Source organism: Anas platyrhynchos, chromosome 1 (assembly GCF_047663525.1).
Source record: "Anas platyrhynchos isolate ZD024472 breed Pekin duck chromosome 1, IASCAAS_PekinDuck_T2T, whole genome shotgun sequence".
Taxonomy (NCBI): Eukaryota; Metazoa; Chordata; class Aves; order Anseriformes; family Anatidae; genus Anas; species Anas platyrhynchos.
The window spans coordinates 172491163-172563251 of record NC_092587.1 but is presented as its reverse complement, the minus strand read 5'-3'; the positions used below and the strand labels follow the sequence as shown (position 1 = coordinate 172563251).

Here is a 72089-nt window from a genome sequence, read left to right as displayed (position 1 = left end):
TATGCATAGTTTTGTGATGTTATCAAACATACTTAGATTTAGTTAATCTAAAAAGATTAACTAGACCAGGCCTTTTTGTGTGTATGTGTGTGTGTGTGCACACGCGCACATGCTGATACTGATAATCAAATATATCATTTTTACTTGTTAGGATTCTCCTTACCTAAAATAATTTCAATTTGATGTAACTAAAGATTAGAATCCATCATTTCAGATTTTTGGAGGCCCATCTCCAATCCTAGCAGCAGTGTTTATATACTGTAAATTTATTAGATCAGAAAAACCATGTGCATCTCTACCATGCATTCTGTACTCCAGAATCCTCTCAGAAGGGTGAGATAAGGATCCTTATCTGTATCCTAGCATCTACTTCAATGTGAAGCTCACAGCTTCACAAAAAGCCCTTTGAGTTGCTGATCCAAACTAAACTTTTTATGTGAAATACTCTTGATTCGTACAGAAGATTCTTTTACGTGAAAGTAAGCTATCCTGACTCACACAGTCCAGGAAAAATCAGTATACCTTCTTATGGCATTGCTGGCAATTCAAAGGGTGGATAAAACTTTTGCAGGGATTTGTGCTGTTTTCTATTTTGTTTTAATTTTTGTGTGCCACTACTTAAAAAAAAAAAAAAAAAGTATCCAAGGAAATGTAAATTGTATATATATATATATATATATATTGATTAGCATACTTTCTACTTCGTTTTCCAAGCACACAGAGAAAATAGTAAATAAAATTGGACTCAGGACTCATGACCCAGAAAAGACCTCTGTAGACCATACTTGATACTTCTTCGTAACCTGACACTGAACCATTAATAAGTTCTCTGTGGGTTTTATTTTATTGTTGTTGTTGCTTTTTTTTTTTTTTTTTTTTCTCCCAGCATTGGACTATATTTATCAGTGACTGCATTTAATCAACATTTCTCTAGTTTCTTTATGAGAATGTCATGTGGAACTGTATCAAATTATTTATTAAAATCAAGACATACTATGTCCACAGCATTTCCTTGCCCACTAAGCTTGTTATCCTATCAGTGAATGAAATGTGTTTAGTTCAGCATGATTTGTTTTTGATGAGCCCATGTTGCCTATTTACGAGTTATTTTCCTTCAGGTGATTACAGATTATCTGCTTTATTAATTGTTCTAGCAATTTATCAATTGTTGAGTTTATCCTTATCAGTCTGTACAGATTTATCAAATAGTGTAAAGATAACTGCCCATATTGAACATAGTGCAAATATATTTAGAAAAATATTTAATTCTTTAATGTTTAATTCTTTATCTAGATTAAGAGGGTTTTCTTTACTTTGAAATTCATGATTTTAGGTAAATAGTTATGTAGACTTTCAAAGTTATGATTGCAGGCAAAGGGATGATTGCAGGAAAAAAAGCAAAAAAATGGACAAATGTTTTTACCAATTTAGACTTTTTTTTTTTTTAACCAATATTTAATAACTTAATAAAGTAACATCTGTCACAGAAAGGAACATTGTTATAACTTTGTGTAATGCCTTGACCCCACTACACCAAGTACACATGAGGAACTGTCTGCATGTCAACTACTATTTCATTGCCCTACCCCTTCACAGATGCTTTCTACAACACCTGGGCCATGACCCAAGGAAATTACTATCAGACATCAGAGTATTCATCAAGGAAATCACTGATATTTAAGCCTTATGGTAGATATCAACTTTAGCCTGAGATGAATTGTGCTTAACATTGTTCTACATTGATTATGAAGGGACCCAGAGTGACCTAGTCAGACATGAACATTTACCTTTGTTCTCTTTCAGAATTTCTGGCCACTCCACTCCAAAGCTGAATGAACTTTCACATGGGATGATTCCCATGTAACTGCACATTGCCAAGCAATCAGGCATGAGACAGAGATTTACCTTTGCAGCTTTGTTCTTCTCCTTCATTGATTCCAGAATATTTTGAACCCAGATGTGTAATGGATGCACTCCTTGACAGTCAGATGTAAAGCTGTAGTTTCTATCAGTAATCTAAAAGCCACTATTAATGGGAAATGAGATTATTTCCTTCATTCTGTTATCAACTGCTTGATGAGAACTCTAGTGTTTAATTAGCAATGGTGTAAAGGGTTAAAATTTTTTTTAAGGTAAATTAAATTGCATCTGTCCTAGCTATTGGTGATTTTGTCTTTGTTTAGATTTTCTTAGTATAATCAGTCAAAGATGTTTCTAATAGTCAGAATTACAATAAATACTTTTGTACTACTGATAAGATAGAGGAAAGTGAGTGAAGCTCCTCCCAGTAGATATTTAGCAAGATTTGAGAGTAAAAGCCTTTATCCAAAGAAACCCTTGTAACAGCTGCACAAATAAATAATTGTTGAAAGGAAAGATCTTCAATTTGTTGTCCTACAAAGAATTCAGAAAGAAAAAAAAAAAAAACACCAAAAAAAAAAAAATATATATATATATATATTTTTTTTTTGGGGGGGGGATGGGTCGTTTATATATATATATATATTATATATATATATATATATATATGTAATATGTATATGTGAAGAAGTATGGTAGTGAGCCCCTGGGCCCACTACAAAACAAGGCATTGATAAAGGGAGCCTTGGCCTTTCGAAAGCAAGGCTGACAAGGTGAAGAACAATCTACTGCTTGAGGATGAAATATTCATGGAAAACCATCCTTATTTATACTTGTTTTCAGACATAAATGAAGTATTTTTATTTATTTATATTGTTTATCCCCTGTAAAAAGCAGGAGAGAGTAATGGTAAGAAACACCTCAGTTAGATTCTAAAGCCAACTTCAGTGGCTCTTCAGTCAGGCTCCTATCTTAGTCAGACATTGTTTCTATAATGGAGTATATGTACAGTATATAGACATATTTGGAAAACTGGCTAGGAATACTTTGTTGAGCAAGTAGGAAAAAATGGATAGCAGAGAAGCATACTTAAAAATATAAATACTTTTTCCCAGAAAATCCAAAAAGTGTATTAATCTTCACCTTCCAAATACCAAATCCTTCTTCCAAAACAAGAGTTGTTTATAACTTCTCAAGTAACTTTCTTCTATATGGATTATCGGCTTCTGTTTATTAAGATTGTTGGTTGGTTGATTGGTTATTTTTTGTGTTATCATACAATTCAGTATAGGTTTTTATAGACAGTGTATTTTACCAATTTATTTATTGGAAGAATCTGAAGCATTTTTATTATCCCCAAATCAGCCTTCAGCTCACCAGAAAACGTCAGCGTAAATTGCTGAAATTTTAGCTGTGCTAGGGAAAAAGATTCTAAAAGGGAAAATGTGGCAAAAGCATTGAATTTCTAGTTTTGCTTCAAACAATACATAGAAAAACCTTGTTTTTTATCCAAGACAAATGCCTGCAATGGAACTTAGTTGGAATATAGGTCCTTAAATCCAAGAACATGATCCTTATAACTTACAAGGGATAGCAATAAAGTTCCCTAGCTGCATTTATGTTGAGTGTCCTTAACTGCAGCTACAGTGGAGAAGCAGACAGAATTGGTGACTCACCCAAGTCTGAAGAAGTTGAAATCCTCAAGTTAGCCTTTCTTCTGACAAAATGATCCTTTCATTCATTCATCAGGAATTTCACTGCCTGATCAGAAAGCCAAGATGAGGCATCTCAGATCACACTTAGCCCAGAGGAATGAATAGTGAACTAAAGACAAAAGAAAGAAAGAAAAAAAGCCACAAGTTTTCGGTATTTTCTCAGGCAAATCAAAATGCATGTTAGATTTCATCTTCATGTTCCAGCTTATGATTGCAGCAATATTTCAATCTCTGCCATGTTCAGTCCTGTTCTGTCCTCTATTTCAACAGTTATAATTTTAATTTGTAATAGCTGTAAGTTTTTGGATCACTGGATCTATTGTGTATATATCTGCCTTCAGACACACATACAGAGTTCAAGCATGTCCACTACTCATCCAGATTTATAATTAATAATCAGTGAGAAAAGAGGATATAGAAGAAAGAGGAACTAACCAGTAAAATTACTCAGAGGAGAATGGACACTCTTCTGATGTCATAGAACATGTATCTCAATTCCCCCTTCCAATAATAATATAATATTTTGAATTTAAATCAAGTAGTAAACTATGAAGGTTAAAGAATCACATAATCATGGAACTATAAGTTAGAAAAGACTTTCAAGATCATCAAGTCCAACCACCAACTGCCCTTACCAAATCTCATCGCTAAACCATGTCCCCCAGTGCCCTATCCATACATCTTAAATACCTCCATGAATGGGACTCCACCATTAGGAGTCCCCCATATTGGGCCACTTTAGGAGCCCATTCCAATGCTTAACCATGAAGAAATTCTTCCTAATGTCCAATCTAAACTTTCCCAATGCAATTTGAGACTTTATAGTGATTGACTCTTTTTGTTTGTTTGCTTGTTTTTTGTTTTTTGTTTCATTTCAAAAAGCCTATAGATTTTCTCAATATTACTGGAATTATTTTTGCCATTACTATAAAGGGACTTTAGGCAGGAGACCTACCTTTTTCCTTTTTTTGTTGCCAAGACGGTTTCAGCTTGCTGTAATGTTGGCAGCTCACCCAAGTTATGTTCCTTTAATTTATTGTAACTCTTGGGCAACTGCATCCATATTTATGTTTACAAATAAATTTATTTTTTTTCTTTGTAAGTTTAAGTATTTCACAACCTTTCAGGATCATTTACTTATTCAGTATAAAGAGCTAGTAAAATATGAGATCAGAAAAGCAGAGCTTGAATGTAAACATAGCATGGAAGTTGCACCTCAGAATTTTTCATCAACAGAAGTGAAAGTAAACTCTTCATAGGCTCATCATCTCATCATCTCATTTCATTTTCTCCTTCTTGGCTTGCTACTAAGAGAGGGAAAAAAAGGCTACAGCAGCCCTATCTCTTTCAAAGGACAGATAAAAATCCAGACACAAAAGTTTTATAAAGCTACCTTTGCTTTCCTTCAATTCTATTGCCAAGACAAGCTCCATACAAGAGTTGAACTTGGCTTGTGGAATAGTTTTTTGTTGTTGATTTTTAAATTATTTTTATTTTTGTTCTGTAGCCAGCTAGTACTTGTTACATTTTGTCTCTTTTAATTAGTAAGCACTGATATTGCCACTTAATGTATCATTTAAAAAAAAAAAAAAAAAAAAAAAAGCACTTTAAATCAGTTTCTCGGGATACCTGATCTTCTGGATCACAGTTGGCAATTTCCATTTCCACAAAGACGTTATAAAATGCTACCAACTGAAAATTAAGTTACTGGCAAAGTGAAAGTTAGCATTTCAGCTCTCCAATAATGAAATGATTCTTTGGCAAGACTCCTTCCTCAAAACAGAAAACCAACAATAACAACAACAACAAAAACAAAATAGTATTGCAAGACATAAATAAGGGTAGAAGGTATAGAATATGAAAAAAAAAAGAAAGAAAGAAAAATATTAGGAAATATTATTATTCCTTCAGGAACTATGCAGGAACTAAGTATGATTTAAATTTAATCTAGATTCAGCAAGATTTCACTCCTCATTAGCTACTTGGAACCTACCATTAGAGACGTGATCTTTTTGTTAGTCTGATAAGTATTCTCATAACCTCAGCCAGTTTACAACTTCTCATGTTGATAGAAGTCTACGTATTGGAGAAAAGGGGATAAACACTTTATTTGGGCAAAATTTAATTGACTTCCATGTCTTTTGATGATTGAGCAGTAAAACTTGTTTAAACTTGAAATGTTGCCATGTCAGTCTCTAAGATGGGTAGATTCATTTGACAAAGTAAAAATGTATACAGTGGGATCACCTCATGAGGCCTTTACAGTCAATGCAGAGATACAGAATGTTTTTAGATGCAATTTGGTTAATCTTAAAGCAGATAACTAAAATAAGTCAGACGAATCGCCGGTGAAGACCTAAGTACGCTAGAATCAGAGGGGCTGTGTGCCAGTGAGGTCCTTCGGTTAGATCCACAAGGTGCTGAGTGTAAGGAGACGCACCTGAAATGCTTCTACACGAACGCACGCAGTATGAGGAATAAAATGGATGAGCTAGAAGTCCTGGCCCAGTCCCGCAACTACGACATCATCGGCATAAGCGAAACCTGGTGGGATGAATCCTGTGACTGGGGTGTTGCAATAGATGGTTACAGGCTCTTCAGGAGGGACAGGCAGGGTAGGCGAGGTGGTGGGGTGGTGATGTATGTGAAGCAGGGGCTGGACTGTGTGGAACTTCGGGTCAGCGATGGCAAAGTTGAGAGCCTCTGGGTAAGGATCAAGGGACGAACGAATAAAGGGGATGTCGTTGTGGGAGTCTATTACAGACTGCCTGGCCAGGACGATAGCGCCGATAAATTATTCTTTACAGAACTAAGAGAGGCCTCGAGATTAACTCCCCTTGTCCTTATGGGGGACTTCAACTTGCCAGACGTTAACTGGGAGTGCCACACAGCTGACACGAGCAAGTCCAGGAGGTTCATGAAGCACCTAGATGACAACTTCTTGGTGCAGGTGCTAACGGAGCCAACTAGGAAAGGTGCCCTCCTAGACCTGTTGCTGGAAAACAGAGAGGGTCTGGTGGGAGATGTGGTTATTGGTGGTCGCCTCGGTCATAGCGACCATGAAGTGGTTGAGTTCAAAATTTACGGTAACAGAAGGAAAAGTGCCACCAAAACCTCATCCCTGGATATGGGGAAGGCGGACTTCAGGCTGCTCGGGGAACTAGTCAGCAAGGTCCCCTGGGAAGCTGCTCTTGAAGGCCTTGATGTCCACCAGTGCTGGTCATTCTTTAAGCAATGCCTCCTAGAAGCACAAGATCAGGCAGTTCCTAAATATCGCAAGTCAGGCAGGCGCGGCAGGAGGCCGGTGTGGCTGACCAGGAACATTCTTATGGAGATTAGGTGGAAACAGAGAGTGTTTCGCTACTGGAAGGAGGGCCAGGTGACATGGAAAGAATACAGGGATGCTGTTCGTGTTTGTAGGAAGAAAATTCGTGTGGCTAAAGCACACCTAGAGTTGAAGCTGGCTGTGTCTGTGAGAGAAAATAAAAAGGGTTTTTTTAGATATGTGAATGGAAAAAGGAGAACTAAAGAATACATAGGGCCGCTCCTTGATAGGGAAGGTCTTCTCACAGACGATGACATAGGCAAAGCAGAGACGCTTAACGCCTTCTTTGCCTCTGTCTTCAATGCTGATGATGGGCTTCGGGACCCAGGGTGCCCTGAGCTGGAGGACCGGGACGGTGGGGATGACAAACTCCCAACCGACCCTGAACGTGTGCGGGATTTGCTACTCCACCTGGATCCCTACAAGTCCATGGGTCCGGATGGGATTCATCCCCGGGTGCTGAAAGAGCTGGCGGACGTCATCGCGGAACCTCTCTCAATTATTTTTCAATGATCCTGGGAGTCTGGAGAGGTCCCGGTAGACTGGAAGCTGGCAAATGTTGTGCCGATTTTCAAGAAGGGTCAGAAAGAAGACCCTAGCAATTACAGGCCTGTCAGTCTCATGTCAGTGCCTGCTAAAATCATGGAGAAGATGGTTCTCGAACTTACTGAGGCGCACCTGGGGGACAAAGCAGTCATTGGTCCCAGCCAGCATGGGTTTGTGAAGGGTAGGTCCTGCCTAACTAACCTGATTTCCTTTTATGATAAGATCACCCGTATGGTGGACCAAGGGAAACCAGCTGATGTGATTTTTTTTGGACTTCAGCAAGGCTTTTGACACGGTTTCCCATAGGATCCTACTGGACAAAATGTCCACCATACAGCTAAATAAAAACATCATACGATGGGTGAGCAATTGGCTAATGGGCAGGGCCCAAAGGGTTATGGTGAATGGCACTGCGTCAGGCTGGTGGGCGGTCACTAGTGGGGTCCCTCAAGGCTCCATTTTAGGGCCGGTACTTTTCAATATTTTTATAAACGATCTGGATGTAGGAATAGAAGGTATTTTGAGCAAGTTTGCTGATGACACCAAACTTGGAGGAGTTGTGGACTCTGTTGAGGGTGGAAAGGCCTTGCAGAGGGATCTGGATAGGTTGGAGAGCTGGGCGATCGCCAACCGCATGAAGTTCAATAAGAGCAAGTGCCGGGTCCTGCACCTGGGACGGGGAAACCCTGGCTGCATGTACAGACTGGGCGATGAGACGCTGGAGAGCAGCCTAGAAGAGAGGGATCTGGGGGTCGTGGTAGACAGCAAGTTGAATATGAGCCGGCAGTGTGCCCTGGCAGCCAGGAGGGCCAACCGTGTCCTGGGGTGCATCAAGCACGGCATCGCTAGTAGGTCGAGGGAGGTGATTGTCCCGCTCTACTCTGCGCTGGTGCGGCCTCACCTCGAGTACTGTGTGCAGTTCTGGGCACCACAGTATAAAAAGGACATGAAACTGTTGGAGAGTGTCCAGAGGAGGGCTACGAAGATGGTGAAAGGCCTGGAGGGGAAGACGTACGAGGAACGGCTGAGGGCACTAGGCCTGTTCAGCCTGGAGAAGAGGAGGCTGAGGGGAGACCTCATCGCAGTCTACAACTTCCTCGTAAAGGGGTGTCGAGAGGCAGGAGACCTTTTCTCCATTAACACCAGTGACAGGACCCGCGGGAACGGGGTTAAGCTGAGGCAGGGGAAGTTTAGGCTTGACATCAGGAGGAAGTTCTTCACAGAGAGAGTGGTTGCACACTGGAACAGGCTCCCCAGGGAAGTGGTCACTGCACCGAGCCTGACTGAATTTAAGAAGAGATTGGACTGTGCGCTTAGTCACATGGTCTGAACTTTTGGGTAGACCTGTGCGGTGTCAAGAGTTGGACTTGATGATCCTTAAGGGTCCCTTCCAACTCAGGATATTCTATGATTCTATGATTCTAAATATGCCTCCTGTTCTCCACTGCAGTACTGAATACCAGCACTGATAGTACCTATACCCTCTGAGATCAAGATAGCTTTAATAATACCAAGAAAAAGGTTTTAACTACTGAAGCCTACTATTTATGTTACCTTAAATTTACATAATCAATGCCTCTCCCAAATCGCCCAAAAGGGCAATTTTTTATATATATATATTTTTTAATTTTTAGAAAAATCTTGTTTAGAGCAACATTGGGTAGCTGTGATAGAAGTCCTTCTCAAAACAGGAAGTCCCCATGGCAATTTTTGAAGCATTAAAACATCATTTTCCCTGTGAAAAGCCTATTTGAGTATTTTTTTTTAATGCTATATTAAGTTTTCCCAACAGAAAATGAAGCTTTTAAGCTTTACTAAAACATTAATGGGGGCTTTCTACTCAGAGATCTGGAGTAAAACTTCAGCTGGAAGAGTTTGATTCTCTGTGGCCTTGTATGTTGAACCTCCCTGTTACAGTGGAGTACCTTTACACTTTTCAGGTAGTGCAGTTAGATTTCATATATTCTTCAAGGACACTTTACACAACCAAAAAAAAAATAAAGTGGTTTTAATGCATCTCAGACTCAAGCTTTTTGCTGTAATCACTTATTATTGTGTAAGTCAGTATAAAATATTACCAAGGACAAACATACCATTTCCTAATGTCTTAGAATTTCTTTGAAAAACTAGAGAAGATGACGATGAGAAAATAATGAGGTCCTCAGCCAATACATTTGAATGTTTCTTCACGTATATCTCTGGTCTCAGAAGAAATATGCTTTCCTTGCATGTATGTAATTGAGAAGAAATTCACACTTCTTAATACAAACTAGGAAAGCATCAGATATGAGAAGGTGTTGACTAGTACAGATGCACAGAGAGACTTCTAATTTTGCTGGTTTTGATTAGCTAATGAATTGGGACAGGAAGATTAAAACAACCAACCAACCAACCAAACAAACAAAATAATGGAATGTGATGTCGTTGGTCATCCTATTCTCATTGCTGCCCTACACTAGAATCCATTCAGGAGAAAGTCATGTTTTTAACTGTGTTTATCAGAGTTTTCAGCTTGTGGTCAATTACACAGTAGTCCTGGAGATGTTTCTAAGGGATCTAAGATAAATGACTGGGAAGATCAAATTCACATATCTTCCACAGCAAATGAAACACATTCCTAAACATCACCCAGAAATCACTAATGCTTGAAAACTTCTTACATTAAGTCATATTCAGCACAGTTATGACCAGTGATGTATCTGTTTGCATGTTGACAGTTTATTTGGTATGATCTCTCCTTAATCATAGTCCTAGTCGGTTATGTGACCTGTATGTGATGTATTCTTAGGCTTTATTTTAGTAGTTTCATACTGTGTCTATTAATAAATTGAAATTAAGTTTGGAGGGCATGCTAAGTAGCATATGCCATGTCCCTAAGAGGCACACAGCTCCATCTGGAGTGTTCCAAACAGTTCTCATGTTGCAAAATGTAGGTGGCGAAGGGTGTACAGTACTTCTCTTAGGAACTCAGGCATTCAAATGAGTGCTGATGTATGGTACCAATAAGAAGTGTGATTAAATGCACAGAACTATGACTAACTAAAACGGTGTTGGAAAAAAAAAAAAAAAAAAAAAAAAAAAAGAGCTTGTTGATTTTTGGATGCCTGTTTTGTTCAGAATTATTTATGCAGCTAGTACTACTATACTACTATAACTAGCTAAGTTTTCTAGATAGAAATCAAGAAATACAATCTTAGTGTCTGGTTAAATCATTGTCTGATGCACCTCCTAGGTTTCAAAACACTGATTAACAACAGGCTAACATTGCCTTCAAAATTACTTTTATCACATTGCATAACCCGAATGACAGACTAACATAATTAAAAGGGAAAAGAAAACCAGCAAGACTGTAGCCTGCCACTAGGTCAAGTAGCTCATTTTTTTGAACACTTGTCATCTAAGTAATTTATCTTTTTGACCCAAAGATGTGAAGCTTCTTATGAAGACTGAGAAAAGCCACTAGGGAGCAAGCAACTGATCAGTGAAATGAAATAAAACCCTTAAAAAAGGACGTTTGTGTTGCTTTTCATATTATGAAACTATGCAAACTACTTTAGATTCCATTTATCTCTCACTGTAGTAAGCAGGAGAATTCACATAGAATTCACATTGACTTTGGAAAGCATAACTTTGCGTGTGTTTTTTTTTTTTTTTAAAGAATAAAAGAATTCATTTCTTTGCATATCTGATGTTTTCCAGTGGGATAAGGCTTTATTACGGAGAGTTTTGAAATTACCTTATTTCTATGAGCTGGTGATAAATATGCCTATATATGTGTACCTAATGGCTACCTCCACAAAGACATATTTGATTCTTCACTCCTTTACACCGAATGACAGAAATAAGGAATTTTGTTGAAATAAACAAATTTACCAATGTAAAACAGACATAATAGAGAATGATAATCTCTGTGACTTTAATGGAAATGACTGTAGTTAGTTTACATGGCAAGGCTTGGTCTTTTGGTCCATCTTTTGGTCTGAGCACTGCAGGGGTGGCTTCTCTGAGAAGAATCCAGAAGCTGTCCCATGTTAGATAAGGGGATCACCACTGGCCAGAGCTTAGTCAATAAGCCATGGTGTTTGCACCTCTGTGAGAGCAGATTGAAGAAAGGAAAAAAGCCTACTGCACAGCAGCTGGGAGAGTGAGGAGTGAGAAACAGCCTTGCAGACACCAATGTCAGTGCAGGAGGACAGGAGGTGCCCCAGTCATGCAGCAAAAGTTCCCCTGTGGGCCGTGGAGAGGCCCCTGGTGGAGCAGGCTGTCCCCCTGCAGCCCATGGGTCCCATATGGTGCAGATCTCCACGCTGCAGCCTGTGAAGGAGCCCCCGGTGGAGCAGGTGGATGTGGCCTGGAGGAGGCTGCAGCCCAAAGAGCCCCTGCAGGAGCAGGCCCCAGGCAGGAGCTGCAGCCAGTGGAGAGGAGCCCACACAGGAGCAGGGGATCTGGGGGGAGCTGCCACCTGTGTGGGACTCATGCTGGAGCAGTTTGCTCCTGGGGGATGGACCTGTGGTATGGAGCCATGCGGGAGCATTTCTTGAAGAGCTGCTGAGAGTGGGCAGCCCACACAGGCTCAGTTTGGGAAAAATGGCATCCTGGGGGAGGGACCCTAACTGGAACAAAGGCAGAGAGTGACCGTGAAGGAGCGGTGGAGACAAAGTGCTATAGACTGACCACAGTCTCCATTCCCCGCTTCCCCTGTTCCACTCGGGCGGAGGAGGTATAAGAGGGTGGATGGGATGAAGGTTTTGTTTGTTTGTTTGTTTTGTTTTTGTTGTTGTTGGTTTTGTTTCTTTCCTTTGTTTCTCACTTCTCTAGCTTGTCAGTAATAGGCAATAAATTTTACTAATCTCCCTATGCAGAGTCCGATTTGCCCATGATGATAATTGTTGAGTGATCTCCCTGTCCTTATCTCAGCCCTTGAGCCCTTTGCATCGTATTTTCTCCCCCTTTCCTTCTGAGGAGGAAGAGTGAGAGAGAGGCTGTGGTGGAGCTCAGTTGCCCACCTGAGTAAAACTATGATGACTTATTCTTCAAAGGAACAGTAAAATGTTGCTATTATGATTTATGATCCTTTTCCACTTATTTTGTACTGGTGCAAATGGCAACTGAGAGTGAAGGGCAAAGCAGGATGATAACATGGTCTAGCAAGTAACTCCCATGTGTTCATCCATTTTTTGCTGTTTACAGCTTCTCACATTTATCACACAGTGCACCAGCCAGACTGTTCATCACTGTTCGTCACATGGTAGATAAGTCAGTGATTCTTACCGGTTAATGGACAGTGTACCCCACTTGCTGATTGATATCTACTGCGCACTGCATCTTAAAATTACTACATAGTAACGCTTAAAGTTTAAGCAGTCTGGAGTACATCATTGCTTTTGGAGGTCACCTCACCAGGTAAATCTCCTGAACTAAGCAAGTCTAACATTAAAGTTAGGTCAGGTTGCTAAGGGTCTTGTTCAGTTGAGTGCTGAAAGGGGGTAATCCCATAGCCTGTGTGGAAGACCTGTTCCAATGCTCAGTCACCTTCACTGTAACAATTGCTTCGATTATATCCAGTCATAATTGACATTGCAGCAGCTCCTGACTGTAGCATTTTTCGCAGTGCATCTCCACAAAAAACTCTGTTTCACTTCTCTGTAGCCATACTATAGCTTGTTGAAGACAGCAATTTAAATTTTCTCTACCCTCCCCCTAAAATACCTGCTCCTGACTTCCTCAACTAAAAGTCATATTCCATGTGCTTCAGTCCCCTAACCATCATCATACCCTCATTTGGGCTCTGTCTGTTTTGTCTCTTTCTCTTTTACTCTGGCAAGCCCAAAATTAGGCACAGAATTCCAGATATGATCTCAGAAAGGTTGGGAAGAGAATAATAATAAATTCCTTCCTATTGTGTGTACTAATGCAACCAGAGTGTGGTTAGGCTTCATCACCACAAAAACACGTTGAGGGTTGCTGTCCACTGAGCATTTTTCAGGTTGTTATCTACTAGACCCACAGACCCTTATCCTTTATGGCAAAGCTCCTTTCTAGCTAATTGACCAGCTTGTTCATTTGCCAGATGTTATTCTGCCACAAAGGCAGGAACTTGTATTTGTCTTTGCTGAAATTTTTTTTTTTTTTTTTTTCTTCCCATTTCTCCAGCATGTAAAGATCCCTCTGATCAGAAATTATTTGGTCCATAATCCTTCCAGGGAGAATTAGGCTGACCAGACTATAGTCCCCTAAGTCCTTCTAGTGCCTTTTTTGAAGATGGTTGTGATGTACACATTTTTGCAGGAAAGAAAACCTCTCCTCAATTGCTCCAAGTTTTCAAAGATACATTGCCTGCAAAGTTAGTCAGATACATCAGCACCCTTGAATATATCGCATCCTTTCCCATGGACTTGTGTATGTCAGGTTTTCTTAAGAATACTCACACTATCTTTTTCTATTGATGCCATTACTCTGTTCACTAATGTACGCAGTTGAGAACAGGAAGCTGGGAGGCCTGAGACCAGCCTTTGCAAAAAAAAAAAAAAAAATCGAGGCAAATAAAATATCTCACTTATTTATTTATTTATTTATTTTTCCATTTCATACACATTGGGATGAGTTGTTTTTAGCTTAGAGATGGTTACCTTTCTAATTCCGGGAAGGTTTCCTTGCAGTTCTGGAAATGAGAATTTGAACTTATGCATGAGCTATTCAAAAAGGACAAATCACAGAACTGGAGACAGTTGATGTCACTACTACTTGGTTGAGAACAACAACCTGTTCTCCCTTTAAAACTAAGCTAGGAAAATAACAATGTATTCATAAAAGATGAACAACAAGATTAAGTATAATTTAATTTGTGATTTAAATAAAGAAAGAATTCTTAGCCAGACTGTTTCAGGGATCTTTCTGGTTGGAACATATAGGAACATGCAGAAACACCTGAATCTTGTTCTATTTGTAGCTCTTGAGTCACTCGAAACCTAAGAGCACTGAAGTCATCATTCTGATCTCAAGTCCTTTCTCTAACCAGTCTTTCTATTTGTTGAACCATATCTCTGATTCTGTCTTACACCTGCCGCCACTGATATCTACCTCAATACGTCACATGCCAACTTCATCAGAAGTTGTCTGTAGACCTCTTTCAATGAACTACGAGTTAAAGATCTCTTTTAATGCCTTGAAATCTCACTTTCTGCCACACTGTAAGGTATGGCTAAGTTAGTCATCAGGTTGATTATGTATTTTAAAAATTTATTTGTTAAGATGTTACATCAGAGTTCAAACTCTAGTTGAGTAACCAAATGACCTCACTGTGATAACACACCCATTCTGTCACAGCCTTTCCTGTTTGCCTTGTTTATTTCTCAGTTAGTCACACTTCAAATCTCTATTCAAATTCCTCAGTTCATTTATATTCTATTAACTTTTATGGTGATTTCCACTAAAAAAAATATAGATAGATAAAAAAAAAAAAAGGAGAGAGACTGTCATAGCTCAAGTATATTGACAGACAATCTATCAATGGAATAGCTGGGAACCCTCAAATTCCTTATAGGATGGTTAAATGAATATTCACTAAAGACTTTTCTCACACTTCACTTTGACGTTTCCTTCCCTGAAAAGGAGGCTTCTGATCTGAGTGCGATGACTCAGGGTGTCACTGTCTTATAGACTATTTGTCTATAAATATAAAATTTGTCAATATCATAAAAATACTCGAATAAAAATGGACTGGCTGGATAAACTGTTGGGACTGGATGAAAAAGACAAACGCACACAGCAGTTCTAGGGCTCTAGGACAGAAGCAGAAAAGATGAGATATTTCTTTGAAAAAAGCTTATCTAGTAGAATTAATATTTTTTTCAGTTTTAAAATCCCTGTTGTGTGAAAGTGATTTCAAGGTAAAGGTTGTGTGAGAACATTATATGATGCAGGCATCCCACAGAGTTAGACTGTGGGTGGAACTGTGGGATAATATCATTTATATATCTAAAAAATAAAAAAGAAAGAATGGTTTAATATACTCTGTATCTGCTAGATGAAACCAATACATCAGCTTGTATCACCAACCACAGCAAGGCCGATGATAGTGGTATTGGTGCTATGATCACTACTATGATCCTAGGTATTTAATTTACTTACATAGAAGTGACAGTATTTTATAACTGTTTTCCTCTGTAAAACTAAATGACAACCTAGTGTATTTGTTCAGAACATATAAAAATCCATTTTGATACTGATATCCAGTTCTCAAAAAAACATTAGTAAGACAGTTAATTAGTGACTTTGTTATTAGGTGTCGTATGCAAGAAAAACAAACACACAAAGATTCCCCTTTGCCAAGACAGGGACTGTAATAGATGTAATATAACGTATAGAAATTTCTACATAATCTATAACATACATTACCAAAACCTGAAGATTTAAAAATGAGCTACAGTAGAAGCATGGACATAGTTTATGTAAAAGCATAGGTTGTATTCTAGTCTTTTTTCAGTACCCTACAGCAGAGAGGGAAATAGGGGTACATTTTCCCTTTAGGTAAGAGTTTAAAGAATACCACAATTGAGCCAATTACCACCACTTGCAGAGAATAAATAAACAGTAAAATCAGTGAAGAGGAAGAGAAATGAAAAACACTATAATAGTGACCTTTTCATTAGAAAATCCTGCCAAAAGAAATAAGATTTAAAGTGTTTCTCCTGTTAAATACTGTTCAGTGCATTTAAAATGACTTAAAAATCTCAACTATTCAAGACATTTCCTATATCTGACAGCTTATTAACAGCTTTGTTGCATTGCATCTCATTTATTTATTTATTTATTTATTTATTTATTTATCATTATTATTATTATTATTTTCATCTCAAAATAACAGAATGTCTTGCATTAAATGTCTTTGCAGGTTTCCTTTTTTTTTTTTTTTTTTCCTAGTGATTTTTAATGTGATGTTTTACTTGTTTTACTTCTTGTTTTCTTCCCTAGGTTGATGACACATTATCAGTTATTCCTAGATTTTTATTTATTTATTTATTTTTAAAAGAAATATATCAATTTCTCAACCCTTTAGGAAAATGTAAGTCATAACTCAGGATAATGTATGTATATTCCAAGGGTTTCTAAGACATAATCACTTATGATAAATGAGTTTAGTTGTACATTCTTCTAATATATAATCATTTTTTCACAAAGGAAGAGAGGACATGAAGTGCATGAAAGAAGTCCCATTTAAAAATCACAATTTGATTTAAAGTGGGACAGCAGCTCTATAGCATGATATATATATATGTGTGTGCCTATAATGCACCTTAGCTTAACAACTTCCTTGTTAGCTTGTAGCCACAGAACCAAATTTTGCTTTCATAAACTCGTATACCTTCCTTACTGATTTAGGTAAATTCATGTACATTTTGAGGGCTGTCTTGGCTCAAACTAATGAATCTTTATAATTTGTTTTTGATGAAATGGCTGCTGGCTGCATGTGGCAAAAATAGGTTATTTTTGAGGGCTATGAATAAACAATATTGAAGTTTTTTCAGGTTACCTGTTGTTACATTTGGGAAGTCTTCAAAAACATTCCTAAATCTGCTCATCAGAAAAAGGAATACTGATGACCAGACAAAAGATTAGGGAAATGATCTTAAGATTAAACTGTATTGAATAAATATGTATATTTTGCAGTGTAATGGAAAACAAAATCCTATATATTTGTGTGGATCACCTCACTTATCTTGCTGTCTTCATCTTTTTACTGCACTTAACAAGAAGAGTCTATTACAAGAAGAGTCTTATAACAACAAGAACTATTATGAGAGGAGTCTCAATGTAACATAATTTTCTCTGAGACAAAAATTCTTTTGAAATACAACGGACAATGGACAATGGTCAGCTTAAAAAAAGTGTTGGAATGTATGGATGTAGTGGGTTTACGTGGCAAGGTTTTGGTAGCAGGGGGCCATAGGGGTGGTTTCCGTGAGAAAGATCTAGAAGCTGCCCCATATTTGGGAAGGGCCCCATTGTTTTCCAGAGCTGAGCCAATAAGCGATGTTGTTTTGCACCTCTGTGAGAGCATATTTAAGACAGGGAAAAAAACGCTGCGCCACACAGCAGCCGGGAGAGTCAAGGCAGTGAGAAACAGCCTTGCAGGTGACAAGGTCTGAACTTTTGGGTAGACCTGTGCGGTGTCAAGAGTTGGACTTGATGATCCTTAAGGGTCCCTTCCAACTCAGGATATTCTATGATTCTATGATTCTAAGGTCAGTGTAGAAGGAGGGAGAGAGGTGCTCCAGGCGCCGGAGCAGAAGTCCCCTGCGGCCTGTGGTGAGGACCATGGTGAAGCAGGATGTCCCCCTGCAGCCCATGGAGTACCACGGTGGAGCAGGGTTCCACGCTGCAGCCCGTGGAGGAGACCACGGTGGAGCAGGTGGCCCTGCACCGACAGAAGCTGCTGCCTGTGGAAGACCCCTGCTGGAGCAGATTCCGGGCCGGACCTGTAGCCCGTGGAGAGGAGACCACGCAGGAGCAGGTGACCTGGCAGGAGCTGCTGCCCGTGGGGGATCCAGGTTGGAGCAGTTTTCTCCTGAGGGATGGACCCCGTGGTACTGACCCATATTTGGAGCAGTTCTGGAAGAGCTGCTGCCTGTGGGAAGCCCACGCCGGATCAGTTCATCAAGGACTGCATCCCGTGGGTGGGACCCCACAGCACAGGGGCCGAGAGTGACCGAGAAGGAGCGGCAGAGAAACGCTGTAGACTGACCATAACCCCCATTCCCCCGTTCCCCTGTGCAGCTCAGGGGGAGGAGGTGCTTTTGGTTTCTTTCCTTCTCTAGCTTGTTACTAATGAGCAATAAATCTTACTGTCTTCTTACGCTGAGTCTGTTTTGCCTGTTACAATAATTGCGTGATTTTCTTGTCCTTATCTCAACCCTTGAGCCCTTTTCACATATTTTCTCTCCATTCCTCTTTGAGGAGGGGGAGTGAGAGAGCGGCTGTGGTGGAGCTCGGCTGCCCACTCGAGCGGAACCACAACAATGGAATTTTTTGATAGAACCAAACTTTTAGCATAACAATATAAGTGAAGCTGTTATATAGAACAAGATATACCAAAAGAAAGATGGCAACAGGATTTTAATTAAGTTGACTTAAAACAAAACAAAACAAAAAGCACACTTAAATTTTACTTCTCCGTCCACTCAAACTTCTATATTTTTCAACTGATTTGATCAATCCTCCTTATTACAGTTATCTTCATCAATCTTGAGATTTTCAGCTTGTTTCATTCATTGTTTCTTTTTCTTTTTCTTTCCTCTGCTGGTTTCTGCTACTGTTGGTTTGTATTCCCTACAAACCTCATCACTTTCCTCCATCTTTGCTCCAGGTAAGACAATTTTAAGGCATGACATATTGTGCTATGCTCTTATTTTCTGTCATGGATTTGTATCCCTGTTGATATACATGTATATATCCAGTTGATACCTGTATTATTTGGTCGTTTGATATGGTTCTGATCATTCTGACTATATGGGGTTAATGACTTTTGCTTATCATTCAAATTTTCTTATGTATGGCATGATTCTTCTCTGTATTAACTGATTCGATGCAATATTCTTTCTTATGTATTGCCTATAGATGTTTATATCGCCCTCACAACTGTTTTACTGCACACCACTAATACTTATTCACACATCTCCAAGCTAGTGTTGTTGCTCAGTAGCACAGATGAGGTTATTACAAAACTGGCTCCACAATTTAGTTACACTATTTCTCTGAAAGCATATCAATAAGTCTGTTTGTTGAATGGCTGGAAGCATTCTGCAAATACTAAGGTGTTCACACATATGCGTCTCTGGACAGGAAAGCACGTGTTACCAATTAGAGACATGAGAAGAAGCTGGAGAAACTACTTTAGAAACTTCTCTGGGAACACTGGGGGAAAACAGACTGAGGAAAGGATATTTGGAGACACGGGGAATATGAACTCATGTTATTGTTGACTACAGAGATTCAGAGTAGAAAAGCAGAAACAAAATATAGTATGATGAATACACAGGAGAAACTTAGGTGGAATTTGGGCTATTACACTGTGTATGCATGGAGTAGAGGACAGAAAACCAGACTTCATCAGTTCAATGCCTCGTTTAATTAATTAATTTAATTAATTTAATTAATTTCACTGGTCAATGGATTTACCTTTTGTAGTTGTACTATTTAAACATACACCAGCTGTATTTGTCATTGCTGTAGATAAAATAATAATAATAGCCTGCATTCCTGCATTTTGTCCACAGAATTACTTTATTTATTTATTTATTTTTCTTCCCCCCCCTTAATTAATACATAATTCACAGTAAACTCTGGATCAAGTTTTCTGCTTTCTTCTGCTCTCCAACTTGTCCTTCCAGAGAGTGATACTTTTACCTGTTCGGTTTACAGGTCCTTGTGTATGTTTTATGTAGTAATAGATTATTGCAAGAAAAGGATCTGTCCTATCACAGTGACATCACATGTTCAATCATCAATTTTTTGTTCAGAATATAGCTGAATTCTAGAGTTTGTAATTTGACTAGCTAATTCTGCCTGGCTTTTTCCTTTAAATTAAAATAAACAAACATACAAAAAAAAAATTAAAACTAAAATGACCTCAGGAAATGAAACACTTGAAATTACTTTATCAGCTGCTTGAATGTTTCAGAATTTTATTCTCAATCAGATCTTCTCTTCCCTATTCTGTTCCCACTGACAGTTCTATGAAGAGATTTAATTATTATATTCATTGCTTGCTTCCAGACATAGATATGGTTCCTTGTGTGAAAAGCCAACATTCTTCTTGGCATGGGTGCCTTGTTCTCATTTTGTCTGCTGTTTTTTTTTGCATCTTCTGGGTCAGGGAGGACCTCACCAGTTTGACTGCCATCACCATGTTTCATCTACCCACTGCTGTGCTACAAAATGAAAAGCAACCATGCTTGTAAAAATAAACTCTTTTCCTTATTAAAGGAAAAGCGTGTTGTACTCTGCTATGACAGTCTAGTCAATTCCGTGAGCCATTTTAGAGTTCCCACGGGCTGAAGACTTGGATATTTGAGAAGTGTCAATACATAAACAATTTTGGCCAAGAGCCCTTATGAAATATAATTACCCTAATAAATTGATACAGACAATTCTCGGCCCATGCTCAAGTTCTGATTTTTTCTACCTCTTTCCAAGAATAACCCTCTGTGGTTGCTGAGATACGATTTTATAAATGATTTTTTGAGACAAGTAATTTATTGCATTTTTTTTTTCTTTTTCATAACTACTTGCCTTTGACCATTTGTGTTTGAACATTTTTTGTTTTATTTCTCATATAGGAGTATAGGTGAAGATTTTTATTTTTATTTCAAAAGGGGGGGGGGGAGTGTCGCGTTAAAGGGGTGTAGCTGATTAACCGTTACGGGCCCGGTTGGATTCAGAGTACTGAACCAGTCGGAACATTCACCAAAACTGGGGGTCCGTTCGGACATTCACCAAAAACGTAATAACCGCCTGGGGGTCCGCTCAGACATTCACCAAAAACGTATTAACCACCTGGGGGTCCGTTCAGACATTCACCAAAAATGCATTAACCGTCTGGGGGTCTGGTTAGATTCAGAACACTGAACTATCACGGATAACCACCCTCACCCTAGTTGCATTAATGAGAGCTATCACAATGCAATCAAGTATGGTTTATTACAGCAACAGATAATCAGGTTCTTTTGGATTGCCGGTGATAGTGACTATCTGCAAAAGCAAGCTAGTATGCATGAAATACACAGGTGTTATAGGTGTTACAGATGTTACAGGTGTTATAGGTGTTGTAGGTGTTACGGGTGTTACAGGTGTTATAGATGTTACAGATGTTATAGATGTTACAGATGTTATAGATGTTATAGATGTTACAGATGTTATAGGTGTTATAGGTGTTACAGGTGTTACAGGTGTTACAGGTGCGCAGCCTAGAAATAAACACGTTAAAAGGATCAAAGACTCTATAGAGATTTATAAGCAAGTATTCAGATCTCACCCAAAGGCGTCCCAATGGGGGGGGAAGAGAGGCTCAGCCCGTCGACTGATCCCAGGAGTCAGGAGGTCCTAAGGATGTCGTATGTCCTCAGGATGGTATCTCCCCTGACGATGGTATCTTCCCTAACATCCCCTCTCTCTTGGGCCAATTTATATTATTTTCTATCTTTTAGGTGGAGCTTGAGTGGCTCTAGTCAAGCATATCTTAGTTATGATTGGTGTAAAGTTTTCCCGTCTCCGTTTAAAGTAATAGGCTCCGAGAAATTCAGAGCGCATGCTCAGTGAGGGGTGGTCGCACCTTGGAGGCGGGTAGCTTTTGGGATGGAGGTGTGTTTTGGTATTATAATGATATTATAATGAGCAAAAAGTACACTAGGGTACAGCATTTGTCAAAACATGACAGGTCTTTGGCTTAGGGTGGCAAAAAGTGCAGCTTTGTGCACAAGAACAATTGAGGCCCCACCTGATTACAGAGCCTAGCCGTGGTGTCTCCACTCCACTCTACGCTCCGTGGTGTTCCTTAGGGCTAGCACACTAAGTTTCCCCAGCGCGATCGCATCTAAGGTTGGGAGCCTAGGGAATGCTCAGGTAATGCAGTTATGCCCTACCCTGAAAGCCTCTTCAATGCTGTACCTTTTCCTTAAAAGTGTGAATGTTAGTTTTATTTTCCTAGTTACTTCAGGAATTTACACCACATAATCCACCCCGTGACTATAGTCACTCAAGCTTCACGACAGTTGAAATATGTCGGGGATATCACATACATTCTCGGATTGAGGTTTATCGAGTGTATGTACATTGTGTAGGGATGCTAAACGTTTCATCATAAACCAGAGTTTAGCATACAAACTAATTGTCAGTATAAAACATAACACAGTGAGTATTAGCAGAACAATAACAGGGTGAAGCATCTTGTTGAAGATTCCCTTGGCAGCTGGCGATCATCCAAACAAAGTGTCCCACCAACGGTGTCTCTCATCTCTCTTCACTCTTTCCATCACTCGATGTATTTCTTGTGCATCATGACGGACAGTAATCAGAGTCTTTTGTCCATTTTCTCGGACTTGTGTCATCAGCTGCTTCAGGTCCTCATGTACCAGCAATTTCTTCACCAAGGTGAGGTTCATTCCAATAGGAGTAGGCAGCAGTTCATGAAGCAGAATATAATTAGATGCAATAAGTTGATAAGAAGTGACAGGAACTGAGTATTTAAAATCACATCCTAGAATTTTGGTAAAATTGCAAACAAAAACATTAGAGAGATTACTGGTATCTACCACTGTATCATCTACGACTATAGAATCACAATGAGTTCTCATACAAACACAACCTTTCCCAATATATATAAGTACAGTTTTAAGGGTTTCATTAGGATGTATCTCAAAGTGGCAAATGTTTTGCTCAGTGTCAAGACAAATGTCTTGAGATTCCAGTGTGTTACTTTCACAGATGAAACCTTTTTGTTCATGCACAATGCATGCATTTACATCAATTGTTTGCCACTTTCCTCCCTTTTGATGGGCCCATACTTTATGCTCTTTAGGATAAAGTGTAGTTCCATTATGATTGAGTCCTAATGCAATGATTGGATATACATTGTATACGGTGGCATTACTTATAGTAAGTATAAAGGCAACAGTTTTATCATTTTCTGCATAATGGGTAAAGTTGACTAATTGCCACCAAGCTTGAAATTCTTTTTCAAATTCTGAAGCATTATCCCAAATCAATTTTCGAATTTCAGTGGGCAAAGTTTTTTCTTCTCCCTAATAATAATAGCTGCTGCTACAGATTGTATCCGTAACTGCGCTTGGATACAGCTCAAGGCAAGGGAGGTATTGCCTTGGGCTTTTCCAAGGGTATTTACAATTAATTGATGATCATTTTCCTCAATTTGTTCCCAATGGGGTAAAATATCTGATAGAAGCCATTGATTTGCTCCTAAAGCCAATAAGGATGATTTTATTGGTTGTTCCAATTTCTTTAGGTCATCTGTAGTAGCAGTTACTCTACTCATTAAGACCTCAGCATCAATGCTATTTAATATACCTAATCCTGTAATAACCCAGTTGCATCCTGTGGCCCTTTTTTAGGGACCAACTAGGGTCAAAGAGAATTTGTTGTTGTCCCATATTTTTAATTATGTAAGGACCTGTGTTGAAGATGGAAGGAGTTAGACCAATGTGAGGCTGAGTAGGTTCATTTTCAAATATCTGCAGGGGCAGAGGCTTCATATAATTCTGTGCCTCTGTAGCCTCAGAGACAGTACACAATTATAGGTTTGGTGAAAGTAAAATTGTACCAGCAATCAAAATTTGGTTCAGTTATTTTAGTTATTTGGCAACCAATTTGTATTGTTTGTCCAGACATGGCTTAAAGTTCAGCCATTCTTAGAGAATTGTTCCAACTTCATTCATCTTTTGAAAATATTTTGTTTCCATGTAGAACTAAAGTAGAGAGATTTAGGTCCTTTCTGTTTTGAGATGTTCCAGTGACTGTGCTATACTGTGACAATACATGGTTAAATGCCATGGTGAAACACCTCAGCTCCATGCACAGCCACAGTAGCTAAGTTTCCTTTAAGGTCTGTAATTGCATCAAGGTCAGGGTAAAGCATAGCATCATTAATCCAAACTGTTGATTCGTCATCTTCCAGATGTCCCTATACAGTTCGCTCAGGGTTCCTGTGAACACAAAAGAAAATAAAATATGCTCGGTTGTATTCAACCGGCAGGGTTAGAAAGAGGGTGAAATAGCAATCTTTGATTTCCCATGCATAGAAATATTTGGGAGTAGTTAGCACTATTGCTACTGTTAGAAACACAGAGGGCTTTCACTATCTCTGCCATGTTTGGAACTGTGGCAGTCAAAGGTGTAGTGTTAGCATTCAACTGTCTGTATTCCACTGTAAAATGCCATTGCCTGGTTGGTTTCTTTACCGGCCACACCAGTGAATTGTAAGGTGAATGGGTCCTTTTAATAATGTCTCTTTTTTCCAATTCTGTTACCACCCCGTCAATCCCCATAAGATTTTAGCAGGGGATAGGGGTATGGATGTTTGTAACAGACTCAGTCTCATGGTGCCTGAAACCCTTTGATATGTCGCGAAACTCCACACAGTTCCATCAGGGAGTTTCCACATACAACCATGCAGTATGTCAAATCCTAAAATATTAGTGTATGCAGCACCAACTAATACTTCTACCCTGGTTAATTTTTGTTCTTCTGGCAACCAGAGTGAAATTTTTGCAGTGGGGCATTGTTTTTCCACACCATTGATTCCCGTGAATTTAACCCTGCATTGACCAGGTGTTATGCTCAGGGTTTGTGCCGTCTCATGTGTAATTACTGACATTTGGGTCCCAGTGTCAATAAGAAAATTTACCAATATTTTGGGGGGTTCAACAGGAATAGCAATGATAGGGTCAGAGTGTTCATTAGAGAGCCATTGAATTGTTAATACCTGCCGAGCAGGGTGGCTCATTGCCCTCCCCGGGGATAAGAGTTTTTTTGCTGACACCACAACTCACCTCGTTCCCTATTAGCTTTCAACCTCTCTTTGAATTTGGGGTATCTGGGATTTTTAGTGTGGATTTGGCAGACTCGCCGAGAGTGGTCTTGGGATTTAATACTGCATGAATTAATCCAGCCCATTCGGTGTCCGTACTTATCTATGTCTTGTACCAATTCACTCCAGGTGGGAATAGGGGAGTTAGGATTTTGCCTACAACCACTATCATCATCCCTACAAGCAGCTAGTATGTGATCTTGTGTGTTTGCTACAAACATCTTAAGACAATCAGGGAGTCCACAGATGAGAGGGGTTAACCGAATTGGATCAATAGGAGCTAACATCGGGGATTTCCTTAATTCATCTCTTTCATATATCGCCTGAATGCAGGCTGCTTTCTGTACTGCTACAGCCAGGTCAGCTCCTGGTGTGGTGGTTAAAAATACTCCAGGTCTCCAAAAGCCTCCTACTTCTTCCTCACTCAACATCATTCGATCTCCTCCTTTAAGAGAAACTCGACACACATACTCAACTTCTGATTCCCCTGACCGCCTTGAGAACTTCTCCTGTATTTTAACCAACTCTGCTGGTGGCAACGGAATCGTTCGCACAGTAGTGCGGATTTCATCATTATCATCAACAGTAGTCTCAGTCTTAACCAAAGGTCTCAAGAAAATCGATTGGGGTTCAGAATCAGAAATCTCTTCAACACCATCATCACTGTCAGACCAGAAATCACTGTCCCAGCTTTCAGGCTCTACACTATGCAGCAATCTACGAATCTGCTTGACCGGAGCACAAGGCTGTACTTTATTTAACAGATGACTAACCCTCTCCAGCAATTGTTTAAGATGATTATTCTCATGCACAAGTTTATCATTTTCATCCAAAAGTTTACCCACTCTGATTCCTAATGTTTTTCCCGTCTCCCTTTCAAAGGCCAATGATGACTTCAACACATCAATCTCTGATTTCAAAGCTGTATGTTCCGCATCAGAGATCAGTTTGGGAGCAAGAGTTTCCTTAGCTTTTTGCCGAGCACAAGACAAACAAGCTCCTAACACAGCATAAATCGCACCTTTACCCTTTCTTTGACCAATCTTTTGTGAAGCCTGACACTGCTCAATGCGCTCTACCACTTTCTCCTCATCTTTCCAAAACTTTTGGGAAAACTCCTTCCCTCCCTGGGAAGGGGCACATTTATATTTTTGCAGTAGTTTATCCATAGCAATCCTGCTGACTACGCCAATTTTACTGTCGCGTTAAAGGGGTGTAGCTGATTAACCGTTACGGGCCCGGTTGGATTCAGAGTACTGAACCAGTCGGACATTCACCAAAACTGGGGGTCCGTTCGGACATTCACCAAAAACGTAATACAAGTACAAGTCAAAGTTGTAATATTTGCATTTAGGAAGAAAAAAATTATATTTTCCTATCACTAAAGAAGTTTAAGAAATGTGGAATAAAAAAAAAAAAAAAAGGAAAAAATAGATTTTTATAGGAAGAACAGAAAATCACAAGCTTTCACTATTGAGAGATCCTCTTTATGATTTTTATGCAGCAAACACTGAATGGACATTTTTTCAAAATGTTCTGTTTTAAAATCTCCAGTTTTCTTCTCCAGACTGAAGAATTCTACAAAGTAGGATGTCTTTTAAATTTCACCTGCAGTGTGAGCAGATTCATCTTTTCTATTTTGCAATAAGAAAGTAAGATTATTATCTTCTTTTAAGTTGTATTTCTTTGCTCTAATTAAGAACCAAAACTATTAACCCATCTTTGGATTTGTTATCATATTGAAAGGTAAGAAAAATGATATGTACATATTGGTATTAGGTATACAATGAGTAAAACATATTTTTGTCTCCTCTTGAAGCTTCATGGTAAAAGGTTTCTATGGATTAGTAGTGGATTAGCCATGCTGAAAGTTAGAACATTTTTCAGATGAAAAATCCAAATAGCCACATAAAGAATGGATTATCCTCCCAGTCTAGACGGAGGAATATGGTTGATAATGGTATTCCTTAGAGGCCTAAGTGTGTTCCATGAGGAAAACAAACACTGTGATGCAATATGTCAAAAAATAAATAACAACATTTAACCATAAAGATGTTTTTACACCTTATACCAGCCAGTGGCATTGCAGAATGCACCAGTAATCCAATTGCAGGGAAATCAACTGTTTAAAAAATTATATAAATTTTTTCATAACAAATGAACGTCTTTATTTTCTATCCCTGTGAGATAAAATAGATAAAAAACTGAACGTACTGGCCTCAGTATTAACATATTGCCTTGAGTATTAGCAAGTAACCAAATGGGAGCACTCATCCTCCATTCTTTAAAAACTAAACCAAGTGGAACCTGGTCCAGGATGTCACTGAAATTATCATGATTCCTACTGATTTCTGGGGGATACGATTAGACACAGTTTACATATATGCTCCAGAAAGATGTCAAATTCTCATACAGGATCAACAGCTAGAAGCTCACTGTCATACTCCTACATTGAGTTAAACTGTAGAGTTAAAAATTTTTGTTTTATTATGACTTGCCACATACCTATCACTAGTGAGTAGGAGTGTTATACTAGTTGTCTAATTCTTCTCTTTGTAAGGGGAATGTTAATATTTATGATGAATTTAGGAAGTCTAATTTCATCCATAGCTTAAGAAAAACTTTTCCTGCAAAATTCATCCTGAAATCAAAAATTTCTTGAACAAAAATTATTTTCCTTAGTAAACCTCAAACTCAAAAATATGCTCTGTCCCTGTAGGCTGAAAATATTTCATTTACTATATTCATTATGTATTATTATATAATAACTGTTCCTTCTGTAAAGTTTTCCACTGTAACAGTTTACTTGACTTTGTATATGTTCTGTAGTCCTTTTTTTTTTTTTTTTTCCACCCAGACACTCAGACACTGGCAGTCTCAGAAATCAAGGGAAAGAAACAAAACTGGGAAAAAAAAATCAAACAAAATAAAAGTTGAAATACAAAGATGCAAAGCCAGCAAACACACAAAATTGTAGCTTTCTAACTTTAAAGATGTGGAAGAGAAAAGGCTGGAAGAATTGTAATAAGGCTGAAAGTTAAAAAGTGCAAAGATGTGGGAGTGGAATCTCAAAATGAAACAAAAGAAAGAAAGAGAAAGGCCAAACAAGAAATGTAAATTATCATAATGAAAACTAAAAGCCTCCCTTCATCTGTCTTAAAAATAGATACTAATGTTTTGCAGATTAACTTTGGTTTTGTAATTATGGACTTACGGAGAAATGAATGTTGGTGAACTAAACTGCTCACTTAGGGAGTGTAGCTAAATCCATGGCATAGCAGAAACAGCTGCTGCCCATTATGCTTTGCTTTTTGATGATAAGTGGTAAGAAAGGTCAGGAAAAGGTGACCATTCAGCACTTTTTATTATGAGGTAATGACTCCAATGATGTTATCAAAATAATTAAAAACACCATCAGTCCCATTCTCTCTGAAGACACTTAACATTATTTCCATTTCTCCCTGCTGTCCTAAAATGTATTCGCATATGGAGTAATATTGGGGGGTAGGGTAAAAATGGAGCAAATCAGAATAAAGGAAGATTTTGTGCATTACATACACAGTCTAAATCCAAACTTGGTAATTCAGTGTTCTCAAACTCCACGTTTAAATAGAAGCCATTATTATTTTTCTTTTAAAAGGAACAGCAGTCCCTGCTCTCTGTTAAATATTTGGCTGGAAAGCTTTTTCCTTACCTTATTTACAAAGCAGATATGAATATTCACAAAAATATCTTCAATTTCCTTTGTCTTTTAAGTCATCCCATATGCAAGGGGATCCTAATATGTCATCCTCATAACACACTAATATTTTTGTGGTGGGTTATCCTTGAGTAGCAGTCAAAATGCCAAGCTCCCACACAGCTGTTCAGTCACTCACCCATCCACCTGCTGGACAAGGAGAGAAAATAAAAAGTACAGGAATGAGAAAGTCTGTGGGTCAAGATAGTGCATGGGAAATCACTTACCAATACTGTCATGGGAAATACAGACTTGGCCTGGGGAAAATGAAATTAATTAATTGCTAAGTAAAATAAGTATTTTGGGTAGTGTGGCTGGGTGATGAGCAGACTGGAGTAGAGAAAGACTTGGGGGTATGAAAAGTTTGACTTGGAAATGTGAGTTTACAGTCCAGAAAGCCAATCATATCTTTGCCTACATCCAAAGAAGTGTAGCAAGCAGGTCAAGGGAGGTGGTTCTCTACTTTGCCCTCATGAGAACCCACTCATAGTACTGCATTCAGCTCTGGGGCCCCCAGTGTAAGAAAGACATGAGCCTGTTAGGGCAGGTCCAGAGGAAAGCCATGAAGATAATCAGAGGGCTGAAGCATCTCTCCCATTAAGAAAGGCTGAAAGTGTTGGGGTTATGTAGCCAAGAGAAGAAAAGGCTCTGGGGCAACCTTCCAGTACCTAAAGGGGACCTACAGGAAAGATAGGGAGAGACTCTCTACCAGGAAGTGTAGTGGTAAGACAAGGGGTCATTATTTTAAACTAAACTAAGGTAGGTTTAAACTAGATATAAGGAAGAAATTCTCTACTATGAGTGTAGAGAGGTACTGGACTAGGTTTCCCAGAGAAGTTGTGGGTGCCCCCTCCTTAGAAGTGTTCAAGGCCAGATTGGATGGGTCTTTGGGCAACCTGGTCTAGTGGAAGGTGTCCCTGCCCATGGCAGGGAGGTTGAAATTAGATGATCTTTACGGTCCCTTCCAATCCAAGCCATTCTGTGATTCTATAATTCTAATATTCCTCCTGTTTTCCTGAGCTGTATTGCACTCCTTTGCTCCAGACATCTCCACCCAGCAACACAGAGAGATGAAGAATGGGGGGTTGTGGTCTCTCTGTAACAGGTCCTTTCTGCTGCTCCTTCCTCTTCACACTTCCCCCCTGCTCCAGTGTGCGTCCTTCAGTAAAAGGTGTTCTTGTTTGGGCTCTCCCCAGGCTACAGGGATTGTCTGCTCCTCTATGTAGTGCCTCCTACTCTTCTTCCCTCAGTGACCTTGCTGTTCCCTCTGCAGTTCCCCCTTTTTTATTCCCCTCCTTTTCCTGTGTGATGTTTTCTGCTCTTTCTTGAATACAATTTCCATGAAGTGCTACCAACATGACTGATTAGCCCAGCCATGCCCTGCAGTGGGGCTGCTGGATCCAGCTTGAACCATCTGAGTCTGGCATGGGGCAGCCTCTGCTTCTCACAGAGGATGTCCTACAACCTCTCGCAGTATCAGCACCTTGACATTGACATCCAATATATGTATACCCCATTGGTATACAAAATTTGGCACATTAGAAACATTAAAATTGAAAGCCTTCAGGTAAAGGACTGTTTTTTACCAGTTTACTCAGTAAATTACTCAGTACTACAGCCACTGATCACATGACTTAAAGATCAGGTCAGTTGATTGCATCACATTAACTGAACTTGTCAGGAAGACTTTTGCTTTTCTGTTTGTTTGCTTGCTTGCTTGTTTTGCATTGCTAAGATGCTGGTGCCTCACTCAGTTTACAAAATAGGTAATACCATTAATCTTTCTCACTTGGAATCAGCCATTTCTAAGGTTCCCAGTAATTTCTGCTGGACTCTAAAAAAAGGCCTAGAAAGTTCAAAATCTGTTTTCAAGGCTCAGTGTTCAGATACATTCCTGTGTTTGATATTGTGCCCATAGACCCACAGGTGTTGAACTCATGAGAAGAGTAGAAGAATCAGACCTGTCCAAACCCACAAAGCATTCTGGAAAATAAGTACATGCATGAGACATCTAGTAGCAATGCTATCCTCTGGTTTCCTTTCTTCATGTGGCACATTAGCAAAAAAAAAAAAAAAAAAAAGCGTTATGACCACAGAGAAAATTTCCTGCTTCTTAATTTCACTTCTAAATAAGACAAATAAGCATCTTATGGGCCTCACTCATACTTCAGGAAAGGATACACTATTTTTTGCACCTACAAGCGGAATGATGTTCCCATCTCATCGAGCTTTAACTAGACCACACCAAACAATATGCAGTGTATGACAGAAGATAGAAGAACTTCCTCTCCTGGTTGAGAAGACTCGATAAACTCTAAGTGCAGAGGATTTTAGAACAGAGCTTTTGGAGACTATAAAACATTTTTGTTTGGTTGTTTGTTTGCCTTTGTTTCAGATTCTGAGCTAGCAAATCATTTTATAGATTTTAATGACTAATAGAAATGTTACTTAGGCAAGAGAGAAAAACAAGGCATGTGTTCATTCAGCCACTGACCCTTGGAAGTCCTTTAAAACTTAAATAGTGTCATATGTTAGTTCCTTTCTCTGATGGGTAGTTCGTATAAAATGGTCTGCCTTTGAAGTTAATATTTCCTACATCTAAAGCTCAAAAATAATAATAATACCCCGTATGAAATACAAAAGTAACATAAATTGCTGTCATAACTGTTGAGTGAAAATGCAATTCTGTATATTGGCTAAAATGAAAAATTAAAAATACAGAGCAAATAGTGTCCCAGTTCCCTAAACTGCAATGTAGATGATCCAAACAGACTACTAGCATCAGTAATAAGAGATAGAATATTTACCTCTTAGAATTGATCAAGTTTTGATCACTAGCATATATGGACTAATGCATCAGTTACAAGGAAAGATCTTTAGATGATCAATATGAAGAGGGAGGCAGATAAATAGGGTATTTTGGATCTCCCTCTCCAGGGTTTCAGAGGTTCCTATGGATATTGACCATATAGGAAATACAGACAGTTATTTTAGACTTGCTGGATTGCATCTCTCCTTATCATAATGCCATAGTCATATGCCTCAGGTATTTTTGAAGTGATTGCTGAAATCAATAGATTATATTCAGTACTGCAATGCAAACTGATGACATTAACTTGCTTGTCACATGAAAATGTATGCATGATAAATCAATAAATATAATAGTGCTTAGTAAGAAATAGTTGTTCTAGACCCGTTTTACAACTTCTAACAGTATTAGATTGCTTATTCCCCATAGGGAAGAAATTTTATTATCTTGCTGTAGCCTGAAAAAAGATAAGTAGGGTTTAAAAGTAAACAACTTGGACGTGAAGTAGCTATTTTTCATATATTAAATTTGTAATTTAGAAATGTTTGAAGCAATGGAGAAACTGTCTCCAAATAATAATAATAAAAAGTAATAATGAAAAAACTGTCTGTGAGAGTGTAGCTAGAACAAAATTCTTTATACTTGAACAACCATTTCCAAATTGTCTATTCAAGCCTATTTCCAAAGGTCACTATGAAAACATTAGCATTTAATCAAAAGTAAGAACATAGTTTTTCAACAAGTTAAAACTAACTAAAGATATCAGTTCTTCCTCACAATCTTGTTATGGATAAAAGGGGAAATACCATCTAGCCATGATTTTACTGTTAGTATATTTAAAGCCTTAGCCATGTAACCAAAATACAAATTATTATTATGAGTCCAATTACAATGGACACTGACATTGTTGTCCAAATTATCTAATCTCTACCTCATGAATGGTCCAGTTAAAGTGTTATGCACTAAATTTGTACTATCTACCTACTTCCTCTGGAACCTTTCCCAGTGTATCCCAGTGGGTCAACAGTGGCAGGTTTCCTCAATTTAATGTAAAGGAAGCACTATGATGTGCCATCAGTACACTGTCTCTGGGATGCATCAATACTAATCATTGCGAACCCTTCTTTTTCAGTCTTGGGTTTTTCTTAGGGTTGTTTTTACATGGTTCCATAATGTTGCTATTATTTTCATTGCCTCATAATGAAGTTATGAAATTAGCCTCAGTTAAAGGACAAGTATAAAGACATAACATTTCTTCTTATGAGTGCCTGAGTTTGTCAGATCCCTAGAATATGTGGCATTTAAAGAGTCAAGTGAGAATAGCCAATAGTCAGGTAGTCAGACTACCAATAGTCAGGCAGTCACTTGGACATTAGACAATTGCTGTAATAGCTAAAATCAACTCAGACCAAGACAAGCCCAGATAACTGCTGAGACCCTGCAATGTCAGGTCAATACAGCTTCTTTGTCCTTTTACAAGTAATTGCACTAATCATATTTAATGGGCTACAGGTATATCCACGAGAAGAAGATAAAATGTTATCATTTTTCTTTTAGTAGTTCCTATGCAGCCAAAAAAAGTTAATTTCAGTTATTAGTCTTGAAAGATTCTGTATTTTCCATCTTTACATTTTATATCACCTGCTGTTCATAAAAAGCAAAAATTCAGCTAGCTCTGTGATTCACAGAGTATTGGATTGGACTCCATCTTATTCCAAACCATTTATCCTCCTCCAGTCTCATTGTTAGGTTAAGAAATGCAAGAGACAGAAGTTTTGACAGTCAAAATAAGTTAGGAAACCTGAAATGCCCAACATGTCTCTGTTTACTATATGGTATCCATAAATTCACATCTGCTGTAGCTAGAAATGGAAATTTAGTTGAGTCCTACATATTGTAGATGCTGAGTAAGCAAAAGTCAAAATACTGCTGAAGTAAAGCAAACAATACAAAATGATTTATATGTGCAGTGTCAGTATCCCAGGTGGATAGACATGAAAACATCTCAGAAGAGACAAAACATTTAAAATATATGGAATATTTCCCCAAAGAGATGCAGATGGTTGCTTGTCTTCTCTGCTGTGTTTTAAACTGTTAGAAGTAACTGTGTCTTGGAAAACAGGCAACATTAATTCATCCATATATACCAATATGAGAAATTCAGAGGGCAAAGTCTCCGAGTTGTTTAATGGTGGTGGGAAATAGGTGATGCTTTGCATGCACAATAGCAGACATGATGGCACATGGGAGCTCTGTTGGGGTGGATCTTGGCAACAGTAAAATATTTTTATTTACAATCTGTCTGTTACCTTCATTAGTACCAGATACTTCAATAGGTGATAGGAATATATATGTATATATATGCATGTATACATATATATATGTTACACTTTCTATATGTTTCTGATTCAGTCTATTTATTATTCTGCCTTATTGCATATAAAATATTTTTGTGTACAGCAGCAATACTTTTATTTATAGTAAAGTGATGAAGGTCAGATGGCTGAAGTGCTAGGTAAAGTGAAATCACCTTGAATTTGTTCTAAACATGTATTATTTTATATACTCTTGTTTTGGTCTGGTACTTTGGGATGAGTGGAATGGGGTTATTGTTACCATATACCATTCCAAATAAAACTTACTCCTTGCTTTTGTTGTTGTTCTGCATTGTCTAGAGACTTATATCTCAATATAATACATCAAACACTTTAAAACAGAAATGTGATTTTAAATACCAATTGAAAATGTAGTATAAGCATACTTTTATGTAAACTTACTGTTTTGCAAACTTATGGTATGAGGAACCTAGACTGCAATCTTTCTAGGGTGCAGTGCTTCTCAGGAGAAGGATCCCATGGATCCCATGCATGTTGTTTTGGAAACCATTCAAGAACAACTCTACCATTTTAAACTCAACCATTTTAAAAACAAATCTGCTACTAGTGCAATTTGAGCAGGAGTAGAGACATGAAGTACTTTTAATGCTTAGATGAAGCTTGTAAGATAGTAGACAGCCTCATTTCCATAGCAGCCAAATTTTATGAAGCCCTAAGCCAATTATTTAATTAGCTAATTTGCTCAGTCACAAATAATTTGCACGTAGCTCTAAATGTCAGATTTGAAAACACTAGGGAGAGTTAGTCCTAGTGGAAAGTATATTATTGAGACTTGAATTCCCTTACAAGGTTTTTTCAAGAAATCTCAACAGGTTTGAGAGATAGAGATCAGTTTCCATTGGTGATTACATTGAGGAGTGGGGAGGAAAGAGGAGAAAACAGTAATGTAGTAATGTGAATCTTAATAGATAATAAATGATGAGTTTGGTTGCTTAAATAATGCTCACAGATATACCATATCTCTATTATTTCATTTTAATTAATTGAAAAATTTCTGGGCCTTTTCATGTTCATAAGACAAGCAGACTTACCCACTTTCCCACCAATATTAGGAAAGGTGATTTTAGCACTCTGGAGGAAAAAGAATGTTTACATTTTCCTTTAGCATGTATCCTTTCCAGAAATTTATTTTGTACCAATCTCCAAATCTATTTTGTTTTCCAGAATTCCACATCTACTCTGCTCATTAATTCTTTGTTCCTGCATAGTGCTACTTTTCAAACTGTCCTGCCTCCTAGTCTTGTGTGTGCTTTTCCTGTAGTTCTTTCCATTTTCCAGAGCAAGAAGAAAGCAAAAGAACTTCAAAACTCCCAAACTGTCTTTTATCCCCTTGCCAATGTACTATAACACTAAGAGAACTGGTGAATTTCTTCAACGTAGCTTTTGCCACTGAGTGAGAACAGCCATTCTAAAAAAAAAAATGTCTTTCTAAGAACCCATATCCCCACCAAATCAGGTAATTTAAGAGACATTCCTGAGTGCTGGTAACAGCAGGGTCATAGGGAGGTTAGCACAGTGAGAGAAGCTTTGGAAGTGTTCCTTGTGGGTTAGCATTAACAATTTCTCCCCATCAACTGACATTCCCACAAACATTTTCAAAATATCCTTGCAGAAGCTCCCATTCCCCACATAGCACAGTTTTTACATGTCTTCTAATTAGATCTCATTTTCCTTAGCACATTTTTTCCACTTTGCAGATACTTCTCTCTCTGCACAGATACATTTGATTTCCTCTATTAAGACTATAGGTATTGAGTTTTCAGGAGAAAAGATAAATACTGCTCACAAGTTGGATGATAAAGGCAAATCAAATTCAGCCACCAACATGGCTTTTGTAAGGTCTGAAATCCTGATTTCTGAATACTAACTGATTGCACAGAGATACCTGAATGTTTTTGTTCTTGATGGTTGTGTTGTTGTTGTTTATTTTATTTTATTTTTGTTTATTTTTCATAGAATCATAGAATATCCTGAGTTGGAAGGGACCCCTAAGGATCATCAAGTCCAACTCTTGACACCGCACAGGTCTACCCAAAAGTTCAGACCATGTGACTAAGCGCACAGTCCAATCTCTTCTTAAATTCAGTCAGGCTCGGTGCAGTGACCACTTCCCTGGGGAGCCTGTTCCAGTGTGCAACCACTCTCTCTGTGAAGAACTTCCTCCTGATGTCAAGCCTAAACTTCCCCTGCCTCAGCTTAACCCCGTTCCCGCGGGTCCTGTCACTGGTGTTAATGGAGAAAAGGTCTCCTGCCTCTCGACACCCCTTTACGAGGAAGTTGTAGACTGCGATGAGGTCTCCCCTCAGCCTCCTCTTCTCCAGGCTGAACAGGCCCAGTGCCCTCAGCTGTTCCTCATACGTCTTCCCCTCCAGGCCTTTCACCATCTTCGTAGCCCTCAGTTCCTTTCCTTAAGGAACGTCTCTGTGCAACCTGTCCATTTAGCAGTTACAGTCAGGTACAGTCAAGGAAATATAATTTGGACTCTTCAGCCATGAAGGACTTCATGTGCTAGGGGATGTGTTAAAGGTTACATATAAGCAAATTGTGTTCACTTCAATTTTGCATTTGAATATGGTCAACAGAAACACAGCACTGTGGAGAAAGCAAGAAGTTTTCCTGCTGTTGTTTTCTGTAGGTTCAAAACAGTGTCAATAATCCAGCTACATGGACACATACACATATACCAGACTTCTTCAGCTAGCATGTGTAACATAATGACATATCTTGTAATTTTCTCTCACACAAACGCTCCCACAGACACACTTACGTAACTCCATTCTTTTTCAGCTATCACAGAAATATATGGGTTTTGCTTCACAAATACAGAAAACAGGCTGCTAAGCTACTGTTATTATCTCTATTCTCTGTTTTACTGTGTTTATCGCTTCTAGAGACAAAAGGATAATTAAAATGCTTCTGTTACATTGTAAAAAAGCTAATTTAATAAAGTTAAAAATAATATCAACAAATAAAAATTTATCATAAACAACAACAACAAAAGAACAGCACTCAAGGCCAAACAAGCAGATGCCTAGCAATCCCTAATCTCTCTAGTTTTACACATAATTCATCCCTTATATAAATGCTAAAGGTAAAATTGGCACAAAGGACATAGATGTTTATCCCCAAGCCACAGCAATAAAGCTGGCTTCATGTGGTGTGATAAGTAAATGCAGATACATATTAAAGGTATTATTTGTGTACTACCTTATTTCTTTCACTTTGTAGTCAAAACCTTCCATCTGTTGTACAACATTAAACTCCCCTGTTTAATCTCCTCATTGTTTAATTTTTATTTATTTATTTATTTTTTTCAAGGACCAGTTTCCATGTTTTAATCTCTTACTGTAACAATTGTCCACCTTGTCTATGTCATTCTCTTGCAGTTTCTTTATCATCTACATATATCTGCTGTGTATAGTATATGCAACATCTAGGTATAACTACATATTATCCAGATGAAATATAGGAGGAAAAATATTATGACAGAGTCATAATATTTTCTCTAAATATTACATAAGTATACAATACGATGTGTGTACATCGGAAATGTATATACTAATGTTTCGTAACAAATAATGAATTTTGTTGGTGTATGACTTTATATAATGACTTTATGTGTGCATGACTTAATGGTATATGACTTTATACTTTGATATGATGAAAATGCAATATACTTGAATTCAGCTGAAAATGATGATTATTATTTTTTAAATATATAAGAGTTTGACCAAGAGAAATTATTCATTTTCGCTGCCGTTTTATATGATAGATACAAATTAAGCGGTTATCTGCTGGTTTGTGTTCTTGCCCTTCTCTGGACATATTCCAGGGCCTTGATGTCCTTCTTGTACTGAGGGGCCCAAAACTCAACACGCTACTCAAGGTGTGGCCTCACCAGAGCAGAGTACAGAGGGATGATCACCTCCTGGATCCTGCTGGGTCCTACTATTCCTGATACAAACCAGGACGCCATTTGCCTTCTTGGACATCTGGGCAAAGTGCTGGCTCATGTTTAGCCAAGCATCAACCAGCACTCCCAGATCCTTTTCTTCTGCACAGCTTTTGAAACACTGTGCCCCAAGCCTGTAGTGTTGCATGGGGTTGTTGTGACCAAAGTGCAGCACCTGGCATTTGGTTTTGTTGAACTTCATCCCATTAGCCTCAGCTCATTGATCCATCATGTCCAGGTTGCTCTTCAGGGCCTTCCTACATGCCAGTAGAAGATCAACGCTTCCCCCCAACTTGGTATCATCTGCAAACTTACTTAGGGTGTACTCGATTCTCTCATCCAAATCATCAACAAAGATGACACTGGTAGCAATACAGCCTTATATATTATTTTGCTGTTGTTGCTGATGATGTTGTCTTATGACTGTGATATAGAACTGGTTAGATAGCTTTAATTAGTGCTGGTGACAAGCTGTATTGTGATATTTTGGAATATCTCTCTGTATTTCACTTTTGCAGGAATCTATGACTTTGTTTCTCTTTCCTTGATTTAACTTAAAATTTATTTTAAATGAAAAAAAGATGACTATGGACATTTTAAAAAGTTGTATAATCTTAATTAGGGAGAATCTATTAATTTATAAAATTAAATCATTGAAAGAAACCAGTTTGACTAGCAGAGCAGTAATACCTGCATCTAAAGGTGAAAGGACAGATCCTCAGCTTGTCATGACAGCTGACATGCCAAAGAGATAGCTTTCTGCACTACCAAAAGCTAGTCGCTCCCAATAAAGGTATTTTCCTGAAATCATGTAAATATTCACAGGAAAGATATGGGTGAATTGCCTAAGGAAACTGTTTGAATCTCATGCTCATGCAGACATTTTGAAAGGTGTAATTAAAAGGAAAACATTCTAATACAGGGGATAGGGGACAGTGCATATCAAAATGAATGTGTTAATAATCAAGAGTCTCAGAAGCATAAGAAGCTGCCAGTCCCCTCTAAGATAGATAGGAAGTTTAAATACATTGTCCTAATACATTGAGATTGTGTTTTTACTGTACTTGCAGCTGATTTGAGTAAGTGTACTTCAAAATAAATGTAGAATTACCTGTCTTAAGGCTATTCTCATCTTACTCATGATTTCTGGAGGCTATAGCAAACACAACTTTTTAATTTGTTTTCTTCTCAAGAGTGAAGACAAACCATTAGAAGACAAGATGATGGAGGAAATGTGTATGAAAACAGTAGTTTGACAGTCTCACATTTTGTAAGGTGTTTTAATTAACTTCATAAAATGGGATTCATCTCACATATCTTCAGACAACTAAAAAGTAATTATCTTTGTCTGTGCCAGTCATCTAATTTCCCATTCTTGGCTAAGAAATAGGCAGTTGAATTCCCTTCTAAAACAAGTCTCTAAAATCTCCCTTTGGAGGTGTCAGTATCCCTCCACTCACTGTATATAGGGAACCTTGGATTACCAGCTTAGATTTAGGTGACTCACTGGTACCTAAACTTAAATGAAATGAATATCATCCATTCTCCCTGTGCAGTTATTTATATTCTCTCCCAAAAAGGCAACCCTAATATGTCAGTATAGAATCACAGAATCACAGAATTGTTTAGGTTGGAAGAGACCTATAAGTTCACCTAGTCCAACCTTTGACCTTACACTAAGTCCTCCACTAAACCATATCACTAAGCTCTACAGCTAAACATCTTTTAAAGACCTTCAGGGATGGTGACTCAACCACTTCCCTGGGAAGCCTATTCCAATGCCTAACAACCCTTCCAGTAAAGAATTTGTTCATATCCAACCTTCCCTAGCACAACTTTAGCCCATTCACCCTTGTCCTGTCACCAGGCATGTGGGAGAATAGACCAATCGCCACCTCACTACAGCCTCCTTTAAGGTATCTGTAGAAAGCGATAAGGTTGCCCCTGAGCCTCTTCTTCTCAAGGCTAAACAACCGCAGCTCCCTCAGCTGCTCCTCATAAGACTTGCTCTTCAGACCCCTCACCAGCTTCAATGCCCTTTTCTGGACACACTCCAACACCTCGAAGTCTGTCCTGTAGTGAGGGGCCCAAAACTGAACACAGTACTCGAGGTGCAACCTCACCAGAGCTGAGTACAGGTGGACAATCACTTCCCTATTCCTGCTGGCCACACTGTTTTTGATACAAGCCAGGATGCTGTTGGCCTTCTTGGCCACCTGAGCACACTGCTGGCTCATATTCAGTCGACTCTCAACCAATACTCCCAGGTCCTTCTCTGCCTGGCAGCTTTCCAACCACTCATCTCCCAGCCTGTAGTGCTGCTTGGGGTTGTGCAGGCACTTGGTCTTGTTGAACTTCATACAAGGCCTTAGTCTATCCAGATGCTTCTGCAGAGCCTTCCTACTGTAGAACAGATCAACTGTTTGACAGGGTTTTTTTCTTCTGTTAAATAATACTAGTTTGTCATACACACTGTATAATAATAGATAAGACTCATAAAACCACAGTATTACCAGTCTGTAGAAAGTGATGCTATGAACACTCCGAATTTTGTTTTTTATTTGTTTGTTTGTTTTTCAGTGAAAACACAGATGTTCATGATAGGAGTTTTTTCCAAATGCTAAAAAAATAAATAGTGAAATAAGCTTTCTTAGTTCTGATACCAGTTCTTCTGGATAGATTTGTACCATTCACTATGCAGTAACATTCAGAGAAAAATATTAAAATTAAGCATCACTATGATGACTTAATGAACAAAAGACCTTGTCTCTGACAAATCATGGTTGAACCGGTGTCAATGGGATTATTGCCATTGACTTTCACAAGACCAAAATTTGGAATCTTGTTCTTTCAGACTATGTCAGATCAGAGACGGACATTCTGACTTAAACTGCATACCTATAGACAGATTATATGGAAAATCAAGGCTTATCTTGACTGTATAAACAGTAAAATAATAGAATAATGGAATAGTTTGGTTTGGAAGGGACCTTTTAAGATCATCTAGTCCAACCCCTCTGCCATAGACTAGGACATGGATGCCATGGACATCTTTCACTAGGTCTAACACGTTTGAACACTTTCAGTGATGGGGCATCCACATCCCGTGTCTCACCATCATCATCTTGAAAATGTTCATTATATCCAATCTAAATCTACTCTCTTTCAGTTTAAAACCATTGTTCCTTGTTCTGACATTACAGACCTTGGTAAAAAGTCTTTTTCTGACTTTTTTGTAAGACTCCTTTAAGTACTGAAAAGCTGAAATATGCTCTCTCTGGAACATCTCAACAACCCCAGCTCTCTCCAACTTCTTATATATGAGAGGGGTTCCAGCTCTCGTGGTCCTCCTCTGCACTCACTTTAACAGGTCCATGTTTTTCTTGTATTCAGGCCTCCAGAGCTGAACGCAATACTCCAAGTGAGGTTTCATGAGGGCAGAATAGAGGAGGAGAATCACCTCCCTTGTTCTGCTTTCCAATATTTTGCTTTCTGTTATTTTCTACAGAGGTGTCCCTGCAGTGGTGATAGACAGTAGTTTAACCTGTCACTTGTAGTGAACTTCTTTTGTTATTGGCTTCTATATTAGGAAAGGTGAAAAAAACAGAAGGCGAATGTTTCTATTCAGGATATTGTATTACCCCATTTTATCTATATAGAGTGGATAAAGGTAAAACTGATACTGGAAAATGAGCAGCCATTTTTACTTCCTCTTTGCACTTTCTGTCAGGTCCCTTCATGATATGTTTGCTTTTTTCATTATCAGTGAACTTCCACTTCACAAGTTTAATTTGAACCAAAGTCTTAGTTGTTGCTGTTGTCAAAGTACAAATGACCTGTAGAGCAGCCCAAGGAAAGCTCTACCCTATTTTAGGCAGAGTTCTGTATTTACCATGGTAACTATATCTGGAATACCTAATTTCATCCTGCCAGGTTTTAAATCTTACTGTGTTTAAAATAAGCATGAAAGTTTGCAGTGAATGACTGTAATGCTTGTGTCCTGACTTCCTAATGCCAACAAAGTTTTGCTTGCCAAAAATAAGCCAAAGCAGTCTTAAAACTGCTCTAACTTACAAGTCAGAAAGAATGAAGTTAGAGCATATAAATTACTGTTTACTCCACTGAGCAGGTCCTAAATAAATACCAATCAACAACAACAGCAAACACACATGCATACATACACACAAAGTCAACAACAGGACTGCCATGCCCAGTTCACGAAACAAGTTTAACTTATCAAAGTACACAAGTCAGTTAGTAAGTAAATACATAAAGTGCAACATGTAAATAAATCCTACATTGAAACACCAGAAATAAATAGAATGAAGGAAGCCACAAATGTATATATATATATATATTTTGATTGAATATAAATACACAGTGATCTGTCTGGGTATCAAACAAAATGTGTTTGGTTTGTTTGGACTTACATGACAAAATTTGTCTGTGTGGTTATAGGATGTCTGTCTTTAGCTATACTGTTTCCTAGTATTTTATTTATTAGCCTTCCAAATGAGTTTGACTTTGAAGATACTGTCATAGAAAGCATAAAACATATATTATTCAGAAACAGAAAGAATGATTGTATGATATGCCTGCATGTTTTCAGCAAAATTAAAAACTTTAGTTCTTTAGAAAGAACTAAGAAGAATTTTAAAACTAAAACTAGTTTTAGTTTATTTTTTTAGTAAACTAAAAAGAATTTTTTAAAAAGAACTAAAAGTTAAAGAACTAAAGTTCTTTAACTTTAAAGTTTTTTAACTTTAAACTAAAGTTCTTTAACTTTGCTAAATGAACTTTGCTAAATGAACTGTGTGCTCATTGAATAATTCTGGCCTAAGAGTTTCAGATCTATTTTAGAATTATAGCTTTCTGAAGACACTTCATATTTATAAAGTAACTGACATTTCAACAGCTGCCTCAGCAAAAGAAAAAACGCTGCAAGAGCAGAGATTCTTTCTGCTTTCAAGAAGTACCTACCTGGTCAAGAGGTCAAGACCAAGGAACATTGGCAAGCAGTCTGAAAAAGTTCTGAACCTACTCTGTAGATAAAATAAGTACTCCTTCCAGAATTCTCACTGGTTTAGATATAGGATATTGAGGGAAATATCTCAACAGAATGTTATATTATTAACCGACAGTGAAGCGATTAAATAATTAAAGTTTTCTGAGTAACCATTGCTAAAATAACCATATCATCATCATGTCCTCTCTACTTGCCTACTGAAAATCATTCTGGAAAAAAGAAAAAAAGAAAAAAAGAAAAAAAAAGTCATTAAAGTGGTTAATTGTAAATAACACTGTTTTTTTTTTGTTTGTTTTGTTTTTGTTTTTGTTTCTGTTTTTGTTTCATTTCCTGTCCTCTCTAAAACTCTGCATTTGTTTATCCCAAGACAATGTGTGTGAGGCTTAAGGGATTCACAATAATTAAAAACAAATAAATAAAAAAGTCTGGAACTTAATTTCAAAACTATTGTCAAAAGCAAAAAGACTCTGAATACTACCTGAAAGATGAAAATCCCTATATCTCACTTTTAAACCCTCAATTCATTGTTCATCTCCAGTTTAGATTGAAATTGTATAAAGTCAGGAAAAAGCAGTATTCTGTATTCAGAGAAACAACTGAAATATTTTGTGGAGGGTGTTTAGAGAAGCAACAAATAACTTCAGCTTTTGGAAAACACTGAGACATTGGAATATCATAGCTAACCCTAAGGAAGACACTGTAGAAGACATGAGGCAGAAAGATTGCGTACTGTGCCTGAAATCTGTGGAAGCATTCAGTAAACATTATGAACTGCATGGTTCAGCTGTATTATGTACTCATGATACCCTGGTATGATATATACGTCTACTTATCATGCAGAGAGGGACCAGCTGTAGCTCTTAAGAGCCTAGGGCCCCTTCGAGAGACAGAAGGAGGAAGTACAGGCCTTGAGCAAAGTGCCTAAGAGGCATTATACTTTTGAAAGCAATTTCTTTATCATTCAGCAGAATTATTACTATGGAGTTTCAGGTCAACATATTACCATAAGATGCCAGATCTTATGGGAGAGAGGGAATCTTCTTGAAAAGTGACTAATGTAAAACACAGACAAAAAAAAAAAAAAAAGGAATAAAATGAAAACAAATTTATGTGTTACATTCAAAAATGAACCACTGGACATAAAATACTGTCTTCACTCATACTTTCAAGCTTCAGTTCAATTAATTTGGGGCTTACATTAAAAACTATTGTCATTCATAATGTTAACGTAACTAAGAGAATCTTATTTATTATTGTCTATGCCCTTGGCAAACGTTTAAACAAACACAGAAATTTGTTTTCATGACAGTTGCAGCAAAACTAATGGAAAAGTCGCTATTGCAACCTCTCCAAAATCCAATCAAATAAATGACTCATATTTCAGCTGTTTATTTTTTTTTAACTTAAATTTTTCATATCTTTCATTCAGTTTATTAACTTTAATCAACCCACTGTGATTTACTATTCTACAAAGTATACCCCACTTTACATACAATACACACCAACATAAATTTCTGATACTTATATGAGGCAAATTTTCATTTTCATTAAAACATTTATACAAATATATATGGTGGTGATGATGATGACAGTGATGAAGATATCAGGCCCTATTATCTTCCCACATATATACGCTTCCCACTTTTTTCTACTTCAGATTCTAGGAGTTCATTGCATGGAAGGTACCAGGTTGCACCTGCAATTCTTTTGTATGCTGCTATAGCAGGATTGTTATGGAAACCTGTGGGGTATGTGAGATTTTAATTTTTGTTTCTTTTCAAGACTAGAGTGAGTTAAAGAAAGGAATGTTTCCTTGCATCTGCATTATTACCTGAATTTAATCTACAAATGAAACAGTGTGTTTTAAAATACACTGATATAACTAAAAATTAGAAAAACTTGGTATATGATTATGTTCTAAAAGTCATCACAACAGAAAACAACAGCAACAACAAAACATCACTATTTTAGCCCCCAAAATACAGACCAAAACAGAAAAACATTGGAACATTTGGACAGTATTAAGTATGTAACTGTAAATGACCCACTGTTAATATTTGATGACACTAGCTGCGACAATAAGCAGTGTCTTTCTGACTTACACAATACTGTGATATCACTGCTAAAATGACAACTGGAAAACATGAAAGGAACTCATACATTTCAGCAGTACAGTTCACATTGAGTTAACTTGAAGACGCCATCACATCCTTCTAAATATAAAAGGCTGAGACCATCGGTCTCTTAGGAATCCCAGATACTTTGTCTAGATATGAAAAATCTTAGAACATTTTAGTATTTTATACATTGGTGTCTGGCCCCTAAACATGCTATTTATGATACTTATATTACTGAAAGATTATATTTTTTCCTGAATTTATTCTAACATAAGTTAGTTTCAAATGTTTGTTTTTGAAACTCATTTTCACTGTTTTCAAGAGAAGTGGACAAGGCCGGTTTTATTTATGTATTTTATTTTGGTATATGAAGTACTATGGAACAGCCATTAAGTTTTTTCACTAGTCTTTACACAAATAGAGAGAAAACGTAATGTCTGTTCTTATAAAAAAAATAATCTGTTGTATAAAATTTCCTTTATAGATGTCAGTATTATGATGGCCAAAGGATTACAAAGAATTGCGATGAAAAGTAAGTTGGGGTAAATCTCAGTCAAAAGTATGCTAAAATATTGCAAATATAAAACATTTGAAAAAAAAAAAAAATTGAAATCTATTTCTGTACTTATTTTGACTGTAAAGTGAAGCCTGATATTTATCTAACCTTTTCAGTTAATCTTCTTTCTACTGGTTATCTTTGAGACTAGTAACCTTATGATTCCTTTTAAACTCATCGTTAATAAGCATGTACAGAAGACTAGATGTGGTTTATAATTTGTTTATTAAGTTTCAGACTTCACTGGGGTTTAAAATCTTTCTAACCCTCTTTCCTTATACTCTATATAAGGATGAAGCAGCAAATAAGAGACTTCGTGATCACAAGATTTCTTTTTTCCTTTAATTTTGAGCATGAACCATTTTACATGTATGGATGACAAAAGCCATTTTTAATGTCTTGCACATTATTTAGATATTAGTTAAAGCAACACATTGTTTATTAAGAATTTCATGATGTGGTCTAAATCCACACTAAACCATAAACTTTATCTTGGGTGAAATGTCATATCTTGCCAAATGTAGCCAAAAATATGAAGTGTTTTATTTTAGTGCCTACTAAATACTTTAAGCAAATGGAAATAAAATCAATTTTCCTTTTCATTATCATAATGCGAAAGGAGAAAGTATTATATAGCCTTCACATGTAAATCTATTTAACCTTGATTAATAACAAAAAGGACTTTTCTTTCCTGCTCTCATCTCTTTCCTATCTACCAATATAAGAGTTAAAATGGCTTTAATTGAAAGTTCAGTTGTTAAAAAAAATGATTTTTTTCAGTTTCTTCTTAGTTAATTTCTTTTTCATGTATGCACACAGAGAAATTAAAAGTAAAGGTTTTGCAATAATTTCATGTTCAACATGCCGTGTATCTTAAACTATGGAGTTTTTTCCTAACTTATTTATTCACATAACTTTTATGTGGCTAATACCGAATACTCCAAATGATTGTACAGTCCCAGTATGATGACACTGCAAAAAGAGTTACTTATTCTTTTCATAGCTTAATAAAATGTTTTTTGTTTGTTTGTTCTGCTTTTTTTTTTCTTTTTTTTTTTTTTTTCTTAAGGTAGTATTTACTTTAGATGTCTGTCTTCATTCTCCTGTGTTTCCTTCATGACTCTGTTCTAGACTGATAATGCTACATAGTAAAACAGTAACAAAATATGTATGAATAATAATAGATGAAGGAGCATTTTAATACCTGCTGCTTCTTCTTCTTTCCATTAAGATATAAAAACACTGTAATCAAACCACCATCTTCTTTTTAATAAACAAAGCAGATTGAATACTTTCACAGTAAACAATTTTTGTTGTTGTTGTTTCACAACAATTCGTTTTTATAGCCTCACGAGGCTTTAATAGACTATCCTTTAGCTTATTAACCTCAGCAAAACTTTTCTCATTATCTTTAAGATTACACCTGCCAAACAACACTGAAAAAACACATTATTGTCTTAGTCCTACTCACTGTAGTAGTACTCCTACAATTTATACATCCAAACCCCATATTGCTCTTTCTATGTTTGAGAGCTAATGTTACCTCTTTGTTGACAGGTCTTATTCCTTTCCAAAGCATTAACTTTCCATTTTCAGTGGGAACACATTCCTATTTCCTAAATAAACACATTCACTGTATTGAGATTATTATTGAAAATGAAGTATTGTCAGATGTATACACACATAGTGGCCCCATCTTAATTTTTTTGTAATAACTCCACATGACTGCTTATGTCTAACATAGTTTGTCACTTCACCACTTTGTGTCATTCACATATTCTAACATTAATTATACATTTACTTCATTTGTAAACAGCAATAGCAATACAAAACCATGAGTTTACCAACTGCAACCACCCCTTTTAATGATGATTTCCACTGACATCCACTTTTAGTTCAGTTCTTATTCTGTTGAGCTTGAACTTTGCACAGTGCCTGCTGGCCTCTTCTGGCTCTAAAATCTGTGACTTCCTGAACATTGTGATTCATTTACTTTTCTTGAAGGGCTTTGGAGATCTCAAAGCACTATCCTCAACATGATCCTAAGATATACCATAATGAATATCAAAAAAATATAGTCAAATCCCACACACCGCTACCTCAGCCATGCATACGAAAGAATTATTCACTCCTCTGTGCTGAAGTGGTAATATCTGTTCCTGATGTTTTTCACATCTATCTAAAATGGAGACATTTGTCCATGGGGGGTGTTTAAGGAAAAGCTTGGACCTGGTGCTTAGAGACATGGTTTATTGGATGATATTGGTAGTAGGTGATGGTTGGACCAGGTGATCTTGAAGGTCTTTTCCAACCTTAATGATTCTGTGATTCTATATCCATTGTTCTGAGGTGCTTAATCTTAAGCAAGGCCATTGAGCTAAATTTAAGAGTGTTGGATCAGATATAAGAGCCTTGGAGGAAGATGAATTTAAATGATCAAATAATCCCTTCTGAGCTCAAACTCTATGACATTTTTCTTGCACTTCATTTTGACTAGCATGTGGAAAAAAGAAGTCTTTCTGGCTAAAAATAGGAAGCACAAAACACTCTTTTATTTTTTATTTGTAGTCATTCAAATTTTCGGTTCCTTCCCTCATCTTGCTATCTTCTTATGTCTGCACCTTTTCCTGCTTGTTTTTTGTCAACTAATTTGGGGCTGCATTTTCAAGACTATCTAAAACTAACATTGTTATGCAGTTTTTCTGACAGATGAAGCCCTCATCCAAAGCAAGATGAATGGGATGTCAGTTTTCCTTATCATGGGATCCCCATTAAGTGATCCAAATGAGAACTGAGAGAACTTGTCACATATGGCTTTAAATAGGAATCCAAATCTCATATAGCTTTGAAGCTACTGCTAGAACACCAAATTTGTCATAAAAAGACTTGTCTGTTTGGAGTTCATTATGGTAAAAGCTAAGAGTGTTTTATCTGGGCACTCTTGAGCCCTCCTGTAGTAGGTATGTATGCTAGTTACAGACCTTGGGAAAAAAAAAAAAAAAAGTGCTTTTGCAGTGTTTTCTTCCTGCTTTCCTTTGGACTGAATCTCTATGGAATATCTCCTCCTGGCAAATAAGTATTTCTTTTCCTTGTTTGTCTTTTTCAGCTTCTTTGTTAAACTTGGAGGTGTGTTTGCAATGTCAATTCAAAGTCCCTTGAGACTTGGCTGAGACTTGAGGTGAGGTGTTAAACTTCACAAGGCTGAATTGGAACACTTAAGGTGAGAGACAGGGTTTTAATCACTTGCACTGTGGCTGCCACGCTAGAAACTTTGTGACCTCAGCTGAGTTTTCTTTCAGTCAGAGTCCAAAATCAATAGAAGTATTCATGACTGGAGAAATGACTTGTGTTTAACTTTGGCCCCAAAGTTGGGAGGCATCAAAAAGCATATTTCTCTAATATCCAGTTTACAAACTGTGACTCTGAAACCATGAATTTTACTGTTTTGAACTCCATGTTTTCTAAATAATTCAGAACTGCAGCACCATCATTGACAGAATATTTGATCCTCCTGCTTCACATTCTTATTTTCCTCACATCATGAAGATTTGATCTTTTACTAAGTAAAATGCACCTTGACATTTTTGTAAGAAATTCCATTATTTTTATTTTTATCTTAAATATACAGTCTTGGGATTTGGATGGAAGACCTGTAGTCTTCCAAATATTTTATTTTAGCATATTTAATACTTATTGCAATGATAAAACTACATATATAAATAAAATATAAAATATAAAGATAAAATATATAAAGTATTACATTGTGTAGATGTTAGAAAATAAAATGGTTCAAATTTAATAGGCAACAATGTGCTTTTTTTTTTTTTTTTCAATGTAGTCCTGGTTAGCAAGTGTTGTTGAATTGTTCACAGTTTAATGTAGAACACATTGATATCAAAGCTATATTGAGAACAAGCTGTCTAGGCTAAAACATTAATTGGTCATATACACACTGTAATCATTTATTTTTATTTATAGCATATGTATATCTCACTGCAACCCAGTAAAATATTCAATAAGATGTACAAATAAACTCCTTAGATTGCGCTGCACACAATTTTGTTGCGATTATCCCAGGGGTATGGGACAGTGACATTTTGATTATTTCACTCAGCATCTGTGTACTTGGATATTAATAGTTTTGAGGCAGAAAGAAATGAAGCTGTGACCATAAACACCACATGCTTCCTGATGAGGATCCTAGTCCTGCAATTGTATCTCTTCTTGTGACTTTAAAAGAGTTTGTAAATTGTAGGATGATTGTCAATCCTGTTCATGTCTTTTTGTTAACCAGCAAAGTATGCTGTAAATATATGGCAGTAGAGAAAAATGAAAAACACCTTTTTAGGCATTGTTGTGGCCTAATAGTGGGAATTAGAAAAATATTAATCACTTATTATAAAGTGAATCTGAAGCCAGGCCCTATTTGATGAAAGAAAAGGAAAAAGTTGATACAGATACAATGTTGTGCAACTCTCATGTCAGAAAATAACTTTCTACAGAAACTTAATCTGTACACAGCAATATTTCTTCAAGTAGCTATCACTAAGAAACACTAAATGCAACTTCTGGTGATTTGAGTTTGATGCAATATAACAAGATTAAAGGACAAGTAAAAAGTACTCTACATATGTACAAACCATCAGCTGCACAAATATAAGATGGGAAACAACTGTCCAAATGGGAATGATCTGGGAATTATAAAGGATTTCTAACAGAGCGTGAGTCAACTGTGTCATGTTGTTACAAAGAAAGCAAATATCAGACTGATATGTACAGGCAGAATATGCTCTGCAAAACATATCCAGTAATCCTTCTGCTTATTCAGCACTGTTCAAATCTTAGTTGAAATGATGTGGCCAGCAATGTGCCCAGCAAGTCAGATTCAGAGGCAAATGTAAGAGCTGAACTGTAGTTCAGATAAGTGGAAAATGCTTTACAGCAGTCAGGACAATAAGTATCAGAACAAATGTCCTTGGGACCTTGTAAACCTTTTGAGATTAAACTGAGGAATCATTCAGGAATGACATGCTAATAATGATGACACAATGACAGCCAATCCTGCTTTGGACTGAAGAATGGGTTAGATCCTTTCTAGCAACATTTTCTAGGACTAATCACTTCCATTTTCTTAGATAGGTGAAGAAAATGGGTATATAATATCTCATTAGGTTTGTAGTTAGAGACAAAAACAAACAAAAAGATTTTTTTTTTTTTTCAAAAAAATCTTCAGTAAGACTTTTGAATATAAAAGGTTTTATTTCGTTCTGAATGAAAACAAGCTTTGTTGTTCCTTTGATCTGAAAAGAAGTATGCTTTCCAAAATAAGGTTCATCATGAGACAAACTGATTTTTTTTTTCAAGTTAATTTAGTTTATTTTTTTTTGTATGTTTGTTTTTCTTTAATGTAAACTATTTTATCTCGAAAGAACAGAAATCTACTCATAAATCCCTGCAGTTGCCTTTAGTGAGCACTGAAAAGTTCACTTTCACAAAGTTTGCAGATGTTTCCTTTGATTATTCATAAAAAAAAAAACATGTAAATATAATATTGTAGGAAGATTAGTGCAACTGATGGAAGTGTTTATCTACTTCACGCAGTGTAGCAATCCATGGAAGCAGGACAAAGATCAGCTTTCCCTTATAATTCATCAGCCAGGCTTTGTCTCTCTAGCAGCTGAAATCATAATGTAAAGGCTTTTTGTTGTTGTTCTTGTTGATTATTTCAGAAAGTCCAATGGGAATTGATTATTATTGATATATATGTTCTGTTTCCTGCAGACATAGTCACTTTCTTAGTTTTTTTTCTTTTGTTAAGTTCCTGAAAGTGATCTTATTTTCCAGATCATGTCCTTTATTGAATCTTTACTGAAGTTATATCTACAGAGAGACATACATGATTAAATGTTATGAGATTTATTTACTTTGTTTGAGTAGTGGGAAAAAATACTGCAATAGTCATTTTTAAATTATCAATTCTGACATGAAAGAAGAACATCAGGATACTATTTCCCTATAGCCCTTTTCAGGCCTGCTAGATGACTTAGAAAGGTGTTAATATTAGTCAGAGAGAATCAAGACTTTAAATCAGACCTGGATGTCTATCTAAAAGATATATTGTCTCTCAAGCAGAAGATATGAACTTGATGCGTGAAGTATTGGTTCAGATTTTATGGCCTGTTACACAGTTGGTTGGAATAGATAATCATAATGGTCTTTCCATCCTTACAGTATATGAATCTGAATTCAGCATGAGCAGATTGGGAGGCAAAGGAAAACTCAATGAAAGTAAACAATCTTAAAACCAATAAAAACTACTGTAATAGGGAAAAGAAAAATAAAATAAAATAAAAAAATAATCAAACCATGCACACAAGGAAATGCTCCTTACTTTTTGACTCTCCTTAACAGAGTAAAAATAAATAAATAAATATTTTTCCCCCTTCCTCAATTTAACTCCTAATCAAGCAAAACAATAATAATACAAAAGTAAGAATCTATGACTTTGAAAGGTGGCCTGACACTTCCTGCTTTCTTACACATTTCTGTGGCAGCTGACATGTTGGCCAGCTCATTAGGATTTTTGAGATAAAGTAAAAGCAGGCTGGAAACCAGAAATTATCCTTTCTGGCTGAATGATATGGATTCATAAGACTAATAAGAAAACAAGTAACAAATTTTGTGGTGATACATGAAATCAACAAAGAACTCAGTAGTGTTTCTTCCACTGCATCTCTTCTGCTGTGATAATGGTCACAGTAAAAATTTTCTGTAGATAATAAGCAGCAGATAAGAGGAGAGCATACAGGGAGCAGAAACTGTAAGAAGTGGCCATTAAAGTCACAATTAGAAATATAACCTTACCTTTTAACAACAGAGGTGTTAACACAGTAGACTGACCTCTCAGCTCACCACATTGGTGCTTAGAGAGTTCATTTAAAGTAGTCCTCAGCTGGCATGATTGAAAATATCTTTAGCAATGAGAGAGCATAGCATATAGAAGAAGAAAGGCATTAATTGGCTATACCTGTATTATTGGATGTGGGAGTGCTTTCAAGGTAATAGTTGTACTGCATCTCTTTCTCTCCCCTTTGAAAATCCCTCTTCTGCCCTAGATTTCGTGTAAGGAAAGGCTGCAGGTCAGACAAGTGGTATAGCTTACTTTAAAAAGACCTCAAGGGTCCTTATTGAAGTACCTCCCAACAGCCAATAGATCACTGAGTTATAATGTCTTCTATTGCAAGCAACTATATTGTGTAATTCCATCCCAATTTGGGGAAGCTACAACTTAAAAATATGTTCTCACTCACCTATGTTTTCAATACTGATATCTGCAATAGTGAAACACTTGGATATTAGGAGTCTTGTAATTTTTGGGCAAATTTTTAGACAAAATTGACAATGTTTATCTTTAGTCTTGTGAAACTTATTAATTAGCTTAAATAGATCTTCTTTCCATTTCCGTTTCACTAGGCTGAAGTCTTCTCCAACACAAAAGGTTTTCCAAACTCTTGATCATATTAGTAATAATTCTGAATTCATATTTCTTTAACACAATGAGAAATGTTTATAGTATTCCAGATAGAGATCACGAGTAACTTGTAAAATAGCATTAAAGCATTATTTGCTCAAATACTCTCAACACCAATTCTGCATCCTATAAGGAAATTACCATTATGTTATGAGGATGCGTACAACTGTCTGTTTTTAGCAATCAATAGGAAAAAGGTAAAGAAAAAATGAGTTAAAAAATTAAAATGGTCATAGCTGAATTAAAAAGTAATACTCTGATGACATAAAAAAACGTTTGACTTGAATCCTTCAGTTTCTTTGACATTTCTGAAGTAAGATGTTCTTCATAAATGAAAGCCAAAATAAAAGATTTTAATTTCAATTGTTATATCTAATACATTATATGCATTCATTATGCTTAATATTTTAACAATTTTTATATTTATATTTATATGTTTAATGTTTATATTTATATTTAGCAATGGTCAAATAGTTTGAAAGGACATATAATTGTTTCCAAAACTAAATATGTATGCCCTTTGATTCCATAAAATTCATTAAGACACTAACTTGTGTTCTGATGCAAAGTGTCAATTACTCAAAATGCAAGAATTTCTCGTTGGATGTCAATTTCTATATTATTGCCAACTCTGATAACACAATTTCTGTAAGGTTGAATCCTAATGACTAAGTAGGCTGCTTCTACCCAACTCATCAACATTTACCATTTTCTTTTTAATGTGCACCTATGATCTTCTTTTGAACAGTGTAGCTGAGGACTGAAATCCAGCTAAAGCTCCTGGGACAATCTTTCATCTAATTTTTGCAGTGTACTTCACAAATATAGATAGGAAATAACAATGGAAACATGTCTTGCTAAGATACACATTTTCAAGCACAATTTAGAGACAAGTTTTGGCACAACCACCGATTAAGAAATTTTCATTCCCACTGCATGTAGGAATACAATAGAACTACTGTTACTCCACTGTGCAAAAACTTGAACACAGACAAATGTTGTGATATAGTGTAAACCTTAGTCTTCCTGAATTAGCAATGGACCTCAAAGGCAAGTACAGAACAAAACCCATGTGCCAGCACAGCACAATGGTGGTTATAGAAGTGCTCTTGCAGTATTGCAAGCCAAGCTATACTTGTGCTAAATACAAAGCAGCCACATCAGTGTGTCTCAGTGACTGTACCACGCAGGAGATCTGAACTCAGGGAGGATTTCATCTCTTATATTCCCATGTAATGTTTCTTTCTTTGGGCTCTAAACAGGGCACAAGGTTTTGGTCCCAAGAGTTATACCTTGGTGTTATTCACTCGAGGATGCCAACAGATCTCAAAATGACTTACACTTACATGTGTGTTCATGGAAATGAGAAGTGGAAAGATGAAGAAAAATTAATTGTGATAAAGCTGCTTTCCACTGAATCTTCCTCCAAAGATCAGAGACCTCCATGGATTTTCTGTTATTGTCAACAAGAATCAGAACTGATGTCAAGTGAATTAAAATCATAAATAGAAGGAAAAAAAGCTTCATGATGCTATTTCAGCAGTTTTTGGTTTGTTTGTTTGATTGACTGAATATTTTTCTGTTACACCAAGCCATATTATTCACATGACATTTTGTATCATTGCATGGTTGCATGTAAGCCAAATCCTTCATGAACCAATGATCAATCACCCAAGACATTTGGGCTTGGCATTCAGATAAATCCAGACACACAGTATGGCTAAAATAGCATGATAAATTATTTTCTTGAATTATTTCAGTGCTCTGTGCTTTTCATGCATGATGAGATTTGGATTTTTTCCAAACCATTTATTCAGATCTACATCTTTCTGTGTGCTTTTAATACCACTGAAATGAATTTTTCTTGTGATCTCTTGGAGAAACAGAAAATGCGGTGGAAAAGTGGACAACATTGTTGGCAGAAAAATCTGTAATTCCAGATGGAAAATACCATTGTGAGAAAACTCGCATGATTAATGAATTGATTAAAAATAAGTTATACTCTCAAACTAAGCTTACGTTAATAATAAAAGCAGGAACATTCCTAGAACAGTCCTAGGAACATTCTTAGAACATTTCTATCTTTACATCTAACTGACTGACAAAACTGAATGCTTTACAGTATAAATATATTTATACTGTAAAAAAAATTTATATAAATTTATATAAAATATAAATTTATACATGCAGTATAAATTCAATAGCAAAATTTATTTTCCTGAATCTGAACCAGTTAAAGTCTATATAAATCACAGAAAAGAAAAAGAAAAAAATATATATTAGAAAGTGTCTTAATACACACTTCTGTTTCTTCACTGATACTTTTCAAAAGTTTCCTTTTGAGTGCTGCTGTGAGGTCCCCCAACAGACATCTCTCCTCCAGACTGCATAATCTCCACCACCCCTCAGCTTCAGTTTACTGGGCAAATGTTCCAGCCCTGACCACTGTGGAAGCCCTCCACTGGACTTGCTGCAGTTTATCAACATCTTTATCCTCGTAGCTTCAGAAAAATAATATTTTCTACACAAGCCACATTGCTTGTGATCAGACATTTTATTTTTGTGTAACAATTCTTTCTGCAAGGTTGGCAGTCAGGTTTAGTTTATAAGTAAGTGTTAGTATATAGAGACGGATAAATACTTCAGAAAATAATTGCTTACAGAATAAGTAAGCATTCCCAACAGATTTAACAAGATCTTTACAAAGGAGCCCTATTGCATTCCAATAAATCAGTTACATTACAATGATTGTCCTGGGTGCACCATCCATGGAAACGAAGATCCACTAGATCATTGCTCCCTATCCCTGATAAAGCAGAGATGGTGCAACAATTTGCTAAAAATAATGTCAAAATAATGTCACCTACGGGTAAACCTTCTGAGCTGGACAGCTAAAAATAAGAACAATCTCAGAAATATGCTATTGAAATTAATAAATAAATAAATAAATAAAAATCTATCTCTGTAAAACCTGGCCCAAGTAATCATTTTAAATATGTGAAATATTAGAGATATGAAGTAAAATACATTCCTGATTTAATATTCAGATTACATATTACTCTTACTAATTATGATGAAAAATATGATGATGTATTATGGTGTATATTACAAGTAGTCTTTCTGCCAAAACTAATGGTTAATTAATAATTAATTTTAGAAGAAGAAAATGCGCCAACCAACCAACCAACCAATCAACCCCCCAAAAAATATTTTAGCAACAGCTAAATCCAGGAAAAATGAAATACCAATGAAATTTGCAATAGCTGCACATCTCATAAGGGTAAGGAGAGAAAAGTATATTAAAATATTTCTCAAATATGAAAGCAATGATTTATTTGAGGTATTAATATTAGTGTTAGGTGCTGAAAAGTTTTCATTCAGCAACAACATGGACATATGCACACATCCTCTCCATTTGCTCTCTGTACCATCCCTCAATCTTGTTTCATCTATCTTTTTATATTCACCCCCTTCCTGCCTGTCTTGAGAACAAATCTTTCAACCAGGCCCCAGAAGTCATGGATTTTCAGAGTTTGTTTTCTCCTCCACCTTACAAGGCTATAATAGTTGTGTCCAAGAACACTTCACTTCTGTCCATCATAATTGAAGATGAGCTGCCACCAAATACTGCTCACCTAGTTATAAGGAGGAGTAATGTATCTGGTGTTGCATAAGCACCAGGACAGCCACCATCTGAGCCACAGATGCACAAACAGTGATGTTTGCTAATGAAGAAGACATATGGAAGACACAGCTAGATAATGACGATCATGAATAACCAAACACACTGAAGAAGGCAACTAGATTCTGTGGATGGATGAAACAGAAGTGTTGTGCATAATGGAAGGAGAAAAAAAAAAAGTAATTACTTGATGTGATTACTTAGGTACTTAGCCTCTATGCTGATGAGCACACTATTTTTAACAAATCAAACAGATTTTTGAATGAAAGGAAGAGAGAATTCAGTGGAATAGACAATTCAGATACACAATCTTGCTTACTCTGTTGAGCAGGCTGTGAATATCATCAGTTGTACTCTGGAGGTGACTGGCTCTGCTCGCTGTACAAAGAGCCTTGAAAATTAGATTAGGTACACACCTAAATTAGAAATGGCTAATGTCATTGGGATTATTCCCTTCCAGTTAATACCATTAAAAAGTTTATTAATGCAGACACAACAGGAGCCAGATCTAAATACTAAGCAATAGACAAGTATCTAAAAGCTGCAAGTCAATTTCATCGTGCACAGACTGATAGAGGACAAATTATTCAGCCTTTCTTTTCTCCTAAGGACACTTTTTTTTTTTTTTTTAAGTACTGCCTTTTAATTTCTCTTTAGCCAAGTATTGATTTCAGGTAAGTGCTGTGATTTCTGAGAAGCACTGAAATTTAGGATTTATATAATGCTGTGTCACCTACATAACACTGTTACTTCTGCTCTTGCCAGACATCAGCTCTCTCAATACAGAGAAGTTGCATACATAGATGTTGCAGGAAGAACGGCTGAAAGCACGACAGACACTAGTATGGTCAGATCATGCTCCATATTATTATCCGAATTTAACAGGGGCAGATAGTATCTCACACGAGATTATTGGTCAAAAGCACTACGAAAAACAACTACAAGAAAAAAAAAACACCTGCAAGAAAACAACCCCCTTGTGATTAGCAGTCACGTAGACCTTGTCCTTGAAGCCAGCTGCTGGTAACAATATTTTTCTAAATTCCTCAGTTGGGCGATGTGGGAACACTGTCATGGGAACTTCTCATAGTTGTCTTGGTAGCTTGGTTTGTTTAGTTGCAGCAAGCCACAGGATCTTTGCTGTTTCAAAAGTCCCTCAACACATGGACAGTTTTAGAAGACTGCAAAGCTTTGGGCTTGGAGATGAAAACATTTTTTTCAAGAAAAACTGGGATTCCTAATTTGGTAACAGAACAAACAAAAGAAAACAATTTCACCTATGTTTTATGAATGTCTGCCAACCTGACCTCTTGTCTAGAGAAGTTTGCTTCCTGCCAGGGGCTCAAATACAAGATGTCATGGAAATGCTGCCAAGAATTGTCTATGCATCAGACTATTACCCTCTGCTGCTCATCCATGTGGGCACTAATGATACAAAGGGGAAATTAGAAACCATCAAACAGTATTTAAGAGCCCTTGGGGGATGGTCATCAAGGGTATGGGAGCCTACGTCATTTTCTCCTCAACCCTAACAGTGAAAGGGGAGGATAGGAGGAGGAGTAGACAGATTTTCCAAGTTAACAACCGGCTGCACCACTGGTTTTAGTAACACTCAAATGAATCAGCCTTCTGTGTCTATGTGGTTTCCAAGGGACATATGAGATTTGGAAGGTCCTGATTCCACATCTTACTGGCTCTACTTGTTGCTACTGCTGTCTGCCATAAATTGAAGATATGCTTTCTAGTAGCTTTCTCTTTCTTACCTTCCCAGGAATAAAACCATCTTAACTAGGATGTACAGTTGGTGTGGGATTTTGATTTGTTGAATTTAAAACAAAATAACAAAACAACAACAACAACAAAAAGCAAAGATAAAGACAATCAAGATGTAAAAGATATTTTCTTGTCAGAAGTGATATTAAAGGTGGAGGTGTTATGGATGGAAGAAAATGACTGGTGAGAATACAGCCCACACCCATTATGCCATCAGAATTGCAGTGCTTTGTCCTGTCTGGTGGCTGGAAGTAAAGAGATTTAGTTTTAAAGAATGAAAATGAAGGAGAGTAATATTCCAGAGACAGCTGATAGTCTCTGACCATGTCTAGATTACCAGAATTAGGAATGCTTCTAATTACTTTGTTCTTGAGTACATTCTAGCCACATATAGTTCCATAGTGAAAACTTAAGACTCAGGTTCCCCATACTTACCTTTTATTTCTGTAAAGTCAAAATCTGGGCAAGAAGGTAAGTTGATAATCATTAAGCACTTCCAAAGGTCCAGAAGGAAACCCACAGGTCTGTCCATCAGGTTGAGATTCTAGAAAAGAAGCAATCCCATATGTTGTTGGACTAATTACACAGAATCATACAGAATCACAAAATGTTAGGGATTGGAAGGGACCTTGAAAGATCATCTAGTCCAATCCTCCTGCCAGAGCAGGAACACCTAGGTCATATCACACAGGCATACATCCAGGTGGGTTTTGAATGTCTCCAGAGAAGAAGGCTGCACAACCCCCCTCGTCAGCATGTTCCAGTGTTCTGTTAGAACTGTCTTGTCTCCATACTCTTACCACCATATGCTTCTTGAATGCTTGATGATGCATTAAGGAAAGGAAAGGCAAGGAAAGGAGTGACTCTGGATCACTTCTTAGCCTTAAGCAAAGCAGACTTTGTATCTTCCTGTTGGCCATCTGTCTCTCTTCCCCATTTTTTTTTTTTAGGGTCACAAATCCTTACCTTTTTTCTGCCCTTATAAGCTGTTGCATTGAGATCTGCTGATTTAATTTATGTAGTCCTGAGATAGGACTCTCAAAATGTTGATTTAGAGGAAGTACTTCCAAGTAATACCATGCAACTGTATAGAACAATGACCTAAAACATACCATCTAGCTATGAGATTGCTAGCATAGACCTAATAATCTCTGCCAGTTGTAGCTTCCAGTCATGCAACATTACTACTTTATCCAAAAGCCTGAGACCAGGAGCTTGCAAGGAGCTGTCAGTCACTGGTTCACACAAAACAGAACTGACCTTAATCAAGTCATTTTTTTATGCAATGGAAGGAGATACATGGAAGCATATGACATATATATATATTGTCTGTTTCCCTCAGAAATAAAACAAGAAAAATAAAGTGAAATTAAAAGAAATGAGAAAGGTTGAAGGGAGAAAGAAACGGGACAAGTAATATGAATTGAAACATGAAATTTCAATGATAAAACTACCAAAAAAAAAAACCAAACAACTTTATTTTGGTCCTGCAGATATGTTTTTGAAAACAGTACTTTTCAAAAACTGTACAACATTTCTCAAACTTTTTTTTTTTAGAGTGATTCTGATCTGAAAACTTAAAGCTGACATGAAAATTATTTCAACAATTTTTTATAAAATTATCAATACATAAACCTCCCTATTCTACTGTAGTGCTGTAGAAAAGTTCAAAGTTAAAAAAAATAAAAGTAAAAAACTCACAGCTGAAAATATCCATGTATCTTGATGCAGACATAGAAAAGGCAAAGAACTAAAAAGAACTGATCTCTTCATTTAAATTGACTTTTTTTTTTTTTTTTTAGTGAATGAAACAGATCAAGTTCAAATGGAATTGTCTACAATCAGTATGGATAAGCCAATAGCGTCATCAAATTGTCCCACTATGAAGGGTTCCACTTGTATATCTCTATACAAGTGTTTCGTTAAATGATGCAGTCATATGACAAGCAAATACAGGCATTGAGTGAATGTTTGTTTCAGAATGAATGCTGTTCGTGAAAAAAAAAAAAAAAAAAAGAGAAATAGAAAGTAAAACATAGAATTAAATGAAGATAACTATGTTGCAAGACCAAGAGAGTTGAAAAGAACATGTAACTTGAGCAATATAGTCACAGAAATAAAAAATGATTTATAATTTCTTGCACATTTGGGATACTGAATAAAAAGCCTTAAGATCTGAGATGAACTAAAGAATCGGTAATAACGAGAGGATTTGAATAGTAACAAATTCAGTCCAAAGAAATAGACTTGAATAATTTGCAAGTGTTCTCTGAAAGAAAAGTGTATAAAAGAAAAAGATTCAAGAAAAAAAATCTGCTATTGATACGGAGATGGACTACCTCACAATATAGATACACAACATTTGAGAAAACAGCGGGAAAAGCATAGTACTTCTCCAAAATGACAGCGATACAGAGTCTTTATTACAAATGACTCTAAGCCACAAGATGATTTTTAATAAGTATAAATAATAGAGATCTAAAAGCACAGAAATAAAAAATGCATATGCAGTATAAGAGAAAGCTGGTGAACAAGGCAGCAGAAATAAAACATTGTTTTCTTCTTCATGCAAATAAATAGATACATTTTCTTCCTTTCTTCCTTCTCCTTAAATCACATAAGCAGACAAAGAGTCTCAGGAGCATCAGTAGCTGTAGAAAAGAAGAGAATCATATGATATCAGATTTTATCCTATCCATATGGTATAAAAAGTCCAACAGATGAGTTTTTTTTTATTTTTTTTTTCCTGTGACTTCAAGAAAATATATAAATGCATGGGAAAACAAGCAAACAAACAAAATACAAAGAAACAACAACAACAAAGCACAAAGCACACACACATAAAACATGCCCAGCAGTTGTTGAAGTGCTGGTTTGAGAAAATAATTGTTTTTTTCAAGGAGATGCTGAGCAAAAAGACAGGACTACATGTAGATAAAATAGTATCAGAAACATAGAGGAATGCTGAAACTTGGTACATCACAGACAGAAGAGATACCGTAACACTGAAAAAAGGAAAGGAAATAAAAAAGAAAGACACTATCAGAAAGGAAGCGCTGGAATTTATTTATACTGTACAGCAATCCCAAGTATTATTGATAAATACAAGATACTGCAGGCATTGATACCATACAGAAAGATTGATGTATATCAACAATTGATTTGCATTCTATATGCTTTAAGGAAAAACAATATCTCCTTCTATAAGTATAATAAATATTAAAGTAAAATAAAATAAAAAATAAAATATTTTAATATAACATATAATTTAAAAATAATATTAAAAAATAAAATAAAATAAGATGTTTTAACAAAATACAACTTAGAGACGTTCAAGATCCAAAAGATTTAAAGAAGAATTGGTGTAATTTTAGAAGGTAATAATTCTAGAGGTAGTTGCTGTATAAGATGTATTAATATTTATTTATTTTTAAAGTGATATTCTAGTTTATTTAATGGTGTATGAAAGCAAAAGATATTCTTCACATTATTTTTTTCACTTTCTTAATTACTCAACTCATCATAACTGAGCATGGGTAATTATTATTTTCTATCCAAAATTGCTGGTCCTTAGATTTACATTTTCCTAATCATGTCCACCTTGTTCATACACCTAAAGATGCAGAGAAACTAACCTTTGTCAGATAGAGATTTAGACATGTAAAACCAGTGTGGTGGTTTTACCGTGCTCGGCAGCTAAACACCACAACCGCTCTCTCACTCCCCCTCTTCAGGTGAGGAGTAAAGCAAAGAACAACTCATGGGTTGAGACAAGGATAATTTAATTAAAGGGAAATAATAATAATAATTAAAGAAAGATTATTATGAACTAAACAATTTAACTAAAGGGAAATAAAAAGGGAAAGGGGAAGAGGGAGGGGGAAAGGGGAAAAAAAAAGAAAGGAGGAAAACAAACAAATAAAACAAATGAAGGCTATGTGGAAGTGCAGAGAAAAGAAATTACTCTCTACTTCCCACAAATGAGCGATGATTGACAACATCCTTGAAGCAGGGCCTCAACGCATGTAGCCAGTGTTCGGCAGGAGGACCGACGTTTTCACAATGAGAGCCCACCCCTCCCCTCTTCTTCCTGTTTCCACCTTTTATTCCTGAGAGTGACATCACATGGTATGGAATATCCCTTTGATTGGTTTAGGTCAGCTGCCCTGGTGATGTTTCTCTTCTCACTTTTTGCCCACCCCCTAGGAGGGTGGGCAAAAGAGAGAGAGTCCCAATGCTGTGCCAGCACTGCTCAGCAGTAGGCACAACTCTGGTGTGATAACACTGCTGTTCCAACTAAAAGTGCAGAGTACAGCACTGTATGGGCTGCTGCAGGGAAAATTAACATCCCAGCCAGACACAGTACAACTAGGTGCTGGATTTATTAAGCATTAGTATTATGAAAAAGCACCTTTGAGAAATTTGACTGAATGAGAAAGAATACCAGAAGAATAAAATGTATGAGGCAGCATTTCTGAATTTTAGCTGAATGAAACAGCAACTATGTCCTCCCTCATTTTCACTCAGTAGGATAAACTCTACATCACTACCAGCTGCACATTCAGTGAGGCTAGCAAACACTTACAAGTACAGAAGGCATAAATGTATCTCATACATAGGCTGGATTTTTGCTAAGGTAGACCTGAAAAGAAATCTGCAGCTTTAATTCAGAGACACATACATTTTCATATGTATATCTGCAGAGCTCTTTTTTTTTCTTTTTTTTTTTTTTTTTTTTTTTCCCAGAAGCCCAAGGTTTGACTTTGTGATTTGAAATCTGAAGATAAAACAGCAAGCAAAACCAGAAAGATAGGGAGTGAGATAACAAGATTAGGACTTAAAGATAGTACTCAAATCTGTCAAGGACAAGAATTGAGCAGATTATTTGTCTAGACAATGACTAAAATAACCAATTCATTTGAAGGACCTGTTTTCACAGTATGTATGTGACCTTTCCCCCGCACACACCTTTTTTTTTTTTTTTTAATTATTTTATTTATTTATTTTTTTAAATTTCAGCTGTAAATTCTTCCTACTTCCTCACTTTGGGAGCCGGAGTCCCTGAACGTACTGTTCATACCAGACATCCTCTACTTCCTGGGAGCTGTATCTGCTTGAAGGCATTTCCAAGAGTGTCAGTATTTAGTATTTTAACCAAATCTTTTGAAAAGACTTATACCCTTTCAAAGTCATATATCTCATCTTAGCTCACTAATCTCTCAAAACCTGAATGGCTCATAACCTAAACTGTCTAAACTTTCTAAAGTGTCAAAAGTTTAACACTTCATGCTTCCACCCTCTGTCATTGAGCACCAGAAGTCTCCATTGATACTCTCCCTCCCCTTCTCCTACAACTTCTATATCATGGCCAAATTTTTTTCTGGACATTCACCACATTAAAAATAAAAATAAAATAAATAATAAAATAAAATAAAATAAAATAAAATAAAATAAAATAAAATAAAATAAAATAAAATAAAAATAAAATAAAATAAGAATTTAAAAAAATCCTGTACATATCTACCCGGTGTAGTTTTCTTCTGACAGTCAGTCAATACAACTCCTCCATATCAGGACTAAGAAAACAATTTACAACTCTAACATTTATATGTGCAGTTTATATGTTTCATATACAAAGTAATTTGTATTCATCTACATGTATGTATGTACATATGAACACTGGTATATCAATAAAAGTATACCACCAATATCAAAGATTAAGCAATTTGTTCCACATGTAAATGTCATGTGTAAGTCACTTAAAGGAGATATGAATCTTTGTATTAGCTGTAAAGCTTACTACAGGTCTGTCCCTTTTACCTTATTAATCCCCATAATCCTAGAATTTATTATTTTCTTTGTTCTTCCACTGCCATTTATATTTCTATTCAATCCTTTTACTGAAGCATTCTAGGATAGATACTAGGCCTTTTCCATAAAGCATCCAGAAAACTTGTGGCTGTTGCAGGTTAAAAGATTTAGCTGAACTTTAAATCTCTATTTACTGGAATTTCTCTCTAATAAAAAAGAAGTAAGCTGTATAACAGAAAAGAGTAACATGTCTACTCTCAAGCTAGCTCTTAAGGCAAAATGGAATGAAGACACTGGAAACTTCTGTTGAACAGAAATGATTCACTGTGAATTGTTTGCTCACTTCTAATCTCCAATTGTTAAGCCTTTTTCACAATGACTGCAAATAAAAATAAATAAATAAATAAATAAATCATTGTTTTGTTGTAGTTGTTGTGTTCCTATAAATGATTCTATAAACAGTCTGCAGCTTCTTGCATCAAAACATAGTTGTCTAAAACTCCCAACTTATATTTCTAATTTCCACCATTTGGTTGTCTTAAATTTTCTTCCAAAAATCTCCTTCTGTAACAAAAATCCAGAAGAGATTTCAGGTGAATCAGTGAAATTAGACAGCAATTGTACTTCTAAATCCAATTCATATGGGAGTACTAGATAAACACAAATTAAATATCACCAAACAGTATAATTATCCATTAAAAAAAAAAAAAAAATCCTTTCGAATTGCTAAAACCCTCTCTTCCTCTTAAAAGACATGAAATTAATAATAACAGCTGGTTTGTATACAGCCCTGTTGATATTTGTATGATGCCCCATTATTGTGAATGAGGTCTGGCTTCCTGCCAGATTCTGACATAGCCACAAGCTGTTTCAAGTACCAGCCAGTATTGAACCTGTCAATCAAAATATGTTTCCTCTATCACCACTGTGGTATTTTATGAAATATCAGAATGAGATGCTGCACTTGTATCTGATCTAGTGTGAGATGCAAAGTATCACCCAGGTGATGAGTCACATTTTTAGTACTCAGTGCCCATGGGTATGCTCACATCAGGACTGTTCTTGGGAGGCTAACTTTCCACTGGGTAATTTGGAATCCTATCAAAAGTCCATTGAAGTCAAAGGAAATATTCCCATTGATCTCAGAGGGCTTTGATCAGGCCCATGGCGAGCATGTACTTGAGCAGTCTTTTAGTGCTCTTGCAACATGTGCAGCCAAATGAATACACTTAATCTTTTCAGCAAAAATAGCATGAAAGTCAGCACAGTCCAGATGACTGGAGTCAAGAGATCAGAAAGGGACTTAGCAAGTGAAATTTGGCACTTCAAAGCCTTTTTAGTTGCCAGTTCAACCTTTTGGCAAGCAAGAATGTTCACAATTGCCTTGACCTAGTTGCTGTTGATGTCTTAAGTCTGTCAGTTCCAATGCTTCTGCAGGTGAGGTCCCCAGAGTGCTTAAAATAGTGCTGTGGCACAAAGCTGTGATATAAAGCCATCTTCTGGTGCCAAGTTACTTTTTGCTAGTGAACCTAAAACCTGCCAATGTTAATGAAATAGGTGTCACTCTACCAAGCACAGAGAGTTGTTCTAATAAGTGTGTTCAAACCATAGCTAATCTTTTCCATGTTTTTCTGGACAAGACCACAGAATCACAGAATCACAGAATTTCTAGGTTGGAAGAGACCTCAAGATCATTGAGTCCAACCTCTGACCTAACACTAACAGTCCCCACTAAACCATATCCCTAAGCTCTACATCTAAACATCCCTTGCATTTCACATGCACAAGTCAAGAGTGATAACTCTTCTCTGCTGGAGAGTATTTTATTATTTTTTTTTTTTATGCAGGACCTCCCACTGTCACTGTTCTAAGCTCTGTCATTTAACTACAGAGGGTTTTAAATCTTGTCTGCTCTTCTTTGAGGTTTTCATTTTGCTCTAATTATTAGATTATTGTGAATAGTGTGCAGAAGCAGTCATTTCTGTTCATGCTACAAAGGGAATATACTTCTTCTGGAAATCCCAAGATTTTTCCTCTCAGTAGAAAGCTGTTTACTTGAGGCAATCCTTTCTCCCTTAAGAAGTATTTCAGTGAGCCTCTCTCACAGATTGCTGATCTCTGTGAATCTCTTATCAAGGAAAAAATATGTGTAGGAAGTTATGAATTTGGCAGTGAGGTTTGAGGAAAGAACTGTAGAAAATGTCAGTGTTGAGTTTATGTTGTGTTTTTGTTTGGGGATTGCTTCAGCTTTTGCACCTTTAAAACTACCCACTTTGGGAAAACTCCCTTATAATGTCTATCAAAAAAAAAAAAAAAATTAGATTAAATTAAATTCAGGAGCTACAAAGTTCAAAGCATATCACCCGCTGCAGACCCAGAAGAAACAGTTGGTCTCTTAGCTAGTGTATTTAACTCTGCTTTTATAATCAAAATTATTTTAGAATTGCACTGAGACCAGACTTCTCTGGAAACAGATATGCAAATTCATGCTTCTAGCTGGAGTAAACTTTAACTTTTTATTTTATTATTATTATTTTTTAATGAAGTGACCTAGTAAGTGAAATCTTAAAATATACTAGGAAATTATTGGTAAGACATGATAGCTCTGGCTGCTTTACTGAAACATTTTACAAGGTACTACCAACAGATTCTGCAATTTAATGGCACAATTCTGTGGTTTTGAAGTGTATTTGAAGGTATATTTTTATACCTATGCTTTGGAACTTTTTTCTTCTTAGGGCTGCATGTCCATAACTAGCTACCTGTCTCCTTACTTAGGCACTGCAAAATGTACTCTGGCTTTCAGAATCAAAAATCACTGAGGATATATACCACTCCAAAAAAATCAAGTCAGCAGTGCATTATTTTTGAATGCTAACAATGTGCTTTGGATTGCGTGTGCTAAGGTCTTTATGCTTTGTATGTTGCAGAGTGCTCATTAAAATGTCTATAATCATGGGGCAGAGTGCTTGTCCTGTTATCACAAGCAAAATCTCAATTTCTGCAACAGTCCATTACTCATGTAAGGTAATTCGTCATGGACTACAAGCCGTTATGATTCTTGAACTTTCGCTGGTCCTGTATTCAAACAGATGCAGGAGAAATATTTCAAATGTATCAGTGACTTGGGGGCTTGAAGCAGACACTTCAAAAGTGATTCATGGCAATTGTGTTTTTAAGGTCCTAATGTGATAGACAAGAATCACAAAAAAACTTTTATACATACTTGGCTCTGACAAGAAATTTGACATTATTGGGGTAATTTGATTACTACATAATAGGACAAGAAGTACTGGTTTTAAACTAAAAGAGTGTAGATTTAGATAAGATATTCAGAAGAAATGATTTACTCAGAGGGTGGTGAGGCACTGGAACAGATTGCCCAGAGAAGCTGTGGATGCCCTGTCCCTGGAGGTTTGCAAGGCCATATTGGGCTTTGAGCAACCTGAACTAGTGGGAGAAGTCCCCGCCCATGGCAGGGGAGTTTGAATCAGGTGATCTTTAAGTTTCCTTCCAACCCAAACCCAAAATGATTCTGTGATATTTGAAAATGTATCTGGAGCTCCTAATTTACTCTGGTGAATTTTAGAGTGCTACCTGTTGTCTTTTTCCTCTGAAATTAAATTTGCACCTATGTGCTGGGGGAATTTTGAAAAACTTTCTGTTTGGGAAATGGTTATTACTTCAAAGATTTGTAATTAGAGGAAGTTTTGACAAGGGTTGTGCTTACGAGGAAGAAAGGCTTTGAAGAGAGCCATATGTACAAAAAACAAAAACAAAGAAACAAACAAAAAAAAAAGATGAAGAAGAAGCTTAAAAGAAATATGTGATTCAGAGAGCAAGCTTTAAAATGATCTGTTTTGGTAGAGAGCTTTAATTGGCTCTGCCTTCTCAGACCACTGTATTTTTTCCCCACATGTTTATAATAGGGAATTGATGATAGGGAATTGTATCTTTAAGATTTTTTTTTTTTTTTTTGGCTTGTTTTCTGCATTTGTGGGTTTTCCACAGATTATGCACTGCAACATTTTAAAAGCTTCTAAACAAATTTTAGCCATTTGAATATTTGGAAATCTGTGATGGAATCAGAAACTGTGGAAAAGGTGGTGGAGCACTACCTACTTTACCGTAGAAACAGAAACAGAGACTGCTGTGTAAATGTTGCCATGGTGAATAAGATGGGAGTACTTTGTGGCTGGCAAACAAGAACAGACGTTTTCCAGACACGTAATGCTATGTTCACTTCTTACCTGAAGGAATAAGGTTGTTTTATATCAATAAAAATTGTTCCTTGTAATAGGAAAAATAAGTTTGTAAAAAATCTGTGACTGCACACCACTGGAAAATCAGCAGATGTCATTTCCAAGAATTTTAACACCATAGATTCTTCTATACACTGTATCATTTTGGGGTCAGGAGAGTTGTTTAACTTTTGATGTTGTTGTTGTTTATTGGAGAGTCACAGGGGTGAGAGGTCAGTGCATTAATGCTGTAATGATACAAGTTGATAAAATATTTGCCTAAGTGACTAGCTACACTCAGTTTGATACAGGAGTTTACAATAATCTTTAAAAGCAACATTTCATCCTCAATTTTTTTTATTGAATCTCCATTTTAGAAATCACTTGCATTTATTTTTGATGATTATAGAGCACTGAACTCCAGTTTCTCCTGCCACTGCTTCTGTAAAGGGAGTCACACTAGTAGTCAGGCATACTACATACATAAAAATACCCTTGTTCCAGCACAGAAAACTTTATTCCAATAAAATCAACTTCTGATCCTCTGCTTCAACTGATCAGACATAGCAGTCTATTCGTTAGTCATGGAGTCTAACCCACAGTCACAAAACAAAATAGAAATCATTTTATCCCCCAAGTGGTCAAACCCTATTCGGTGTTAGACTCTGTTATTTACCTATCTATCTGGTATTGTGTCATTTTTTATTGCTACAGTTCAGTGACTGTGAAAGGAGGATATGTCCTCTGAAATTCCAGTAATGGATCATGCATTGGAGTATAAGGGCATCCTAGGGGAGCAAGAATCAGTGTGGGGGATTATTCTTTACTTAAGGAAAAATTGTTAGATCTATTTAGAAAATTGGCAGCTAATTTTCCTGTCATTCATATCAGTAATCATTTTAGGCTATACCCATTCTGCCCTCAAATTAATACATTCAGCATCAATGAATGCTAAGAAGACAATGATGTACCACAGTTAAATACAGGGATGACATGGCTGCAGGGTCTTTTTCCAATAAAACAGTCAATGTTTTTGTGGAGGAACACACCAGAATACAAAAGGTTATGTCACTGATTCAAGTGCCTAAACTATGCATGTAGACTATGCACCTAAACTTAAATGTTTTTTCATATTATGTATTTCACAAGTGTACATTTAAGAAAGCCTCACTTTAATCTATTGTGACTTCAAGTTCTGAAAAAAATATTTTTTTTATAGATACTACTGTCTAAAAACAATAGAAATTCATCAACACTGTAAAACTGATGAAATTATCTGCACAGTTCTATATACAAATACACTGAACAAGTCCGTTACACTATAAAAATAATTTCCTTTTAAAGCTAGGCATTGAAAAAGATGATGCGATTTCATAATTTCTTGAAATAACATAATTTAATCTGTGTACTGGGTTTATATTTTGAGATTAGAGATATAGGTTTCTAAAAATCAACAGATCTGCAAATGCGTATCAGGGTACTTGCATGTTTTTCTTTTTTTGTCACCACAGATGGTACAGTTCAGCTCATCAGAACTTTGATTTAAATCTCTGAAAGTGATATAGTCAATATTGAATTCAGGCATTCATTTGCATCACACAAAAATGAGACTATTTTTAATGACATATAAAAAAATTCTTAAATAAAAGGTAAAAATCAGAAACTAATAATTGCAAGCAGAAATAACATTGGTAGTAATTGAGTAATCTATTCCTACACACTAGAGACGTCTCCTTACCTTCTGCCATACATAGATTCAGATAGAAAATGGTGAAATTTGTAGTTAACATATGAAAAAAGCACTAAAAACAGAACTTGAGATGTTCTGATCAAAAAAAAAATAAAAAAAAAAATCCCCAAACACTTTTTTTTTTTTTTTCCAGCTTCACAGTCCCCAAACTACATACTTTACAAAGCCAATCTTTGCCAAAGGAAGTCATAAGTATGAGATGACATGAGTACATGTGTAAAAAAATAATTTTATATAAACCTACTACATTCCTTTTTGTCTACAACCTTGGGGCATAGTTACATACGCCTTTTTCTTGATTTTAATGTGATCTTAATGAATCACCATTTCCTCCTCTCTCCTTCTAATTTCTAATCCCTGATCCCTTTACTGTACTGCCACTAACAGTACAGCTATGTACATAGAAGGAATTTTAAGGAGCTAATCCATATTAAAATAAAACACTATGACACATATTTGTATGGATATTTTATATTTATATTTTTAACCCTGACTTCTCAGCATTTTTTAGCTCAGCCCCACAGGTATTTCTGCCAGCACACCTAAGAAAGTGCTACATCACATGATAAAAGACAAGCTAGGTATGGAGAGAAACATATCTTAAGCCAGTTTTACCTCTAACCTGTTTGGAAATGGTGTCAACTTACATCTTGGGTTAGTACAGAGCATTGCTTTATTTTTTCAGATTATTTTACCAAGGTTTGAGCCACAAACCTATGCTAAGATTAGAAATAGAGGCTTGAATCATTCCAGCTGATTTAAAATAAAAAGTGAATGAGGACAGAATTTCCTGCAAGTTAGATAAATAACTTTCTGAATATTGTGGAAAATTTCTAAAAAGTTATTATTCATGATGATTTTTTCTTTTATCGATGTTATATCTGTTCAAATATAGCTTTCGTCAACACAACAGCTATACCTAAATAAATTAACATGTCTATAAGCACACCTGCTACTGAAATTGGCCTATATAGAAGTTTATATATAGAGCTCTATCTAAAATAACAATAAAAAGTTGTGTGATGTCACATGGATTGCCTAGCACTCACAGATTTGGTATCTGAATCCTTTCAGACCGTTTCAGGATGCTGTTAAGCACACAGATACTTTGGGGGCATCCTGCACGTCAGCCTTTGGGTTTTCTTCCAGCTGCTTTTCTTCCTCAGATCCTCCAAAATTCTGTAGCTCACATCCAAAAATGATAAAGATTTGGGAACCAACACTGATAATATCTTTCTCTTAGCTCCTTTCTGTGAATTTATCATTCTGTAGTCTACCATCTTTCCCCATATGCCAAGCTTACTCAGATATCTGCATACACTATGATAACAATGTAGACCTTTACAAGTTAAGCTCCTGCTTTCCATTTGAGACAAAATCCCAATTTAAAAGAAACAATTTTCAAATGTTTCACATGAATCATATGGCTTCTCCAATTTATGCACAACTTCATTGTCTTCTTTCAACTTTGAAGTTAAAAGACTTGTCAGAAATTTCTATATGGTTTACCGTAATGATGCAGTCATATCCCACCCCAGTATTGTAGTAACTGCCATCTGGAAGTGTTTCTCTTCATTTCTGTGATAAATAGGTTTAGCAAGTCTGACTTCATAACTTAGACACCTAAGCTGAATACCCAAAGTTAGGCAATATCAGTACAT

At 36.6% G+C, this 72089-nt stretch overlaps 2 long non-coding RNA genes across 2 annotated transcripts; one reads left to right on the top strand and one right to left on the bottom strand.

Moving 5' to 3' along the window:
- Positions 1–21125: 21125 nt before the first annotated feature.
- On the bottom strand, positions 21126–62742 carry LOC140001307 (uncharacterized). Its single transcript, XR_011806392.1, has 4 exons — positions 62591–62742; positions 59062–59170; positions 28740–28934; positions 21126–24161 (listed from the first exon to the last, which is right to left on the bottom strand). It is a non-coding gene; the product is annotated as an uncharacterized lncRNA (long non-coding RNA).
- LOC140001308 (uncharacterized) lies at positions 44515–49490 on the top strand. The gene is made up of 3 exons (XR_011806393.1): positions 44515–44715; positions 45569–45616; positions 48747–49490. It is a non-coding gene; the product is annotated as an uncharacterized lncRNA (long non-coding RNA).
- Positions 62743–72089: the final 9347 nt, after the last annotated feature.